Source organism: Pseudorasbora parva, chromosome 6 (genome assembly GCF_024679245.1).
Source record: "Pseudorasbora parva isolate DD20220531a chromosome 6, ASM2467924v1, whole genome shotgun sequence".
NCBI classification, from domain to species: Eukaryota; Metazoa; Chordata; class Actinopteri; order Cypriniformes; family Gobionidae; genus Pseudorasbora; species Pseudorasbora parva.
The window spans coordinates 45,822,164-45,875,149 of record NC_090177.1 but is presented as its reverse complement, the minus strand read 5'-3'; the positions used below and the strand labels follow the sequence as shown (position 1 = coordinate 45,875,149).

The following is a 52,986-nucleotide window of genomic DNA, read 5'->3' as shown; positions in this document are numbered from 1 at the left end:
TCCTGAGAGATGGTAGTTCCCAGGAACCTGAATGGCTCCACTGCGTCCACAGTGCTGTTCATGATGGTGAGTGGGGGGAGTGCTGGGCTGTTCCTCCTGAAGTCCACTATCATCTCCACCGTTTTGAGCGCATTCAGCTCAAGGTTGTTATAACTGCAACAGACAGCCAGCTGTTCAACCTCCAGTCTGTAAGCAGACTCGTCACCGTTCTGGATAAGGCCGATGACAGTGGTGTCATCTGCAAATTTCAGGAGCTTGACAGAGGAGTCTTTAGAAGTGCAGTCATTTGTGTACAGGGAGAAGAGCAGTGGGGAGAGAACGCACCCCTGGGGGGCACCAGTGCTGATTGTAAGAGTGCTGGATGTGAGTTTACCCAGTCTCACTTGCTGCTGCCTGTCTGTCAGGAAGCTAGAGATCCATTGACAGATTGAGGATTGTATGGAGAGCTGGGTCAGTTTGGCTGTGAGGAGATCAGGCATGATGGTATTAAAGGCCGAACTGAAGTCCACAAATAGGATCCTTGCATAGGTCCCAGGTCTGTCGAGATGTTGCAGGATATAATGCAGTCCAATGTTGACTGCATCATCCACAGACCTGTTTGCTCTGTAGGCAAATTGAAGAGGATCCAGCAAGGGTCCAGTGATGTCCTTTAGGTGGGCCAACACCAGTCTTTCAAATGACTTCATGACAACAGACGTGAGAGCAACAGGTCTGTAGTCATTTCATCCAGTGATTTTGGTTTTTTTGGGGACGGGAATGATAGTGGAGCGTTTGAAGCAGCTGGGAACTTCACACTGCTCCAATGATCTGTTGAAGATCTGCGTGAAGACTTGGGCCAGTTGGTCAGCGCAGGCTTTCAAACAAGCAGATGAGATGCCGTCTGGGCCTGAAGCTTTCTTGGTCTTCTGTTTTTTGAAGACTCGGCTCACGTCCTCCACACAGACCTTAAGCTCAGGTTGGATGGCAGGAGGGGGGAGGAGAGGGGGTGCAGGAGGTGATGGTGAGGGTGTGAAGTGCAGATCAGGGTGGGTGTGAGGTGTGAGACTGGGCTTTTCAAACCTGCAGTAGAATGCATTCAGATCGTCAGCCAGTTGTGGATTCTCTACAGCTCGGGGGGATGGTGACTTGTAGTTGGTGATGTTCCTCAGGCCTCTCCAGACTGATGCAGGGTCGTTGGCTGAAAACTGGTTTTTCAGCTTTTCAGAGTAGCATGTTTTAGCAACTCTGATCTCCTTTGTCAGTCTGTTCCTGGCTTGGTTATACAAGATCTTATCCCCACTTCTGTAAGCATCCTCTTTGGCATGACCAAGCTGTTTGAGTTTCCCAGTAAACCATGGTTTATCATTTGTGAATGATAAGAATGACTGGGTAGGAATGCATGTATCCTCACAGAAACTGATGTATGACGTTACAGTATCTGTGAGCTCATCCAGATCGGTGGTAGCAGCTTAAAAAACAGTCCAATCAGTGCAATCGAAGCAGGCTTGTAAGTCCTGCTCCGCTTCATTAGTCCATCTTTTTACAGTCCTTATTACAGGTTTAGCTGATTTCAGTTTCTGCCTCTAGGTCGGTATAAGATGAACCACACAGTGATCAGACAACCCCAAAGCTGCCCGTTGGACGGAGTGATATGAATCTTTTATTGTTGTATAACAGTGGTCCAGTATATTACTGTCTCTGGTGGGACATGTAACGTGCTGTCTGTATTTTGGCAGTTCACGGGAGAGATTTGCTTTGTTAAAATCTCCAAGAATGATTAAAAGAGAGTCTGGGTAGCTTTATTCTGTTTCAGCTATTTGTTCAGCCAGCTGTTGCAGTGCCGCGTTCACACACGCGTCTGGAGGAATGTAAACATTCACGAGAACGAACGAGGAAAACTCTTGTGGCGAGTAAAAAGGTTTACAGTTTATGAAAAGCGCCTCTAAGTTAGGAGAGCACATCTTCTTCAGCGTTGTTACATCTGAACACCAACTTTCGTTAATGTAGACACACAATCCACCACCTCTCGTTTTCCCTGTAAGTTCCGTGATGCGATCCGCTCTGAACAGCTGGAAGCCCGGCAGATGTAGTCCGTTGTCCAGGATGGCTTCACTCAGCCAGGTTTCAGTGAAGCACAGTGCAGCAGAGTTATTAAAGTCCCTGTTAATGCGGGAGAGAAGAAGAAGTTTGTCCGTTTTGTTAGGAAGGGATCGGATATTAGCAAGATGAATACTGGGGAGTGCAGTGTGGAGGCCGCGCGAGCGGAGTTTAACCAGCGCGCCGGCTCGCTTCCATAGACAGTAAGAGTAATGGACAGAGCTATCCCATAGACTTCAACGGCGGAATGTGATGTCAGTATAGGAGCACTCACTTCCTGATGGCTGAGCGAACTGCGCAGGCTCAGACTGAGCTTGACGACGTAGATGTGACGTGAGCCTCCTGTCGGACAGCTGTAGGTCTTCTAGTAGTTGTGGAAAGTGAAATCTGAATCACGTTGTTTAAATATATTCTCCCGTTGCTTTTGGCTCACTATGGGCTTCCCCCATTCTTCTCCCTTGACTTTATCAGACTTTATGTCTCCACGTCCCCCCGACTGCCTCATAGATAGTAAAAGATTGCTTCTGAGCGTCTCCTCAGGTCTATACGGTAATTTCTCAACTGTGTGACAGAGTCGCGTTGGTTATGACGCAATCGTTGCCTATTTTTACAAAAACAGCTTCTGCGGGCAGATAGTGTAAGATACAAGGTAACGGAGCCTTTTATGCATTGTCGTGTTTCTTTATAAATAAACAATGGACAAATGGAGTCTTGTAAACGCCTCAGATGTAAAGTTATTCACTGTCAAAGTGACTCAAAAATGAATGGGAGTCAATGGGATGCTAACAGCAGGTGATGGTTTGGTTAGCAATGGCCGCCCCTATGGGTGGAACGCTTTCCGAGCGCTAGATTACCCCCTTGCTCGCTTCCCTCGTTTGCGTCCGGCCGCGCGTTTTAAAAACACAGCTGCCCCTCCAACGAGAATGTCCCGCAAAACGTCCGAATATTCAAAAAATGTAGATATGTTGTCTGGTGTGTGTGTCCTAATGTCCAGTAGTTCGTCTTTGGTAAAATGGATCGGAAAAGAATGACTAAGCGCAGAACAAACAAAGAAAAACAACACAATAACTGAGGAGCTCCGAGGCGGCCATCCGTGGCGCCATCATGATGGCATGACCATAGTAACGGACTATAGTATAAATGACCTCTTGACTTACCCTTTTTTCTCAGGTTTGACTTATACCTCCAATATTGAAACAGAAAATCCAGATATTATTATCCGAACAAACCTTAATCTCGAGCCCTGAAACTGATCAGAAAATGTAACGAAACGTTGCAGAAATGTAGTGGAGTAGAAAGTAAAATATTTGCTGCAAAATGTAGCGAAGTAAAAGTAAAAAGTATGCACTATTGATTCTACTTAAGTAAAGTACAGATACGTGAAAAATTTACTTAAGTAGCCTAAAATAACGAAGTATTTGTACTTCGTTACATTCCACCACTGCCAAGGTGTCACATGGGACTGGGATTCAAGGACATGTGAAACAAATTTTGGAAAACTGATCGACTTCCTTGATGCTAATTAAGATCTATGCGTGAGATGACAATAAAATAAATAACACATATATTTGAATTGCATTAACATGTAAACTTATTTTTTATTTTTTTTATTCTAATTCTTTAGAATTAATATATAATATTGTATACTATATAACTGAAACAAATTTGGTAATAACTATATTAATTATTTCAAACACATCTGAATACCTCTTAAGCAAACTAATGGCTATAACGACTAATGGTTATGTTCAGAGAGTGAGTTGCCATGGTTACTTAAATCCACCGAACCTCTATTTTTGGAACAGAAAGTTGAGGTTATCCACTAACTTACTCCTAACATACCCGGATATGTCACATAACCTGCTTTCTGGAATTCTCCCGAGGTTAGGTTCACAAAGTTGACCTAAAAATGACCTCTTGACTTACCCTGCTTTCTCAGGTTTGACTTATAACTCCCATTCTGAAACAGAAAACCCAGTTCCCCTTATTTCAGACTCTGAGTACTCTGAGACGGGCCCCAGTTTTCAACATTGATAATAATAAATGTTTCTTGTTTATCATATCATCATCTAAATGATTTTTTGAAGGATCATGTGACACTGAAGTTATATTTCCCTCAAATCGTGAATGTACATACTGATTTCACCCTGTGCTACAAGATACACTCATCGTGCAGCTCTTCTGTCAGAAGTCGATTCAAAATTGAGCTCGCGCGTATATAATGTTCACGTCCGCCTGGTGTGAGATACCTGAGACACGGCGCTGAGCTTCAGTCCGGTGTGAGATCCTGAGACACGGCGCTGAGCTTCAGTCCGGTGTGAGATCCTGAGACACGGCGCTGAGCTTCAGTCCAGTGTGAGATCCCTGAGACACGGCGCTGAGCTTTAGTCCGGTGTGAGATCCTGAGACACGGCGCTGAGCTTCAGTCCGGTGTGAGATCCTGAGACACGGCGCTGAGCTTCAGTCTGGTGTGAGATCCTGAGACGCGCCGCTGAGCTTCAGTCCGGTGTGAGATCCTGAGACACGGCGCTGAGCTTCAGTCCGGTGTGAGATCCTGAGACGCGCCGCTGAGCTTCAGTCCGGTGTGAGATCCTGAGACGCGGCGCTGAGCTTCAGTCCGGTGTGAGATACCTGAGACACGGCACTGAGCTTCAGTCCGGTGTGAGATACCTGAGACACGGCGCTGAGCTTCAGTCCGGTGTGAGATCCTGAGACGTGGCGCTGAGCTTCAGTCCGGTGTGAGATCCTGAGACACGGCGCTGAGCTTCAGTCCGGTGCGAGATACCTGAGACACGGCGCTGAGCTTCAGTCCGGTGTGAGATCCTGAGACACGGCGCTGAGCTTCAGTCCGGTGTGAGATCCTGAGACACGGCGCTGAGCTTCAGTCCGGTGTGAGATCCCTGAGACACGGCGCTGAGCTTCAGTCCGGTGCGAGATCCTGAGACACGGCGCTGAGCTTCAGTCCGGTGTGAGATCCCTGAGACACGGCGCTGAGCTTCAGTCCGGTGTGAGATCCTGAGACACGGCGCTGAGCTTCAGTCCGGTGTGAGATACCTGAGACACGGCGCTGAGCTTCAGTCCGGTGTGAGATACCTGAGACACGGCGCTGAGCTTCAGTCCGGTGTGAGATCCTGAGACACGGCGCTGAGCTTCAGTCCGGTGTGAGATACCTGAGACACGGCGCTGAGCTTCAGTCCGGTGTGAGATCCTGAGACACGGCGCTGAGCTTCAGTCCGGTGTGAGATCCTGAGACACGGCGCTGAGCTTCAGTCCGGTGTGAGATCCTGAGACACGGCGCTGAGCTTCAGTCCGGTGTGAGATCCTGAGACACGGCGCTGAGCTTCAGTCCGGTGTGAGATCCTGAGACACGGCGCTGAGCTTCAGTCCGGTGTGAGATACCTGAGACACGGCGCTGAGCTTCAGTCCGGTGTGAGATCCTGAGACACGGTGCTGAGCTTCAGTCCGGTGTGAGATCCTGAGACACGGCGCTGAGCTTCAGTCCGGTGTGCGACCCCCTTTAGGCACAATCGGCTTAAGGACGTGCATATAAACGCATTTAAAGTGTTCTTTTCCTCTCTAGGTGGGTATTTTTTTAGGTTTATTTATCAAAATGTTCTTTTATATATTTGTGTGATGTTCTGTGTTTCGATTGCGGCTTTTAAATGTTATGAGAGAACGGTTAATTTACGAATGTGTAGTGTAGCATTAGCCGGACAAGCCAGACCCACATCAAGATGTTTGGTCTGGAAACTCACCATTGGCAGCTCAATCCGAGGGGCGGATAAACGGCTGTCTGTCAAACTCCCTCTGCACGCGATAGGATAGCGCTACACCAACCAGAGCAACAAAGGTGAAGCAGAGCTCGTTGATGATTAAACATTCGCCGTATCGGCTAAACTCCGAACACATCTTCCCTTTTTAAGAATGACTTCAGTGCCGCTCTGTTCTTTTCTCAGAGAAAAGCTTAACTCCAAGTCTTCCAGAGTCGCCGTCAAAGCTGATTCGAAAGACCCGTTCGCCAGTTTGTGTTTACTAGAAGCACGCAAACGCAACTCAGCCGTCGTCATTATGGCCCCGCCCACCGACTCTATACACGATGTGATTGGCCCGGCAAGAGTTAGGCGAATACAGCTCAGAAGAGTATTGAGAGTTGCTAGACCACACTCACGGGCAGATTAAATTTGCTGCCGCTAGGGTGCGTCTAGATTTCTAAGCTAGCGATGCATCATATTGATAGCACAACGACTCTTAGTACTTCTGTCCAACTTCCAATTTTTGGGGGATTTTTGGTAGCTGGATATACATCATTTGTTGTGTCTAGATATGAATGAGGATGTAGTTAGTGATAAATCAAAATATTATTGTTGTTCATTATCATTTAGGGGGGATTAGGAACATTTTAGGGTAGCTTCAGCCCCCTAAAATAGGCCGAACGACGTCCCAGGATATGACCATCCAGTGAATATTAGTTTCTGTTCCACTCAATTCCAATTTAATTATAACGCCTATGGTGGCCGATTTAGCCCAAGATTAATATGGCTTCCAGTTCGACCTCATCCATGAGTGCCACCGAGTGTTAAAACGCGAAAGGCGAAGCTTGAATTTACGGGTATGTCCCTCTTTGGCTAATGTACTTTCAAGATGGAGGAGCAACATGGCAACCGGCATTCAAACCCCTCACCCGTATGTATTTTCAATGGTATATTATAAACTTATGAGAATACTTTATTACTTGAAAGTAGTAAATATACATTAATGAGCACATATATTTTTGAAAGGACTAAGTGATTTTAGCTAAGAATAAAGTAAAAAAGTTACACAGTGTAGCTTTGAAATACATAATATCAACATCATGTACATAGCCTACATGGAGTAATAATAGTCATTACTATTCAAGTCGTATCATAACTGGAAAAACCTGAAAACCAAAGAAAGAAAACATCTGTATTTTCTACTCTCTTTAGACAATATACAATATTACAATTAAATATGGAAGGTCTGTTTTATTAGTGTTTTTGTTCTATTGTGTGTGCTTGTCTTCAGTAAGCTTGAGAGTTTATTTTAGGCTATATTAGATTTTTAAATGATATTGAAAATGGTGATAAGAATTATGAAATTTCAGTCGTATCAAAAATGTTGATACCTTATTTTAAGCAGAAATAACTATATTTTAATATACATCATTATCGTTAAAATAGTGATTTTTTTATTTATTTAAAAGTCAGGAAGAGTCATGGATCTTTCAACTTTTAGTATGCACTCTTTTTTATTTCCAGAGGGTAAAGGTGAAGAGGGATGAGCTGCACTAGGAGGAGCAGTAGTTGCGGTTATGCTTATTTATCCACAAGTGTTTCAGTTTCGGTTCGTTTATGTAGCGTTCAAGCAGCAACTCTTTTTCTTGTCGCTCCTTCTCCTCGAGTAATTTCTTCTCCTGTATTTTCCTGGCCTTCTTCACTGCCCAGGTGAACAGAACAAGTGGCCCTTTTCTTTTGCACGTATTCTGGACGGTCGCATTGTCCTGGGTCTCATTCTGGGGACCCTCAGGAGAGTCTACACGTTCATCGATCTAAAAAGCATCATCCAAATGGCCTTGTATGGCGTGAGCATCTGTATGGCGTGAGCATTTCACTGGGGTCACCTTCCTCTTCCACAAATTCCTGGACCTCCACCACTTCGTCTGCCCACACTTCCTTCTGCACCTCGCAGTCCTTCTCCCTCCAAGCAACCATTAGTCTCGGTTTCTTTTCAAGCTCCGGCATTTGAGGGCGCTCAGACTTGACTAAGTCACTGGCCCAGAAGGTCTTCCCTGTGAACGCCACATACTCGCTCTCGTCATCCTCTATGTCCACCAGCATGAGTTCTGGAGCTGGCTCAAACGGGGAACAAGCGAACGGCAGAGGCTTCTGGCTTGGAGGACGCTGAAGAGCAACCACTTCATCATGTGCAGGAGTGGGGCTCGGAGGAAGCCGTTTGGGATGACGCACTTGTGATGAAGAGCGTCGGATGGAAAACATTTCATCAGGTGCTTGAGTGGGGCGTGGAGGAACCACCACAGGAAGCATCTGGGATGAAGAGCGTTGGAGGGAAACAACTTCATCAGAACATGAAGGAACCGCCAACAGTTTGGGGGGATCCACTTGAAGCTCACTTCCTCCCTCCATCAACTTTTCCAGACTGTGCCCCTTTCTTTTTTTCTGATGTACACGTCCTCTCTGTGTTATTTCAGCCTCATCTTTGTGACTGCCTCCCTTACTGATCTTCACCTCTCTTTCCTCCTCTCTCTCTCCAAGCGGGCAATTCTTACACTGAAAAAAAAATGTTGTTTTTTGTTAGTTTAACTTAAAAAAGTAAGTTACCTGGTTGCCTTAAAATTTTGAGTTTATTGAAATTAAAAATTTGAGTTTAATAAATAGAAACTCAAAATATTATTGTATCTGAACCACATAAAAAATATGATAAATCATGAAAATAGCACTATTTGGCATGTTTCACTGCATCATCAGAAAGAAAACACTCACGCTCCTCTGGAAGTTTCTCTACTGCTGCTGATTCTTGCTCCACACACTGCTGTGGTGCATCCCTTCTTCGCAAGAAGTGAGCAAAACAATCAAACAGTTGTCTTAATAAACTGCTAACCAGCGCCATTATGGACACTGAATGCTGAGAGATAATTCAATACTTGTCGTCGATATCTGCAAAGTCTCGAAAGTCTTTCGCTGTATTCATTCAAAGCGCACTAACTGCGCAAACCAGAGTCAGATCTGCAGTTTACAGCTGCCAGAACGGAATCTCCACTATGATGTCACAGTGAGCTCAAACACTCACAAATACGCCATGTTTGTATTTTTTTTAAAACTTGTTATCCATGTTTGTAGTTCTAATCGAACTCTAGTCCAACGTGCAATGGATTGTGGACTAGAATTCACTATACTATCTCAATTACAATTAAGTACAAATTAACTGTATTTATTTGTGTTGTAGGCACAAAAATTAGTTTGACTATTATATACTGGACTGTTTTAATGTTGAAATAATAAAGATTTCTGTGCCACCGCAGAATGGTTGCTGACCCCTGCCCGGCCACCCCTATAAAAACATCCTGGCTCCGCCACTGTGTAACAGCAATGTCTCGTAATATAAAAGTGGTGCGCAAAACAAAACAAAAAAACCTCTTTCCTCCTCTATTTCTCCTTTCTTCTTCCCTTTTCTGTTTTTTGCTACTCTGAGCGGTATACAAATCTTGGTATTTAGGGCACTTCTTGGCGGATCGCTTCCTGTTCTCCTGAGTTGTCAGTCGCTTTGGATAAAAGCGTCTGCTAAATGCAGAAATGTAAATGTAAAACAGAAAAACATCGCAAGATAAAGTAGAACGTCAGAACAGTGAGGGTGAAGGTGAAAAGGAATCACCACCATGTACCTGTAGGTTGTGATACAGCCGGCTAGCAGCTGTAGCTATAGATATGATAGTCTATCAAAATAATTAACTCCTTTTAAACTTAACAACAAGCTCCCAGTAGTTAGCTAGCCACCACCACACTAGAGCTGTGGAATATAATCATTTTTATGTATGGCAACGTTGATACAAAAAATTCTGCATAGGCTACATGTAATTAAATAGGCCTTACCATACATGTTTCCTACGATAATCTTAAGAACATTTTGAGACGGCATGAATATGAACTAAAATGTGTTTTAATGGCCCCCAGGGGCCCCTTATAGTCTTGATGCGGCCCTGAGTGTAGCCTAGTTTTGATCTCTTTATTAAAAGTGGTGGCTGTGTGCCGCGTGTAAAGTAAAATAAAAATAGTCTTAGCCTCCTGCCCTTTGTTTATACTGTTTATTTTTTTACGGATTATGGTTTACACACACATAGATGATTCGTATACACACACACACACACACACACACACACACACACACACACGGGCTGCAGTTTTGGAGATGCTCTGACCCAATCGTCTAGCCGTCACAATCTGGCCCTTGTCAAACTCGCTCAAATCCTTACGCTTGCCCATTTCTCCTGCTTCTTACACATCAACTCTGAGGACAAAATGTTCACTTGCTGCCTAATATATCCCACCCACTAACAGGAGCCGTGATGAAGAGATCATCAGTGTTACCCACCTGTTATGCCTGAATGGTGTATACACCGTACTCTATTCTTTCCAAAGTGCTTAGTTCAAAGTTTTTGTGCGCAAAAAAAACTAAATCACGTCTTATGTAGTGATGGCCGATTTCAAAACAAAGTTTGAACCGTTATGAGTCAGTGAATCGATTCATGATTCGGATCGCCAATGTCACGTGACTTCAGCAGTTTGACACGCGATCCGAATCATGAATCGATTCACTGACTCAAATCGGCCATCACTATATATAGTCGTTATTTAGTTTTTTTGCGCACTAACACTCTTCTCGTCTCTTCATGAATGATAGTAGAGCCGCTGTAGTGAGATGGGCTTTGTAACGACGTCTTTAGTGCCTTTATGGGTCTTGAGAGAGGAAATGACATTGGTGTCAATGAAGGCCTTTCTGAGCCATCGGATTTCAACACTAATATCTTCATCTGTGTGTGAAGATGAACGGAGGTCTGACGGCTGGCCAACCACAGGAGGGATTAATGACAGAGTTTACATTTTTGGGTGAACTAACCCTTTAATATCATGTGGTGTGAACAGGTGACCTACACACTAACTGCCCCACAGTGCACACCTCCCTCTAACAGGCCCCCTTTAGCTGCTAAAACAGTTCATCTGCACATTACGCCTGGCCCGTCACACACACATCTCTGAGGTCAAACTCTTCTTGCCAAATTAAAAACTGTAAAGCTCGGCTCACTCACAGTCAGACAGGGATCCCATGATAGTTAAGGGACTGATACTAGACATGCAAATTCAGGCAGATTTGTGTCCTGTCCAATTATATAAGAGAAGTCTAGCCATTATATAGATTATGAATTGAATTATGTCAGCATGTTTATGAGCCCCTAGCTTTGAGTAAACCCTTAGTGAATGGCATGGATCTATTACACCAGCCAGAGTTAGACCAGATAACATGATATGATAGGAATGTGAAGAACAAGAGATACACATGTAATCATATATTACTGAAAAGCAGGGTTTATTATAGTAAAATTAGGACAAAAACAGTGACTACAAAAGTGGTAATACAATGATCTAACCAGTCAAATATAATTAGGATGCAGGTCTTGGTCGATTGACATTTACTTGAACTCTACTGTCATGTTCTGAACTATAAAGCTTTTAAAGCAAATTATGCAGAGTTAAAAATGTAAAAAAGTCAAATCTAGTTAATGGATTCATCAAAATTACATGATTGCCAAAAAGGACTAAACAGAGAAGCACACAGATGACTTTGCCTATGCATGTATGAAGGCAATAAGAAAAACAAACTCATAATGAAATATTTAAATCACGCAAGAGACAAATGTGTAAATACTACATAAAAAAAAAAACCAAGCTGGTCTTTAGGAAGTAAAAGAGCACCACAGATGCTTGCAAGAATGTGTCACTCATTGGGATTGGGATTGGCATCGGGATACTGGGAGAGGTCAAAGGTCAGGACTTTACTGATGACACAGTCTCCTTGCTGTTGAGAGACAGACAGGCAATGAGGGACACGATTAGTAAGTCAAGACACTTATTTGTTCAGTGCTTTATGTTACAATACACATTCAAATGATCTTTGAAGAATGTCATACAGTTCAAGTTTATAAATGCTTTATAGTCCACATTACGCAGTTCAGAGCAGGGCGACAGTATCGACTACATTTGGTGATAATATATATGAGAATATAGACTCACTGGCAACTTTATTAGGTACACCTGCTGGTTAACATGCATATCAGCCAATCACATGGCAGCACCTCGATGCATTTAGACATGGTCAAGATTGTCTGCTGAAGGTCAAAGTGAGCATCAGAGCGGGCAGGAAAGCTGATTAAAGGACTTGGTTGTTGGTGCCTGTTTGAGTATTTCGGAAACTGACTGGGATTCACACACACATCCATCTCTATGGTTTGCAGAGAATGGTGTGAAAAAGAGGAAATGTCCAGTGACGGCGGTTCTGTGGGTGACAATGCCAGAGGTCAGAGGAGAACGGCCAGACTGCGTCAGCTGATTGAAAGGCAACAGTAGCGGTTTCACCGTAATATCTGGGGTTTTCCTCATAGTTTTTTGGTCCACCGAATACCTTGGTCCGAAGCGGGCCAGCTCGGGCTAGAGGAGTGTTAGGAACAACGGCTGAGTTTATCTGAGTCTGGAGACGGCCGCACTACAGCACGGAGGATTACATACGCTAGCATTAAAGACCTTTTGGCTCAAAACTCACTTTCAGACAGCAGCGAGTGTTCGAATAACTTCTGTTTGTGATCCGATGTGGATTCTGATGGTCACTGAATAAGGCAGAAACATTTATATGCCATGCAAAAGACTATGTGCACTAACCATTACCATAGAAAACATGGTAGATACGACTGCTTGAAGAAACCAGGCATATCATATCGGCTATCACAATCATGTGTTTATTTTATCTGTCAGTATGTCTCTTTATCTATATTATGACTGTCTTACCCCTTTTCCACCAAGGCAGTGCTGGTGCTAGTTTGGAGCCAGAGCCTAGTTTCAAATCGGTTCTTTGTGTTTCCACAGCCAGAGCACCAGCTCCGCGCCAGGAAAAGTGGTTCTTAAGTAGCACCAAAACACAGCTGGGCTGGAAGTAAGAACCGATTTCGTCAGGCGCTGGGGGCGGGGTCAACAAGACGAACACAAACTCGAGATCCGCCATTTTTTACATAGCAGCTAATGGAGATAATAGCTGCTGCTCGTTTATAACCACGTCTATACAAATTACTGCAAACTGCATGAATGCGTTGGATTCGCTGTTTTGATGCCGATGATTTACGATGTTGTAAAGCCATGTGAATCAATAGGAACGCAACGTTCACCATTGTTGATGGAAGGCAGCGCTGTGCAGCCCGATCGCCATATGACACCAAAGTACAGCGAGAGCAAACGACTTATGCTTTTGAATCGCTCACGCGGTATTTTGATATCATACGTGGATCGGTCCGTGCAGCGTCGATGCACTAGAACACGCCAGGTGTGTGTGTGTTTCCCGCTGCCCTGCTAGCATTGCTGAGAAACGCAGGACCTGGCTCTGAGTATGTGGAAAAGCAAACTGGTTCTTAGAAGGCTCCTCAGTCGAACCAACTATGAACTGGCACTAGCACTGGCTCTGCACTAGCACCCGGTTCATTCTGTTGGGAAATATGGAGAAGTGACTGTTCTTTCTAAATGTGATAAACTGTCCTGTGACTACAAATAAGCTGACTGAATAAGTAATGAATAAACTGACTGTGGTAAAACATTGATGCTTGGGTTTTTAATCTTTAACAACAAAAAAAGGCAACAAACGGCTGGTTTTTTTCATGTTGGTTTTGCGATCCCTAGTTTTCAGTGATTTCTCTCCGATTCGTTTTCTGATCAAACTTCCATGTGTTGGTGAGATGATGGGTTTGTGAGACGTTGTTCCAGAGAGGCGTGTTACAGGCAGGTTTAGTGAAGCGCTGCAGAGCTTCTGGCCCGACGGTGGAAACAGTGTGGTTTTAGGCTCGGTGCTACAGGTCCGAGGCTATTAGCCCAGCCCGGCCCGATGAAAGATCTGGCTCACACTGGCCCGAACGCGGAGACACAGCTAGTAACTAAAATAAGCTGAGCTCTTCAGAAGAGCATCTCTGAAAACACAACACGTGGAAGCTGGAAGCAGATGAGCAACAGCAGCAGAAAACACACACCGGTGACGCTCCTGAACACTAAACTGATGCTATAATTCACACGGCCTCACCAAAACTGGACAATAGAAGATTGGACAAACGTCGATTTCTGCTGCAACATTCAGATGGCAGGGTCAGAATTTGAAGTAAACATCATGAAGGCATGGACCAGTCCTGCCTTCTATCTGCGGTTCAGGCTGCTGGAGCTGTAATGTGTGTGGGACTCCACTCAAATGTCCTCCAGCCACCAGATCTCAGTCATACAGAGCAGCTTTGGGCTGTGCTGGAACTGGAGATTCGCATCATGGATACGCAGCCAACAAACCTGCAAGCCGGTACTAGCAAGGCCAACCCAACAAAGTGGCCAGTGAGTGTATATATCGCTGTATGGGAGTCTATCTAAGCAGGTTAAGTTTGACATATGTATAATGGTTGTCAATTGAATTTAGTAATGAATTTTTTTCATGATATTGAACATTATGAAAAATTATTAATTTAGCACATTTGGTGAAGCACCAAACATTTGTCACCCAGAATTATTAGGTGATAAGCATCACTGTCATGATGAAGTATCCTGGTCAAATTGCCCATCCAGTTTCACAGAGAAGCTGATGTAAAGTCATGTCCTAATACATATAACTGTAAAGTAGTGAAATAAACAACGTGTGTACGTGTGAACCCTGACCTCTGGATAGACTCCGATCAGGGAGTCCGCTTTGGTGTAAAACTCCTCTTTCAGCGAGATCACGATAGCCTGGAAGTTCAGCACCGACTGATCCTTGATGTAGTTTGCAACCTACATGACATGCGAAGAACAACTTAGCACATGTAAATCTCAGAGCATTATTAGGTTATGAAAATCAAGAGCATTCATTTGTTTGTTAATGGTGGGGGTGTCACAATCATGAAATCTGGGCTGCCAATTACAAAAATAAACAATTCTCTCTTCTATCTTTTTCTAAGCGCTACACAAAGTGGGGCAAAAAAAATTGTTTAGTCAGCCACCAGTTGTGCAAGTTCTCCAACTTAAAAAGATAAAAGAGGCCTGTAATCTTCATCATAGGTACACTTCAGAGACAGAATCAGAAAAAAGTCTGATTTTTAAAGAATTTATTTGCAAATTATGGTGGAAAATAAGTATTTGGTCAATAACAAAAGTTAATCTCAATACTTTGTTATATAGCCTTTGCCCCACTGTATACCTTAAAGGGTTACTTCAGCGATTAGCATATGGCTTTGTATCAGTAGAAACCCTGGAGTATATTCAAATGATTGTGCTCCCCCCTCATATCCCCCTGAGACGAGAGATTTATGCATTTTATTTCTGGAAAAACTCCTCCCATGACGCAAATATCGTCAATTTGTGCCATTGGAGGAATTGTTGGCCAGAGGCTAAAGACTACAGCCAGCAGAGGGAGCCATTTCCTCATGAGGGATGGAGATCACACTCACAGCACAGCTCAGCCTCAGCCATTCATGTTTAAACAGTGCGGCCAGCGGAGCAAAGTAAGTCTTTCAACTTCTCAAACTAATTCCTATGAAAGTTAAGCTTTCAAAGGCATGAACTGAAAACGCAGCAGACTGAACATAAGCTGTGAATCTATGCCGCGAGTGACGTCACGTTTACCTCAGCTCTCATCACGAGCTCATCCATGACTGTCGCTATATCTGACTCCTGCAGCGTTTGGGCTGTGAGACTCCCTCAGCGGCTAAATCACATATTGAACACACGTTCAGTTTTTAATTGTAGTGTCTGTTCTCTAATTGAACTGACTTTATGAAGATGAACGCGGTTGCGGTGGGAAAGGGATCAGTGATTCAGTAATCCAGTAGCGGTGGCTTTGGGAATGTTTCACAGGGCAGCGAAGCATTCTGGGAATTGTAGTCTTTCATCCCCATGAGACAAAAATACATTTTCTGTCTTTTCTCAGTCTAGAAGGCACCAAATTCGAAAATAATTTCACATTTCTACTGCATTGATGACCCAGTTTAAATACAGATTCCTCTTCCCAGCGCTGAAGTACCCCTTTAAAGGGATAGTTAACCCAAAAATGAAAATGTCTTAATTTACTCACCCTTATATAATTAATAGCAAATCTGTATGACTCTTTGTAAAACATAACAGACAACTTAAAGCTGCAGTCTGTATGCTCTAGCTCTGTTTCGCAATCTATTTTTGAACCCTGAACTTGCAGTTATTTGCGGAGTGATCTAGTTTATGTGGGTTGTGCATCGGCATGGCTCCTCAGTGCAGATTAATCTACTGTTTTGAGGTGTGTGTGTGTGGGTTGTCTGTCAACACACCAGTTGTCAAGGATGATTGTCGTTTTGAACTTTCTGAACTATAAGCCACTATCAAAATTACAAGTTCAATTACATTTCAGCTGCTTTAAGAAGAGGCTATAAATGATCCGCCACCTGCAGCATCCACACAATAGCCTAATAGCCGGACTCCTCTATGCTTACAGAAGTGGCGTAATAACGCAAAGACGAATGGTGGAAGCTCAGATTTCCCACGGAAAGCTATCAGTACCACACAAACTATAACATAACTACAAGATTACTGTTGTGAATCTGGCTAAGGTAAGGAGATTGTCTTGAACACTGGCTGGTTACGTACTTGCTCATTGATTTTGGATAATTTAACCAACAGCAAAAAAAAACATTATGGATTGTAGCTTTACAGATTGTTTATACCAATGGTTATCATTAAATTCCATTGTGTGAAAATATCATCTTTTGTTCAACAGAAGAAGATCATACAGGGTGACATACAGATGACAACTCTCTCTTCAAGAACAAGTCATTTATCTACATGAACTTGGAATCACACAGTAGCAGTGGTTCCCAAACTTCTTCAGCCAGCCCCCTATGTGAAGGGTTTTTACTGAATTGAAAATATTTTGGCGGCTGCAAAAATGAATCTTTGTCCTGCCAAAGATTAGTTTGATGATTTAATGTGAGGATATCTGCGGTTCTGCAGTACCATCTGCACTGAAGCACTTTAAAACACTCTCGTTAGTGTTTGTGCAAGCGCTCTGAACGCAATGGCCAATCAGAAGTGTTTTAGTCGGAATCAAAATCTCAAAATGGTACAGTATATGCTTTCATTATAACACACAAAGTAGAAGCACGATGTCAATAAGAGATTCACATTGATTATAACGGGAGTTTTCACACGAGTGCAGCTTTGCGTCTCGTGTTGTAACTGACAGCTTCTCTGATTAAAATGTTCTCTGCTCAATTTCTGTGCATAATGTATATTTTTCATGCAACTAACTTACACACTGTAAACTTTCTGGAGTGACGACCGTATTTAAATGTGTGACGGGATCCAAGAGACAATGATAACCATAGCAATGGACAGGACAAAACATCGGTACTGCATGTCAAATGATCAGTGGATTCATGTGAATGCAAAAGACAGACCTGCCTTGAAATGTTACTGTTATTCACTTTTAAATTTACATTAGAGATTACGCACAACATACAGTGGCTTGCGAAAAAATCTGGCCCCCTTGAACTTAGCAACCTTTTGCCACATTTCAGGCTTCAAACATAATGATATGAAACTGTCATTTTTTGTGAAGAATCAACAACAAGTGGGACACAATCATGAAGTGGAACCAAATGTATTGGATATTTCAAACTTTGTTAACAAATCAAAAACTGAAAAATTGGGCGTGCAAAATTATTCGCCCCCCCTAAAGTTAATCCTTTGTAGCGCCATCTTTTGCTGCGATTACAGCTGTAAGCCGCTTGGGGTATGTCTCTATCAGTTTTGCACATCGAGAGATTGAAATGTTTGCCCATTCCTCCTGCAGAACAGCTCGAGCTCAGTGAGGTTGGATGGAGAGCGTTTGTGAACAGCAGTTTTCAGATCATTCCACAGATTCTGGATTGGATTCAGGTCTGGACTTTGCCTTGGCCATTCTAACTCCTGGATATGGTTATTTCTGAACCATTCCATTGTAGATTTTGCTTTATGTTTTGGGTCATTGTCTTGTTGGAAGACAAATCTCCATCCCAGTCTCGGATCTTTTGCAGACTCCATCAGGTTTTCCTCCAGAATGGTCCTGTATTTGGCTCCATCCATCTTCCCATCAATGTTAACCATCTTCCCTGTCCCTGCTGAAGAAAAGCAGGCCCAAACCATGATGCTGCCACCACCATGTTTGACAGTGGGGATGGTGTGTGTTCAGGGGGATGAGCTGTGGTGCTTTTACGGCAAACATAACGTTTTGCATTGTTGCCCAAAAGTTTAATTTTGGTTTCATCTGACCCGAGCACCTTCTTCCACATGTTTGGTGTGTCTCCCAGGTGGCTTGTGGCAAACTTTAAACGACACTTTTTTCTTCTTGCCACTCTTCCAGAAAGGCCAGATTTGTGCAGTATACAACTGATTGTTGTCCTGTGGACAGAGTCTCCCACCTCAGCTGTAGATCTCTGCAGTTCCTCCAGAGGGATCATCGCCTCTTGGCTGCATCTCTGATCAGTCTTCTCCTTGTATGAGCTGAACGTTTAGAGGGACGGCCAGGTCTTGGTAGATTTGCAGTGGTCTGATACTCCTTCCATTTAAATATTATAGCTTGCAGGGTGCTCCTTGGGATGTTTAAAGCTTGGGAAATCTTTTTGTATCCAAATCCGGCTTTAAACTTCTCCACAACAGTATCTCGGACATGCCTGGTGTGTTCCTTGTTCTTCATGATGCTCTCTGCGCTTTAAACGGACCTCTGAGACTATCACAGTGCAGGTGCATTTATACGGAGACTTGATTACACACAGGTGGAGTCTATTTATCATCATTAGTCATTTAGGTCATCATTGGATCATTCAGAAATCCTCACTGAACTTCTGGAGAGAGTTTGCTGCTCTGAAAGTAAAGGGGCCGAATAATTTTGCACGCCCAATTTTTCAGTTTTTGATTTGTTAAAAAAGTTTGAAATATCCAATAAATTTTGTTCCACTTCATGATTGTGTCCCACTTTTTGTTGATTCTTCATAAAAAAATTACAGTTTCATATCATTATGTTTGAAGCCTGAAATGTGGCAAAAGGTCACAAAGTTCAAAGGGGGCGAATATTTTCGCAAGGCACTGTATGTTGCATTGCAGTTTAAATTGTAGAATCAGTAAGACAAAATGATCACACTGTCAAAACTGCGTGGCCCTCATCTGTATCGTAATGATGGCGTGTGTGACTTGTTATAAGCAGATTTTGTACAAAACTCTGGTGAGAAACAAACCTTGCCAATGTTTGTGTTGTCCAGTGCTGCATCAATCTCATCCAGCACAAAGAAGGGAGCAGGCTTATAGCTGTAGAGGTGGAGAAACTCGTCAGGTACAGAATGATGAAGGATGAGATTTGACATGAAGGTGAATATACCTTTACACACCTGTGAATGGCAAACAGTAAGGCTAGAGCAGCCACTGTCTTTTCTCCTCCAGACAAGTTGTCCATGGGCCTGAAACGTTTGCCTGGGGCCACACAGTTATAGTTGATACCATCCAGGTATGGCTCCTCTGGGTTCTCAGGCCCCAGAAACGCCTAGCAAACACACACACACACACACACACACACACACACACACACACACACACACACAATATGACGACATGAACTTAATCTCGAGAGCTGCTCCTGAGTCACTTCATGAGCATTTTACGGTTTAATTTGAGAAAAACGTTCATATCATATACACAGAATCTCTCACAGCAACTTCACAACAAAATAAGTTCAGTTCAACTTGTATAGTACTATGTAGATTATATAAAATAGTATATATAATATAGTATAGCACGTCTTAGACCATTGATTCTCAAAGTGTGGTACACGTACCACTAGTGGTATGCGGAGGAATCGCTGAATGAAATATGAATTGGCTGTGATGGTAAGAGGTGGAGGTGGATAAATTATGACAAGCTCTCTCGCAGTGCGCGTTCCGTGGTGCTGTAGTTCTTTCTTTCGCTAGTCCAACTATTGTTCGCTCTATTACCACCATAATGACCAACATTTAAAAACAGTAGCGTTAATGGAATGCAAATGATTTTCCTGGGATATGAGTGAGTGTGCGCTTCAGTGTATTCACGCATGCCGTCTCCTCAGAGTCGCTTTATAAGCATGCTACAAAAGCTCCTTCATCCAATTTACTGACCCGCGCTCTGATTTCTATCATATCAAGATTATGCAAGATGCACCAAAATACACCAGTGCGGCGGTAGAAACCGAGAACTAGCCCTGCGCTCAGACTTGGACTGCAGCAAACAGAAAAAATGGTAGCTTATGTAGGCTATATAACGTCAATTGTTTCCTTAATGTCTATGGCTGCTCTCGATTTCTCCAACTACAGGCTAGAGCACGGATCAAACAGAACATGTGCGGTCCGTTGAGAAAATGAGTGCCGCCAAAACAAAGTTTTGCGTTAACTCGTTATATAAAATAAACAGTGCTTTTAGGTTTTACAGGGATCTTAAAATAGTTCTCAGGCATAGACAAATTGATATAAATAGATATAAATTCAATAAAGATGAATCATTATTGAAGTTACAAATGCTATTCAATAAAGAGCAGTGAGTGACTTCTGCGTCATTTGTTGTTTGAGTACCGTTACTAACACAGACAGGAATCAGCTTCTTCCCCTTTAAGACATAATGCTCAGATTCAGTACTGTTACACAGAAACACGTCTTGCTCAACTGCTTACGTTTTACTCGTTTGCTAGAGTACTCGCCAAGACGGGCATGCTGACAATTTTGGTGTGAATTTGTCGATTCAAGTGCAAGTCTTGAAAGAGACCTGTGGTGGAAAGTTTTTATCATAGATGAAAATTCATTCAGATGATTGTGCATGTGTTTAGTGTTTGCTATGCCTGAGTGTTAAAATCAACAGTACATCTGATGTTGAGGGTCCAAGCGTCAGGATGAAAGACATGTGGTGTGGAAATTACAGGAGTGCGGAGATGCTGACCTTAGGAAGGGTTTTAAAGGGAGCTCAATGTTTAGCACTCTGCACACATTCAGGATGGCTGTGTGACTGTGACTCTTCTTGCAAAAAAATAAATCTTTATTTTAATTTTACAAGACGATTGGCAAAGGTTTGCCTCTTATTCAGTGATGCAACTGGGTTCATTTTTGCCACAACAGAGCTCAATATTACATGTCAGATTTGAGAAGTGCATGCCGGGTGGAGAGCCATACAGTTAAGGTTTTTTACAGCGAAGCGTTACACCCCAGTAGCTATTGATCAGATGCTTTCTTAACTGCGGTCCTTTTTAAAGAATTGTATTATTTGCTGTTGAAAAAGCATGCAGCACATTTATCTAGAGATCGCTAGTATAGACGGTGTTTGGATATTTACGAACACTAAACCACCGGTCCTGCACTTCTATACCTCTAAGTGAACCAGAAACGTTGCTGTGAGTATATTGTGGCCTTTGGAGATGATGTGTCCTTGTATAAGTACCTGGGCACTGCTGTTGCGGGACAGAGCTTTATATATCTCATCGATGTTGGTGGCCACAGACTCAAAGCAGGCATTGAAGCGGTCAAATCTCTCCTTCTTTATCTGTTCAAATGCCTGCTTGGCTTTCTTCGCCCTCTTCCTTGCAGCTTCAAACTCTATGACATGAAAAAAAAAAACATATTACATTCAAAATTTGCAAAAAACATTCAAGCTGAGTGATACAAACAGTGATGTAAAGAACTATGACACTTCTAAAGTTTATAAATAGATCGTAAAAGAGAGAAATTCGTCCAGGTTTTGAACAACTTGATGGTGAATAAATGTCAGTTTTGACTTAATTCATACTGACTGACAAGAATAAACATTTAGCCACGTCTATAGTCACGAGAGGGCGCTCTATGCTGCTCCTGTAGCCTACCCCTGAAAAAATGAACTGAAAACAGAAAAAACTCTTAACTGAAATATTAACTTAAAGACTGAACACAAACAAAATGCCCCCATGAAGAAAATCCTATTCTGCATATTACAAACTGCATGTGGTAAAATATGCAGTGGAGAACGATTCACACAGCGTTTGTCTCGCGGCAGAGCATTGTTCAATCTGTGGACTCGTTCCTCCAGCTCTGGCCATCTTGCTTTCAGTCCGCGATTAGCTTTCTTCATTACAGTTAAAGTAACCTCTGCTTTTTGCCAGTCCCTCAAAAGTTACTAACTCACTCCAAACTTTCCATCTGATGCTCGGTTATGCACAGCGAGCGGGCGCGTGCGAGTTATAGTCCAGTGCGACTCATATGTTTTTTCCTCTTCATGACACATTTTTTGACTGATGCGACTTATAGTCCGGAAAATACGGTAGATTGGTCTGATTTGAAAAAGTAAGACTGATCTCACCGAGGCTAACTGCTAGCTGGTCAAACTAGTTCTCAAGACTCAGTCTTAACATAAAGACTGTGTTTATGCAAATGGCCCTGAGTTTTATTCTCATGCGTGCTGTTTTGTGACAGAGGCTGTAATGTCTGACCGTCACTGGTCTCCTGGAATTTGTCTCTGACGCTCTCCAGTTTCTCCATGGCCTTCATGTTGGGAGCACTGATCCTCTGCAGGATGCTCTGCTGCTCATTGAGTCTCTGCTGTAACGTGTTCATCTCCCCCTTAATCTCGTCATCTGACAGCGAGTCCTGCAAGCATCATCAGTCAGACCACACAACAACACTAATGCTTAGCGTAAACTAGCGATGCCACAATACTCAATATAATATTGAACCGTTTGGCACAACATTCACGGTTCAATATGCGCTGGTGAATGACGTTTTTTCAGTTTTGCATTTAATTAATTATTTCTATTTCTCTTCGTTTAAAATATTTCTCTCAGTTTATTTCGGCTCTGTTTGAGTGAGCCTGTGAGTCTACCCGCTGATATGACCAAATATCCAATCATATGCACTAAAGTTAGGCGTGTTTACCCGCGTTTTAAAGCCTTGCCGGTTAAACATTTCATTCGTTTTACATATGTTGAGCGCGTGCCAGTCACAGACATGTGATTACTGGACTGAGTAGTCTTAAGGGGGTCGCACACCGGACGCGGAGCTCGGCGGCGCGCCACGCAGCGTCTCAGGTATCGCACACCGGACGCGCACATTTTAAAAGGCTACGTTTATTATACATTTCCCCAAAATATGTTTAGACTTTATTCAAGCTGTTGAACTCAGAATGTAAAACAAATGTGTCTTGTAGCAAAGGTTGAAATCAGTATACCTTAACGATAATATACTTTTAATCTAAAGCCTTGAAATGGCGCTCTGTGGCGCGGCAGGATTTAGAACAACTTCCTGAGTCGCCGCGGACAGGCGCCGGATGCCGCCACCGGTGTGCGTGCACTCATTGAAAACAATGTGTTCGAATTTTAAAGACGTGGCGCGCCGCCGAGCTCCGCGTCCGGTGTGCGACCCCCTTTACTGTGCTAATACTGTCAAACACACACAAGGTTAACATATAGAAACACAGTTGGATATGACTTAAGTGAAAGTAAAAGCGTGTGTCTGTATATGAGATGTGAGCAGGTCTTAAAGTGACAGCAGCAGCCTATAGTGAACACTTGCCCTTAAAGGGACAGTTCACCTCTAAAATGATGTTAATAAAACAACTAAAAACAAAGCGAAAAATCCCTCACTGCCTTTGAATTAAGTATATGCAGTAGCTTTAAATCAATGTATATTGTATATTGAAGACTTTGTAGTTTTAAATGTAGCCTACATTTATTCATTCAATTTCATACTTAAATGCTGCTGTACGTCTCTGAGCTGCAACTGTAAATCTTTATACATATATATATATAAATAATATTATACAATACACATTAAGTTTAAGTAAGGTTTTTCAAGTCTTTTAAGTCAAATAAGGTATTACAGGTACTACTACTTAGAGTATTACAATACAATCATTTTCTCTTTGACCTTTTTCTGTTCCTATCACCTAAAAATATAAGAGCAAAAAAAACGAACCAAAACCCGTGGTTAAAAACCGAGGTATGTACTGAACCGTGGACTAACTGTATTATTGCATCCCTAGTGTAAACCGTAAGGCAAGTATTGATGTACCTTTAGGTCTTCTGACAAGCTGCTGTAGTCGATCTCAATGAGAGCTTCCTTGGCCAGGACGGTGCTAGATGTCTTCTGACTGCTGCTGAGGCTCTCCTCGGCATGAGAACCGCCCTACAGCACACACACAAGCACGGTATTAGGTGGATTTATCAAATACACTAGTAAAACATTTAGTTTACTACGATTTTTTCAGTAACATTTATTTCCCAATAATAGTTTAATTTCAAAAATAATTTTAATTCATGAAAACTATGAAATAAAAGCAAATCATTCCAGTGATTGCTAGACATTGTTGATTGTTTTTTCCCACTATCTGCTTCAAGCAAAGTTAAGACACCTCTTCCTGGCTGATGTCATCCATAGTTCCTGATCGCAGCGGGAGTCTGATGTCCTGCATTTTACAAGCCTGCAGCAGATTGTGTCTGTCACTGCGTTTTTGCTCCAGCTTGGTCTCGATGGCCGTCACCTCTTTCTGCAGCTGCGTCAGCTCCCTAATCACACACAAACAGGTTTCTCCTTACAACATTACTCCAACAAACCTCTACGCATGCCTGGAATAAATCAGTCAAAGGTCTCACTTGTTAGCACCCCCTAGTTTCTTGCGGATCTCCTCCATTTCATGGTTTTTATCATTAACCTCAGATTTCTTGGCCAAGTGCTGGTTTTTCAGATCCTGCAGCTGTGCCATGGTTTCATCGATGATCTTCATATTCCTCTGCTCTTCCTGTTGGGAAGTTCAGCAAACATTATTCCTAGGCTCAATAGAGTATCATCATGAGAGTATCTGAATGCTCTTTACCTTCTTGAGTTTCTCGATCTCGTTCTCATCTTTCTTGACCGTCTGTTCCCACATGATGACCTTCTCCTGGTCTTCCTTCAGCTGATTCTTCTCATAGTCCAGCTGGATAGCCAGACGGGTCTTCTGAGTCTCAAACTCCAGGCTACCAGAGAGTTAGGGTGAATTATCAGTTACATCAACTACAGAGAATCAATGGTTATCATAACATGGTGACCATTTTTGCATGTGATGGAGAATTATGACAGATTAAAATGTTCCCTACAAATTCTGACAAAATAATGATCAATGTCAAGATGAGCATCAGGCTTTTTGCCATTTTCTTTGTAATGTAGTATGTTTTTTTCGAAAATGTATCCACAAAAATCAGATCCTTTCAATGATCTCACCGTTTTTTTGCAATCTCATTTTGTCTCTTGACTTTCTCTTCTTCGAACTCACGAATGTTACGAACGCCAATCTCTTTACAGAAATCCAAAAACACCTCGTCCTCCACCTGGAACGAGAGACAAACACCAAGATGACTGAAGAGAGGTGATAAATGAACTAAGGTAAAGTTGTTTTTAGATGACTTCTGTGTCCTACCAAGTTCATTCGGTCCTTCAAGTCTTTCATATCTCTCTCTCGTGACTGGACGATTCGCTTGATGTCATTAATGCGTGGGCCAAAGTTAGCAAGTTCACTCTCCAGCTTTGACTTTTCCTGAAATCACCACAGTAACTACAGTATTTATCAGACATCTTGTATATGAGGAAAGGTGATAAGGACAGGAAAAGAGATTAGTTCTGATTGTAATTTCCGATTGGATGAGTCACATTCAAAAGTGTTGTTTCAAAAAGCAGATTTTCAACAAAACACACTCCTTGTTGAACATCTCCACAAAACGTAATATTGTTAAGTGGCAATGCTGCTTTGACAACTGTAAACGGCTTTTCAGTTAGGGTAATGTGCCATTAGATCACAAAAGAAGTCCCCTTTATTTATAGTGCGTTATACAATACAAGTTGTTCAGGGACCGAATGTTTGCTCGCTCTATGTATGTGTTTTTACATTGGGTTGTTTTTTTTGTTGCACATGAGTTTGTAGAGCACAAGGAAGCTTGATCTTTAACCTTGAACTGAATGTTTAAAAAAAAGACAAGTAAACAAGAGCAAGTTACAAGTAGAACACACACAAATACAATAAAATGTATTTGAGTGCTTTAAGGTTTCCGGGTAGGTCTAACAGTATTCAGGTACAAGAATACTACAGAAATTGAACACATTGAATGTTTAATTGTATAAATTAAATACAGATTCATTCTTCTTATCTTTTGTTATTTGATTAACATTAATTACAGACAGCAGCAGGTACATTAGGCTGCTGTCGCTTTAAGAGCTAATGCATGGATCCAATATACTGATGTACATCGAGAATCGAACTGAATCGAATCGTGAGGTGCCAAAAGATTCCCTATCCAATAGATTTTACTGTACAGCAATAAGCAGCATTTCTGTGATAGCCATGCAGATTGAGTAAGTGGTGGGTACCTGCATGTTAAGGGACAGGTGTCTGGTCTTGGTTTGCTCCAGATCACTCTGAGAGTATTTGAGTCTCATCTGCAAACCATGAGCTTGAGACTGAACCTGACGCAGCTCTGCCTCCTTTCTCTTGGCCTTCATTTGTTCCTGATTAACACACAAACAATCAGTCACGGCGCATCTAATCACATAAACAACTTTCTAATTCAGCATTACTTACTTTAAGCTCCTCTGTGAGTTTTTCCTTTCTGTCTTTCAGTTTATCAACGGCTTTCTCATCCCAGCGCCGAGCCTTGGCCTTCAGATCACTGGCACCTCCGGAGATCACTCCAGACTTCTGGAACAACGTCCCATCTAGAGCCACCGTCTAAACAACACACAAAACATCACAGTCAATAAACTACCAAATACAACATACCCTTTTACATTTCCTAGAAAAGGTGAGAAGTGATTATATAAACAATAATCACCATTTCTAGGGTGTTTTGTGTTGCTAAGGCATTCAGAGTAGTAGCTGGGGGTGTTAAAGGCCTCAGTGAGAAAGGATCTGTCCATATCCGGACATTTGTCATTAGGAGGGTTCGCGGACGTCCGGAAGAAAAGACAGGAGTGTCCACAAGGTGGCAATACACACAGTACAGAGCACAGTGTGCAGTCGAATGAAGAAGAGTGTGGAAAGAGCAATTCAAAAAGAACAGCAGGAGAAAAACACTACAATGGATGGCAAACTTGAAAAGCGTTTGTGCGAGGTTTATGCATTGTTATTTTTTCTGAACTACACTGCAATGGTTGATCCACTGCTTTTCTTCTTCGATCCTGCTGAGCAAATGTCCTGTTACAACTCAGTGCTGCCCTCCGATGTCTGGAAGAGTATTAAAATGGTTTTTATTACTGCGTACTTGGCCATCCGTGCTTAAGTACACTTTGAAAGCGGAAACTGAAGTATACCCGGGTATTATCTATCTATTATCTTATCTGATGTGTAATCCGCTCAAAACTAGGGAGACAGATCTGATTTTGTGCCCTTTTTTTCTTTGTACCTTATGTCTGTATGGTCCCCCAAAGGCAATCCTGCGGGCATCCTCCACGTTCTCACAGACCAGGGCATTTCCACAGGCGTACTGCAGGGCTTTCTTAATATGTGGTGGCTCGTAGCGAATTACATCGATCACCAATTTGGCACCACGCAGCTCACGTAGCTTCTCATCTGTGGGCTTGACCTGTTGAGGATATTATAATACATGAATCAACATGCTATAGCACAACACATTCAGTGAAATCAATCCTAGTCGCATCACCTCCAGGTAGTCCAGGGGCAGGAAAGTCTCCGGTTCGCCACGCTGCTCTTTTATGTACTGGATACAGTCACGACCGGTCTTCTCAGAGTCCACAATGATAGCATCCATGTTTTTGCCCAGCACTTTAGTGACAGCGATCTGGAATTTCTTCTGTGTGGGCTGGCACAGGTCAATCAGTCTGCCATACTGGAGTATGAGAGGATCAGACATGAGCATACAACTATATAAGCCGCAAACATACATACAGGGCTTGACATTAACACCCACCAATCCGCCATTTGCGGGTGCATTTCAAGTGTGCTGTGTAACACAGTCACTCCCACTAGCCATTTTGTTGGGTTGGCTTTTATTGCAGTCTTCTCAAGTCATCTATCTGTTTGCACCTATCTTAATTTGTGCATCTTTAAGACGCCATTTTAATGATTGTAGTCTTAGTAACTGCGCCATTAGTTTACCTCCGTGTCACTAAACGTATATATTAATAAGAAATGTGATTTATGTAAAGATGTGTATAATTTAACTTTAAACAAGTGCTGTAATCAAAACAAAGGGTGCCTCAAGTAATAGTTCAATAGTTATGCAAATGAACAATAAAAGGAGACCCTTCTCACCACTGATCCAGGATACAGCCTCTTGATGCTCTCCAGGATCTCAGCCTTACGCTGCTGTCTGCTGTTCTCCTGTCTGTCGATTCGAGCGTCACCCAGCTGCTCCATCACCTGCAAAACACAGCACACACTTCAGCAAATACAGCTTTTATTGATGGCATAACCTTTCATTCCTCTCAAAGATTTCAGGTAGCTCTTCTGTCAGTTATAGCATGATAATGGACACCTTGTCAAAAGTAGGAACAGCCTAGTGTCATTCTTGGCATGTCTGTGGACAGTATGTCAAAAGGATGAAAATGGGTTTTAATAATAATAATAATTAGTATTCAAATGTGGTACTCAGACTGTCTGACACACACCCGAAGCAAGCGCACAAAGCCGCCTCTCAGACAGTGTGTTTAATTTATATAGCGTTTTTCCCAAGCTCAAAGTGCTTTACTATCAATAAACACAAATATATAAAAAAAGAATCCAAACAGAATAAGCAGTAGAGCAAATGAAGTGACCAGAGTAGTCCCCCATGGAGTGGGTACATCAGGTAACCCACGTCAAACTGCATCTCGAATGCCTTAAGCCCAAACTAGTGCAAACTCCAGGACCGCAAATGGCAAATGAGAACACTTGATGATGATGAGGGTCATCACACCACAAAATCCTCCCGTCAAAAAGGCAGGCCGGTGGATTCAGGCAGGCCGGATGAAACGTCATCGCAAGTGGCATAGCGGAGGCACACCAGCGGGAAATCACAAAACATCATTGAAGAGTTGTTTAAAACAACAAGACCAAGACAGACAAACAGCCACATGACTCGCATAAATTACCTTTATTATAATAAGATGATTATTCAGGTTTCTTAATAAAAATGCTAATTTACTTGGGCTCTCAGTTCTCTGTATATAACCAGCTATCCCTTCCCTCTCTCTCTCAAGCTCTTAAGTCACTATCGCAAGTCACCATATCCCAACAGCTGACACCGTAACAAAGCCTACACCAGAACAATACTCTTTAAAAGTGTCTTAAATGCAGACAGAGCTCCACGTTTGGGCTCAGGTTAGGGTCAAGACACCCCTACCCCCTCACATGACCTCGCAAAATGAAGAGGAAGGGGAAAAGTGAAGGGCTATGGAGTAGAAATAGGATTGGGCCAAAATAATTGAACCTCTTCAGAAAATGTGGACTAAACCACTTCCTTCATATGGATTAGTTTTGCTATCTCTTCATTAACTTTTTGAAGCGTACATTTCAGTTGCGGAGCAATCTATTAGAGCTGCATGATTCTGGATAAATGAACGCCACTGAAGACTAGGGTATTTATTTGTGTATCTTTTGTTTTTTGGGTGTTGTGGGATCTCTCAGTTACATTAGTGATTAGTTGGAACTTATATGATTTTGTGGTAATTTCATATAGTCGTTGAGTGACTTAAGTGGGTGAATTGTTTTCGTTGAGATCGAGGTAACAGTTTATGTGTAGTGAGTACAAGTATCAGGGGAGAAAGAGACCGTCTGTGAGTAAGTGGGTGATTTTCGGCAGTCTCCATCTGAGGAGCTGCTCTTATCGTATACGAAAGAGCAGTTATTGCAAATTGCAGATTCGTATAAGGTCGAAATAGCTCCTAGGCATAAGAATTTAAAAGAGTAATGTATTAAAAGGTAGTCTTATTGAGTTGGGTGTTAGTGTAGTAGAAGAGGTGGCTGATCCTTCTGTCGGTGCGACGACCGTGCGGTTGAAAGAATTGCCGCTGAAAGAAAAACATATAGATTTAGAGAACGCAAAGTTAGAGTTAAAAAAGCGTGAATTAGACCATCAGTTTGCTTTGAAGCGGATGGAGTTGGAGATGAAAGGAAAAGCTGCTATCGCTGCTGCTAGTGAATTTGATGTCGGTAAAAATCGCAGGATGGTTCCTCCTTTCTGTGAGAAGGACGTTGAGATATATTTTCGTCATTTTGAGAGGGTAGCCGTTTCTTTAAAGTGGCCTGAAGATGTGTGGTCATTGTTACTGCAGTGTGTGATTACGGGTAGGGAACAAGACGTTTATGCAGCATTATCGATAGAAGAGTCTGCAGATTATAAGGTAGTGAAAGCTGCTATATCAAAGGCCTAGGAGTTAGTTGCTGAGGCTTATAGACAGCGTTTCAGACATTGTTCGAAGCCTCTCGGTAAGACATATGTTGAATTTGCCCGAGAAAAAGAACTATTGTTTGATCGTTGGTGCGACGTGTCTCAAAAAGTGGAAACCGAGGAACAAATGAGACAGCTAATGTTGGTGGAGGAATTTAAGAATTGCTTGCCTGCTGATCTTTCTACTTATATAAGTGAACAGAAGGCTGATATACTCCACAATGCTGCTATATTGGCTGATGATTTTATGCGGACGCATAAAGTCGCGTTTAAAGAGAGAGTGTGGGATGTGTCTGCTGCTCCACCTGTTTCGCCCTCTTGAAGACTATCCTCTGACCCTTTTGAATTCCATGTGCAAGTTTGATCAGTGTCTAATGTGTTGGAGTTTGCTTATAGCCATAATCTCGACATTAAACCGGTTCAAGGTAAGGAACTTGGTGGCTGATGCCCTGTCTGGTGGGTGCATATAAGTAGGTAAATTGTTTTTAATAATAATAAAATGAGAAAAACTATAATAAATAGTTTAAGGGGATGAAGGTGTTACATGTGCATGTAGTTGTTTGCCCTCTAGTGGGAGGAATTGTTGTTTCTGTTTTGTGATGTACAGATTCCTTACACCTGTGGATCCGATGAGCCTTGATATATATGGAACCTCTCCGCTACGTCTAGAGGAGCTTGTGCGGCGTGCTGGTTGCGTTTCGTTTCCTCCCCGGTGTTGGTTCGGAGTTGTGCTTTTTGCTCTCCCCACTTTGTGCTAAGATTACGAATTCTTGAATAAAACCCCTATTGCGAGCCTTCGGTGTTGTCCCTCTTTTGTGTTGCGGTGGTGGCCGTAACATAATTGGGAAGCATAATTGAACGCAATTCAATTTAATTGAGAAGCAGTTTTTTTTTTGTGTAAAATAGAGACTTTATAATAATTCTCCAATGATTCTGAATGGTGAAAAACATTAGACAACTAAACAAAATAACATGCAAACTAGAGGTTCTCACAAAAAGTGAATTGCTTTAGTCTATTTAAAAATATATATTCATTTCAACACAACCATTAACTAAATAGTAGGGGTGTAACGGTTCACAAAATTAACGGTTCGATACGATACACTGGTGTCACGGTTCGGTTCGGTATGTTTTAGATACAGCAAAAAGACAATAATTGGCAGATAAATTACCTTTTTTTTTTTTTTTAAACTAACAAAGTATGAATTTTTTTTAATTTTTTTACAATGAACAAAGATGGAGCTATACTTTACCCATCTTCTATGTAGTTACAGAAATAGACATTAGCTCTTTACAATAGCTCTCTCCACACTTCTTTCACACACTACTGCTTCTGTCATCCCTTTGGCCTAATCCTCACTTGTGTGACTCAAGGGGGCGTGTCTGAAGAACGTGGCTGTTCAGCTCCCATTCATCGGTAATGTAAACCGTAACCGAACCGAAAGCCTCGTACCGAACGGTTCAATACGGATACGCGTATCGTTACACCCCTACTAAATAGAAATAATTTGAAGTCATTGTCTCGGTCATAAAGACTTTATTGGATGAATCAGTGCTTGTGAATAAATCTTTAAAATTAATGATTCAATGACATTTTAAACACTCACTTGTCGCCACCTCCTAACAAATAGCAATGCATACAACTAGTGTCAAAATCCTCTTACTTTGATCCCTACCGTAGACAACAGTGTGAATATACCCCCCACCACCCTCTCTTTTGTTTATACAAGCAGGATTATTAAATAATATTTTGTACATTTTAAGCTTATTTTGTCCATCGTGACTTGTTTGTTTGATTGTTTTTCCCTCTTTCAAAAACTTCTATCAATCACTCCCATGTAAAATACCAGAGAGGATCAACCATTTGGTTCCCTCTGGAGACTGAACTAAAACTACAAAGTGATATAACTGCACATTTGCTGAATGCCAATTGTATGTGGAAGTATTTTAATGTTTGCCTCTCAAATGTTACCTGGTTAAGCTCCATGTTGATCTCATCTATTCTTCGTTTGGCCTGCTCCACCTCTTCCGTGAGCTCCTCTTCCATCCTCTTCTGCTCATCCAGAGACTGCCTGGAGAGCAAAAAATAAATAAATAAATAATAAAAATGATGGGTCGATGATGCTGTCTGCTGGACTAGATGTGGCTTTGTGATGCATTTGTATCAACTACAAGTAAAGGTAATAAACTCTGCCCTCTCCGTGTAATCTAACTGGACTTGAGACAAGCTAAACAATCAAATTACACTTCAAATTAATTTTCCGGTGATGGTTTCTATCATTTTTGTAGTTTTCTAATCAAGCTGATGTTAGTTAAAAATGTTAGTAAAAATAAATAAATTGGGTTTTAGTTTGTTATTTGATGCTATAAAACGTGTGCCCTATGAAATCCGTTCAATTTCTTTCCGAATTGTGTTTTCATTTTTCTGGATTCCGCTTTTTCCCCCACATCATATTTTTTGTGTGACTTTTTGGGGATTTTTTAATTATTTAATATTTTTTAGTATCAAAAAACACGCCTAATTACTTTTTTAATAATTGTATGAATGTTTTTTTACACAGATTCTGTGTTGTGTATTTTCTGGTAATCAAATGAAGACAAAACATTAATTTATCTTTTAATCATATATATAAAAAAAGTTCAAACATGCTGCACAACTGAGCTTTATACTGTTAAAATTAAAATATGGAAGAACAATTGCAACTAATATATTTCTGTCAAGATAAACCAAACGTATATTTTGACGGGTTGGGGAGAAGCTGCGGCATTCATTCACACACACACACGCAGAACAGGACTCGCATTTAAATAGTCTTTCATTATTAAGTGTACTGACCTGCGTTTTGTTTATTTCTAAAAAATGTGAAAAAGGTATACATCAATTCATACAACATTTGCTGTGGTACCACAATTGGTACTGAGAACCGTGAAGTGGTTATGGTATTGGTACAGACTCCTGATATTTTGGTATGGTGACAGCCCTAAACTGCACTGACTGATTCTGTGCAGCCGCGTGTGGGCGGGCGGCCGGCCGGGGCTCTGATATTGTGCCTCCACTCTCACTTCTGCGCAGACTCGGCCTGAATCAGCGCCGTATTGAGGCATTGGGCGGCTTCACTTCTCTAACATGAAAGAGGGAATCCATATGTGTTTTACAGTCTCTGGTTTGTACCTGCTGGTGGTGATGTAGTCCTCCAGCTTCTCAATGCGTTTCTGGTTCTCCTCGATCTCCCTGATCTTCTGCTTGATCTTGGCCTATAAGGAACAACCACCACAACAAATCAAGCCGCTCTGTTCGCTTATTTTCACTTAATAAATGTAGTTTGTGGAAACTTCTTGCACCTCTGTTTCTATTTTCTTCCTCTCCTCCAGGTCCAGACGGTCCTGATCAGCTTTCTGGTCTCTGTTGAATTTCTCAAGCTCTTGAGCCAGCGTAGCTGCTCGCTTACTCGCCTCCTCCTTCAGGCGGTGATATGCCTTAACCTGAACACAAACAAAGGCAGCAATATTATAAATACAAATATATATATGGAGGGGCCATTCATCGAGTTATACATTCATATTAGTGTTGTCAAAAGTACCGACCGCGATACCAAATCGGTTCTGAAATGTTAAAAATATGCCGCTTAGAGCGCTGTTGAGCGGAATCGTAAACACCTCTGACTGGCCATTGTGCTCACGCCGCTCATCAAATAGGTCTGTGATTGGCTACTTTGATCAGCGCTTCACAAACATGTTGTAAAAATACATCAATGACTCTTTTCTCTGAGAGCTTGCACAGATACACACAGAGCGTTTGAATGTAGGTGTCTATCAGCCTACCGGTCCGCTGGTCGACGCCTGCTTGTGCTTTCAAACGCTCCCGATCCCGCTTTCAAAACACTTTTCAAACCGCTGCTGTGCGTTGATCATTGTAGCCAATCACAGGCACATCCGATGAGCGGCGTGAGCACAATGACCAGTCAGAGGTGTTTACAATTACAGCTCAACAACGCTCGATGCGTCTCATTTTTAACATTTCAGTACCGATCTGGTATCGCGGTCGGTACTTTTGACAACACTAATTCATATATATATATATATATATATATATATATATATATATAAAATTGCATGTTAAGGAAGCTGTTATTTAATAATTTTCAAGGCAATACTCTGCACGTTTATGCTTTACCCTGGTAAAAGTAGTTTTACTATACAAAACTAAATGACCTTTTACTATGCAACTAGACCTCAGCAACTAGATGAGCGCTCTGTTTAGGGCCCAGCTGGCCCTGGTATGTCGTGTTCATAGCTGACCATAGGGATCTGTTCAGTTTCAGCAAGGACCTTCATTGTGCTTTGGGCCACTGATAAGTTACCCTGCTGCTGTAGTCTGAGTTACACAGTTAAGTTACATTACTTTCCAACCGCAGCATCGCAATAAAATCATTCAGTTCAGTTGGACAACAGACACTACAACTGACTAATCGGTAAGCCCCTCCCCTCGAACGCAGACGAGCCAATGGCAGTTCAGTAGAAGTTGCGCTGGGACTGGAACTCGGACATCTTTAGGTTTTAGCGCCACTGAGAAACATTGGAAAATCTGAAGCTCTCATCGGTTTGATGGTGTTTATGCTACAAAAATGGTAAACCGCTGTGTCTAGGGCAGCCTTTCTCAAAGTGGGTGCCGCAGCACACTGGGGTGCCCCCTGACTGTGTCAGGGGTGCCGCCAAAAAATTATGTAGGCTAAAAAATTTTTTTTTTTAAATTACATAAATTCTTCTTCTTTTTAACCCTTTCGCACACGTGATTAGAACGGTCAGTGCATCACGTTCATTCAAATGTAAATTCAAATGTGCTTTCGCTTGCACTGAGCCAGAGACAGGCGCACTCAGAGCTGTCATATATCACAACTTTTCAGTGTTTTCAGCCACATAATGTTTATTTTAGGTTTTATACATATACATACTAAAAAAACAATACATTTAGAGTTTGTAAAATACACAATGATGAAAAATGAAGAGGCAATAATAATCCTTTCCATTATAATTAGTTTTATTCATATCAGATACACATTGTGTCAGTAACTTTAAAGTTGACTCTATTCTTCTCCCAGTTCACCTGCCACTTACTTTTATGTATTTTGGGAGAAGTGGATGAATTCACGTCTTGTAACTTAAATCTAACAGATCCGATTTTCTGAACGGCGATGGCGGCGCCCATCGTGCATACAGCTCAACTAACGCGATCATTATAAAGTTGTTTAAACGACAAAACACTTCCACTTGTACATATTTGACAATCGGAATATCAGATATTTCATGCCATATCTAACAAATTTGGGAATATTTTGAATAAAAAAGGAAAAATGACATAAAAGCAGATCATCATTCATTCAGCTCTGTTGTTGCTGCGGTGTGTCACATGACAAGCAATGACGCGTCACCATGGAAACCATAAAGTGACACATTAATAACGGTCGCTTTGAAAAACTCACGCAGGGGGGTCATGAGGGTAAACATATGAGCGGATTAATAAAGTTGTAAATTAATTTTAGATAAATATATATATATAAAATTAACCATAAAAATCCGTCTCACATCAGTAACTGTCATGACGTCCTAACCGGGGTCGCGTGACTGTGCAGTTGGCTACATTGTTTTATAATTTAACCGCGAAAATACATTTGATTTCACAAAGAGCAAGAAACAAGCAACAGCAGCATGGATCGTTTTTTAAAAAGAAAAGCCCCACAAGAACCGGACAGTTTTTACTTTGAAATGGAGTATTATGCTCTGTTCATTACTGTCCGGTCTAAATAAACAGGACATTTGCATTTAAATTTGGGTTATAAAGTGTTTTCAAATTATATTTTAAACTGGGGTGCCTTGAAATGTTATGCACTTTTGAAAGGTGCCCTGACTGAAAAAAGTTTGAGAAAGGCTGGTCTAGGGTACTCTAACACTTATTTCAGGTATCCTGAGAGGATTTTCTGGTTGTCATACTCTCATTAAGTTGCGATTAAAGTTTGTGAGTCCCTTCCAACATACAAACTCACACCTTATAATGTTAACAGTGTAGGTCAAAAACACAAATTTCCATTTAAGGTGCCCTAGAATGAAAAATTGAATTAACCTCGCCATAGTTAAATAACAAGAGTTCATTACATGGACATCCCATACTGTGAGTCTCAAACACCATTGCCTCCTCCTTCATATGTAAATCTTGTTTGTCAAAATCACCACAGGAAAACAGGCTATTTTCAACATAACGTTAACTGTGACGCAATCGTTGAGATCCTTAATATGTACGCCCCTGCAGTGTGCAGCCGTTGGGAGTTCAGCAGATTAACAAGCGTCACGCGACGATAGCGAAAACGGCAGATCATCACAGATGTATTGTTTAGGCTATGCAGGACTTTTCACAGCCTTCCCACAGATAAACAATGTCAACAGTCATGGTTGATGTTTATTTACAGTCGGATACCGCAACAATTTAATTCAAAGTTGTTTGTTTGCTCGGCCCATTTCACCACGGAGAGTTTTTCTAACCTGGGGCAATAAAGCAGGATTCGCTCAGCGTCTGATACTGAAGAAAGGGCCGATTCCAACCGTACTCCTGCAAGCAGTAAGTAGTGATTTTATCCACTTATTGACCGTCGAACCCATTTCGGATTAAATTGAAAGTTTCTTAGTAAGATAACATTACGATAATATAGCCTGTGTTGTCTAGATCCAACACAAGAAGCTAGTATTGGAAACTCCAAGCAGCTCACATAACAGTTTGTCAAATGACAAAGGTTAATATTATTTCCTGCCAGTGTTGTCATAAAATATAACTGTAGATACGTATGCCGATCCCTTTTGACGGATTGAAATCTGAATTAGCCTAGATTTCATCAATAAAACATAACTCAGAAACGAACCACGTTTACTACGACTGTTTAGTTGCTTACAGATCGCTCACTCGAGCCTTGTAGCTAACGTCACCTTCTCCACCATCCGTCAAGTTGAAACGATAGTCATTTGACAAGCGTTCTAGTCAATTGGTTAAATAAATATACATTTTTGAGAACTGAAGTATGATTATTTTTCAGCGGATGAGTAGTAAACATGACACTGAATATTGTGGCTTCTACATTCCTTTGTTTGGCTAAATAAATCGACTTTTAAATCAGTACTCTACTGTCAAACTATAACGTTACTGTCCAAACAACATATTCACACGCTACCCAGTTCGTGATTCAAAGTTGGGAAGCTATGATTGTAAAATCATTGCCATGAAGGATGGTATATATGTCATTGAGCTGTGCAGTGAAACAGCCAATCAGAGCAGAGCTCAACATTAATATTCATGACTCTTCCAAATAAGGCAAAAACAGAGCATTACATCCTCGGGACAATTTATAGGGTTGTAAATGGACCTGTAAAACTGTACCTGGACAATTCTTTGCCCTTAAATAAGCCACATACCCTCTGTGTAGATATCAGAAAACAATTTAACATAGTTTCAACTCATTCTAGGGCACCTTTAAGATATCTATATGGTCTACATGATCTGTTTTACTGAAGAGAGACATTCTAAACATTTATTGTAAAATAAATAATGATACTGTGTGGTTTAACAGACCTAAACACGACCTGCTCTCTCTGGATTATAATGAAACTTTAGACTAATTTTAGATTAGATTGACTCAAATGAGTGACAGCTTTTAAACCTTTGATTATAAAGGAAGCGCTCTTTGCATGCTTTCGGCCAAGCTAAAACAATCATCCAGTAGCTTGCACTTGCTTTTCTGATCAAATGAACTGTGTTTTTTTGTATGTAGATGATTTTAACAAATCATTAATCTGGAGCATTTATGCTGGGATGTGTAGGTGGGAGAAGGAAACACACGTGTGTGAGCGGGACTGGACCACTGGTCTAGAGCCCTTTATCAGATGTACCTGGTTCTCTTCCAGCTGTAGATCTTGACCCTGACTCTGAGCCTCCTCCTCCATGCGCTCCTCAAACTCCTGTCTGGCCATCTCCACCGCCCCCTGCTCGCGGTCCAGCTCATCCATGTCTCCCTTGCGTTTTTTGTAGCACTTCTGTGCGTTCTGCAGTGATTTACGAGCAGCCTCCAGTTTCTTTATCTTGTGAGCAGTATTCTCCTTGGCTTTAATGTACAGAGGCCTCTTCTGATTGAGGTCTGCATCCTTCTCCCTGTCAACATGTCAAACAAAATCAATGGACACTTCACAACTAGCTGAGCAATAATCATGCATTATCATGTGATCATTTTTATTTACACATTTTCACAGATGAACCTAACTCTGCTTGGTCAGGTGATAAAGCAAGATTATACATAATGATTGTTTACTCTCTAACAGAAGACTCATTTCGTGAAAAAGGGAAAACTATTTACCGAAAAGAGAAGCTGCCTCGTGATTGTTTTCAGGAGTCTATCATATTTCTGTCCTCCATTGACAGCTACGCAACTACCACTTTCAAGTAGAGGCTGACATTTTTCCGGGAATCCCACGGGGTCACGGGATTCCCGTGGGTTTCCTGCAGGATGGGAGTCATCTTTGCTATTAATCACGGGATTTGTACAGGATAAATGGTTAACGGGAGCAGACGGGAGCGGGAATCAACCAATAGCAAAGACGGAAAAAAAAAAAGTAAATGCAACATTTTGTAGTTTCCTTTTAATACACCTACTAGGGCTGTCATTTTTGGAAAAAAACTAATTTGAACGGATATCAAATATCAAGCAATGAATTGGAATATAAAGCTTTCAGTTTGTCTACCGCATCAGATCGACGTGGTCCTCTCCAGCAGCTGGAATGTGTTTACAGATGCCATAGCAACTCTCAACGGCCACCAGGACTTATCTTACAGTCTATGGGACTTATATGGTTTTATAAAAGATGTTTATTTGTTGTAAAGTGTAATCATCTCAGAAAAAAATAAATTCTAATGTCAGACGCAGTTGAAGGTAGGTTTAGGACAGTGTCATTATGCCAACATTATCTTCATAACTTCTTACGAAATAAAAAGTTTATCCTTCAGAAAAATGTATTTTCCTCTCTTGTCAACATTATAGCTTGGTGCATGTGAGCGCTGTGCGCGCTCTTCAGTGGTGAAGGCGCGCGCTGTGTACGTCATATAAGGACGCACACTCAAAAGTTTTTGGCTTCCTGCCAGAATTCAAAGAGCAGTGCTCTAAGAACTATAACTAAAACTGTAAATGTAAACTATAAATGTATTGTTTACTCAACAATAAATGAGTAAAATGCAGCTTTATGTGCTGTTTGGATTGATTAAACTATTGTAGACATGGTGTGAACTATGTACTGTTTTTCTTTTATTTACTGTCTTCCATTTTCTGGAGAAAATCTAGAAACAGGGGCTCAGCAGCTGGTCTAAAACAGGATGGAGAGAGCAGATTAAATCAAACGCTATGTATTAAACACTAATTGAAGAAAAAAATATATGGGAGCGGCACAGGAGCGGGAGTCAATTTAAACAGGAGCGGGATGGGAGTGGGAGTCAGTTTACCAGGAGCGGGATGGGATGGGATTATTTTTTCAACTTTGGTCTGGGAGTGGGACGGGACAAGATTTATTTCTATGGGAGTGGGACGGGACAGGAGTGAAAATCCACTCCCGTGTCATCCTCTACTTTCAAGGCCCAGAAAGGTAGAGACCAAAATCTCATATCCTGATAACAATATACATCACGATATAATACCTCTTCTGTAAATTCAATCAATTAATAGTTTAAATTTTAAAAATTTTAAAAATACATTTACTCCCTCCCTTTATTAAGTCTTTGTCAGTGAATCATTCATTTAAAAGATGTACTCACAAACATTGATTCATCCAAAAACGAAATAAGTTGTGATGAATGAGACATTGACACCATTTAAAGGATTCCCTCTTCACGAGTCTCTGTTTTATGTAGTGGCGTGAGCAAAAGCCTGCTCTAATGTTTTACTCTGTGGTTTATTTTAGCACCTGACTGCAGAGCTGAACGATTAACCAAAAAAACTAAATTAAGAACCTCTAACCGACAGAAATTTCCCACGTTCGGTTATTTCAGTTTTTAATCCTGTGAACACTTTCCCCTGAAAAACACACTACAGGACGCGCAGTCACGTGGCACAGAAGCAACACGGAGGCCAACTCAAACCCAGTCAACACACGCAGACAGCGTCCTCACGGAAGTGTGCCAATTGTTTGCCAGTTTTAACATTGAAGTGATTTTACACCATTCAATAACATCGATATGATAAACATGGCACTTCAGTGGAACAGAGCCGAGCCGCCGCATCTATCTGACAACACGCAAGCCCTAAAGCCAGATCCCTTTCCCTAGTGTCTTCACTAAACTGTGTCAAATGCATAAGTTTTAAGGCTTGCCAGTTTGGACACTGAAGTGATTTTAGACCATGGGATGTGAATCAATATATTAAAGCTACTGCGCTGATGCATTGTGACTAGGGCTGTCTTTTTTTAAAATAATCTAATTCGAACGGATATCAAATAAAGGGATGTCCCGATCAGGTTTTTTTCCCTTCGAGTCCGGGTCATTTGATTTTGAGTATCTGCCGATACCGAGTCCCGATCCGATACTTCTATAATACATAAAAAAAAGAATAAAGAAGAGCGAAAAAACAAACCAGGATGTTCCTTATTTTTTATTTTCTTCACCTTATTTTTACACTCAACAACTCTAACAAACAGAGCACTTCTGTGAGGTAGCTTGAACAATCAAGTAATAAATAACATAAATTCTTCACTTTTGGATTTTAGTGCAACATTAAAATAAAAAAATTCCTGGACCGGAGTTGCAGATGCAGAACAATTAATTATGTTGGTGTGAAATAAACAGTTATGGAAATTAAATTAAATAATCTGCTCCCAATAATCCCGAAAAAAGTCTGTTAGTGCCTCAGTGACGTCGATCTCAGCTGTCAATCATGACATCACACAGCCGTTTTTATAGCATCAAATAACTAACTAAAACTAAACTTATTTAAAAAACGAACACTTGAAATGAAATCATCGTGATGATAACTGCCTACAATGACATAAACTAACTTTGGGGGAAAAATATTTGAAGTGTAATTTGACTGAAGTGTAATTAACAATGCTTTTCAGGTTTTTATAGGTGTAACATTAGTTTTTAGGTAGAGAAAGTGAATAAAGTAGGCTAATCAAATGTAAAATGCATATTTAACTGTTTAAATTAAAGACTAATCCTTAAAAAAGCTATTCAATCAAGAGCAGTGGGTGATTTGATTCCTTATCTTTTCTTTGACATTAAACAGACAGCACGGCTACTACCCCTTTAAGACCTAACAGAAGGCTCTGCGTCGTCTTTCTCGGCTGCATAAAGTCCTCTTACGGCATATTCAGACTATATGTCTGCTTGGATGCTCATCAAGATGGACATGCTGACATACTTCTTGTGTGAGTTGGTCCGTTTAAACGCAAGACTTGAAAGAGAACTCAATATTTGCGCGCTGTGAGACGAGTGCGCGCTTTCGGGTGATGCACAGAGACAGATCAGCGCGCGCGCTCTCATTCGCGTCTTCTCTACACATGACTGTGAAAATGACTGCTCATATTCAATGACAATACGGCAGCACTCGCATGAATTGAACTAAGTTTACACAATTAGACCGTTTTGCCCACGGTTTTCTTTTATTAGCGCTGTTGTAATGTATCACTGAGGAGCCAGCACGTGTATCCATCTACAGAAACATAGCCGCCTACATAAAGCATTATTTTCAAGTTACAACCTATATTATTGCGTCATCAGATGTGAGATGAACCGCGGTGCAAGTGCTCACTTTGTCTCTCACCCCAGAATATACATATATATCCGAGTCCTGATCGGGATGTAACGTCCGATTCCGATCGAGTCTGAAATCACGTGATCGGATCGGGACATCCCTAATCAAATATCAAGCAATGTATTTGAATATATTCGAATATCTACCAGCCACCAGGACTTATACGGTTTAATAAAAGCTATTAATTTGTTGTAAAGTGTAATAATCATCCCAGAAAAAATAAATTCTAATGTGAGGCGCAGTTGAAGTAGTTGTTTGCTTACATGGGTAGGTTTAGGACAGTGTCATATGGCAACATTATCTTCATAACTTCTTATGAAATAAAAAGTTTATCCCTCAGAAAAATGTAATTTCCTCTCTTGTCATGCTTGGTGCATGAGCGCGACGTGTGCTCTTCAGTGGTGAAGGCGCGCGCTGTTGTCACATAAGGACGCACACTCAAAAGTAATCCGGTCAGGTCATTTACATGGTGAAATGTTTAGTTTGATCGATTCATGAAAAGGTTTATCCACCCATCTCAAAACGATTACAATTTCATTCAGTTTGGGCATTTTTATTACGATTGATCAGGTGTTTATATGGAGCATTTTCATTAAGATTGGACTTTTAAACCGATTACAGAGTGCTCCATTTAAACGCACCAGCTGTAAAATGCGCTGCATGGCACTTTAAAAACCGGAGAGTTTATTTATGGTTCGATAACGGATATTTCACGTCATGTTCGAATGCATATTCGAATATCGAATAAAAAGTGACAGCCCTAATTGTGGCACACGGACAGACTCCTGCTCGGAGCCACCACAATGCACCAAGCACAATGTTCCGTCACCTAATCTCCAACATGCACTCAATTCTGTCCGAGCAGAAACAAAAGCTGATACTCTCTGTGCGTTTTTCCGTTGTATCCTTTTCACGTTCCCATGTAAATTGCAGAATCTTATTTCGTCCATTATATCAATAATCTGAAAATCTTGAAAATTAAAACTCGAAAGTGGGCAAAAGTGACAACAGGTGTGAATGGGAATGTGTCTCTCTTATCTACTTATGATCCGATTAGCCAAAACACACTGATACCAGAAGTGAACAGGGCTTTAGACTCACTTGATCTCTTTCTCAATCATCTGTTGGTCTCTCATCATTCTGCCCAGCTCCTTCTTCTTGTCTTTCAGCTCATCCTCCACACGGTCCATGCGTTTCCTGTCCTTATCGATCTCTTTGTTGCGGTGGGCGAGCTCTCGGTTCAGCTTCTCAATCTCTGATTCGTTGTGGTACAATTTAAAGAGCTGTAACTGTACATGAGCGCGCACCACCTCGTCCTTCAGCCGCTGGTAACGCTCGGCCTGCACACAACACATGGAGAACATAGCTCAGATTATGAACATGCATCTCTGCCTTCAGGCTTTCTAACACTCAAGTCCATTTCTACACTGAGAATGACTACATTAGGAGCCCACCTCTTCCTTCTCCTGCTTGGCTTCTTTTCGCTCAGCAGCGATGTTTTTCTTCCGATGGTAGTTAAACTGCGTGTCCTCCTCGGCCTTCACCATTTCTTTCTTGAGTCTGTCGTACTCTTGAGCAAGCTCTCCAGAGCGAGAAATCTCTTCAAACAGAGCAGTTCTCTCTTTGGGGTTCTTCATTGCAATCGACTCGACCGCACCCTTTGGGGAAAAAAAACAGACATCTACACTTAGATACTTCTCTAGTTTAGGTCTTCCATTTCTTTGGGGGGTGTCAATTAATCTGAACGGTAACTATAGTGGCGGTGTCCCTGACAGGATTTACACATTCGAATCAGAACTGTCGAATCTCTCTGTGGTCGACCGATAGTCGAATCATCTGTGTGTGTGTGTGTGTGTGTGTGTGTGTGTGTGTGTGTGTGTGTGTGTGTGTGTGTGTGTGTGTATGGGTTGGGAGGGGCATGACACTAGTCAGCAGGAGGGCAAAACTATTTTTCTTTTTCTTTACACACTGCACACAGCAAAAACTTTTAATAAAGCGACCAAAACTGCCTGCCAACTGACAGACGAACTGACAATGGCTTTCTTATTTCGGGTTTAACGGTAATGTGGTGGATAAACATTCATAAAATGTTTTCACATAACATTTTAAAGCCACGATCGAAATACAAAACAACACAAATATATAAAAGAACTAGGGATGTCAATGATTAATCGATGATCGATTAATTGTCGATAAGACATTAATTGTCGATAAGACTTCTCGATCATCGATTAAGCAGGGTCATGCGCGTGCGTGCGGCTCAACCGCGAAACGGGAGGAAAAATGATGCGAGCGTGTCCGAGTTCTATTTGGGACCATTTTACAGCTGGAGTTACACCTTCATCAGGACTGCAACTTGCATGTGCCTTTTGTTTTGTGCAAATGTAAGTTGTAATATTGTGTTTATTTTGTGCAGGCCTATCTTTAACTGATTTATCTCATTAGGATGCATTTGGTTAATAATTAACGTTAGAGGTGAGCGGTAGTAAAAGCGTGGCGGTGATCAGCTTCAGCTTCAGCTCCAACAGCACTAATAATGACTATGATTGGGACTGTCATATTACACAACATTAATGAGAACACTACTGTAATAAAACATTGTGATTGTTAATTATTTGGGTTTATTTGCCGTGTGTTTTATTGCGTTGGTCCAGGAAGAGCGCATGCACAACATGAGTCACGCATTCTGACTCGCGCATGTAACTTAGTTCAAGTTCACTTCTGCATTCACATCAGATTGTGCTGAAGTAATTTGTAATATTACATTTATTTTGTAACGTTATATATGTGATCAATCATATAGGATGCGTTTCTTTTAGTGAAATTAAACGCACTAGCAAATGGCTTCAGTCAGTGATGGCTACCGGTTTTCATTCAGTGCTTCGGCTTTAGCGCATACAGAGCAATGCATAATAACTATGATTGGGACAATCATATTATATAACAGAAATGAGAACACTATTTTAATAAATGGTTGTAAAGTCATTGGGTTAAGGTGCCGTGTTCAGAGCGTTGTTCCAGGAAGAGCGCGTCTCCCATTCTGAATATGAATATCAGCAACTCAATTCAAGTTCACTTGTGCATTCGCATCATTAGGGAAGACATATAATTTGTAATATTTTGTTAACTTTATATAAATCTGATTAATCTCATATAGGAAGCTTTTTGTTGAGTTAAATAACGTGCTAGCAAAGAGCAGTGTAACTTACCAGTGTTGATTCAGCGCATCGGCTTCAGCTCGCACTGTTCATGACTAATAATAACTATGATTGGGATTGTCACATTACACAACATTAATGAAAACAATATTTTAATAAATCGTTTTGAATAAATTGGGTTTAGGTGACGTTTCAGCACGTTGCTCTTGCAAGTGCGTCCACAAATTCTGAATAACAGATCTGAGGCGGCGTTCGTGTTGTATTACATGTTATATTTGGTTATTAATTAAGTAATTTAATTAAATTATAAATAACATCGACTAATTTTACAATCCCAATAGCCCTTTGTTTAGATTTTAAAAATCCTTCTCATTCATTTGGTGAAGAACATGCGTTTTGAGCAGCATTAAACATAGGCCTACTGTCATGCTGTCGGCTATAAGCCACTGCTGTAGACACATATTGCAGTATTATGGTTAACGATTAATCAAATAATTGATCGTTAATTTAAACGATGATCGATCATGGGAATTTGTGAAAATTGACATCCCTAAAAAGAACATTTTAAATCTTAAAGGGGCCGCACACCGGACGCCAACCTCCTTTTCTCTAAAGCGCCGCACCTTTTCTCTAAAGTGTTGAGTTCCCGCATATCCGTTCCCGCCTCGTTTCATAACACCTGTGAAGATTCGACTGTGAGACCAGTGGTCGAATCCGGCTCTGCATATCGATGCATCGAATCTTCGCTAATCCCTAAACTACAGTAATAATAAAAAAATCTACCATCTGAGCAATTTAAACTTAAAGTACAAGCTTCATGTTTTCAAAAACTAAAGAGACCCTGAAGTGAGTGCAAAGAAAAAAAAACGGAAAGCTAAGGATTTTTTTCTACTGAGCCAGTGGTTTAAATTTTTACTTGTCCTGCAGTACAAAGTTGTGTTGTTACTTTAATACATTTAACACGGTATGTAACAGCCACCAAACCTTTAGATTCCCGTGACAGGGTTACTTGCTGCACAGTTTTTAAAAGTCAAATTCAAAGGGATGGTTGATTATGATTTAACTTTTTTTGTTTGTTTTTACTTTAGTTAGTGTGTGATGTTGCTGTTTGAGCATAAACATCTGCAAAGTTACGATGCTCAGAGTTAAAAGTTGCATAATTAAAAATACTTTTTTGATCGTAGACCATTGGTGCCAATGGCTCAATGATATACTTGGGCTTACGATGCTTTTGAGAAACACGGCCCAGAACTGCTTGCCAATTGAGTTTAGTGCACTACAATTTCATACTCCACCTTTAAAATGTGACAAATATAGAGAAGCAGCTCTAATAACCTGAAAGACGAGGAAGTTTCTGGCCTTGATGAGGATTCCCAGTTTCTCCAGTTCTTCACTGTAGTCAGCCAGACCCACCACTTTACTGTTGATGCGGTACTCTGATGAGGAACCTACACAAGACATGAACAGCTCAGAAATTAATGCAGAAAAATTAGGCCAAAAGTATTCCACTCTGTTCTAGTATATATACACACACACAAGTAACACACACTAATTAAAGTACACTATAGTGCCAAAAGTATTGGGACACTCCTCCAGATCCCTGAGTTCAGGTGTTCAATCCCTTCATGACCACAGGTGTATAAATCCAGCTCTAGGCCTGCAGACGCTTCTACACACATTAGTGAAAGAATGGGTCGCTCTCAGGAGCTCAGTGAACTCAAGCGTGGGGCCGTGATAGGTTTCCACCTGTGCAATAAGTCAAGAGTGTGTGAGGTACCTATGATGATCCTGGAGAACGTAAGGTCCTGTCCATTGTCCTGCTGGTACACCATGCTCACAAATGCTCGGTTAGCTGCAGGTTTACCCACTGGAGCTCCATGAATCAAATCCTTCAAGGTTTTCACACGCAAGTTACTGGTCTTCTCAGCCAGAACGAAGCTGATAGCGTCCATGAGATTGGATTTGCCTGGTAATAAAAAGCTTTCATTAGATAAACAACAAAAAAAGACTAAGAAAAAAATAACTAGATTTGATTCAGGATCAAAAGCTCTTCATTTGATTCAAATCTTGATTTGATAGTTATTCACTTGGATATATCAGGTACACATCCATTTTTTTAACCCTCTGGTCCTCTTCAGACAATTTTCTTTGCTTGTGTAGGATGACGTTTGGTGACTTGTGTCGTAATAGCTTAGCTTAATTAGCGTAAACGCACAAAAAATCACGGAGATGATTCGGATTAGGGCTGTACCAGAATACTTGTTCGGTGGGTTGGTATTCGATTTTACCATGTTACATTTTCTTCTTAACCTTTTTCTGTTCCTGTGGCCTAAGAATAGAGTAGCACAAAAAAAAAAAAAACGAACCGGAAACCTGTGGTTAAAAACCGAGGAATTATTGAACCGTGGACTAACTGTATTGTTGCATCCCCACTATTTTTGTTACTTTATTTGTACCGAAGTGTTAAATATAGGCTAATTAACATCACAAAGTCTAATGAAATCAAAAACATCTGACTAAAATTCACAATAAATCTTCACATAAATCGTGTCTTTGCTTTGTTTATGAGAGGATATATAGGTGATGAGAAGGCGTAACCTGCACTACAATTCATTCAGCGTTTTGAGACCGTATACAACTTGTTTTGAACAATATCCTGAGAGGATTCTCTTCACAATAAATTAAACATATGATTGGTTATTATTTTTAACAGAAATGCCCGTGATTGGCCACACTCAAAATCATGATGTAGCTACTCTCGTGACCCAAATAAAATAACCAGATCGCTCAAGAAAACTTGTCTCTTCTTTATCTCCCCAGAATAAAATGCTACTGTAAAGCCTAGTCGAAATCGACGCACGTGTTAATATTAGTCAGAAATTGCAGCAAATATAGTGAAACTATTGTTTATCCTCCTGCTTAATCCCATTAAACTGGATTGACAGCGGGGAGCTGTTTGGAAGTATTGAGCGCTCTATGAACCACGTGACGGCGAGATCAAAGAGCGTTGCAACTCTCTATTTCTATGGCTCTGAGCCTAGCCAACAGCTGAACAGGAATCCAATCTAGCTATACTTAATAAATATATTGCTTCTTCTTAGCATAAGTGTTTCCTGCACTTTGGGTTAAGATAAACTCAGCGTTGGTTTGACATTGGGAAAAATAGTATAGAATCAAAATCGATTACAGCACTGCACTGCGCAGCCGTGAAAGAATGAGTGCGGCCGTGCACATTTCAGCTTTGGTTTTGAATTAGCGCTGGTTCTAATTATTATGATTAATAACAACCTCCCATAAAGAGTCGCTTTTACATTTCGCTTTGAAACCCAATCTTCCACGATCATCTTGTCATTCAGCTCCTCACACTCGTGGTGAATGAAATCTGATTTTAATTCTCTAACTAAACTAAAGGATTTTTTACTACAATAAAATATCAAATGACAGTGGTTGTGATGCAAGTGATGTAACCGGTGTTATGCCTGAACGGCGGTAACACGACTATCCCAGCAAGCCTATTACTGGTTATTATCACCACTGTGAAACACAGGAGCTTGTTACTGGGCCGTACCAGACCTGTGTGTTTTCTATGACTAGTGCAGTGTCTGTTCTCGGAGCACATAAGCCCCTGCCGCTTCTCCAGACTCCTGCCTTTAACAGAGAGAAGAATATGTTCAGCCCCTTCCCTCCGAATCTGGACAAACGGCATTCGGACCAGCCCTAATTCGGTTACTTTACTTTTATTTTATTCAAGACACATAGGTCCATAGAGACAACACAATACAAACAAACAAAAAATACAAAGAAATGTTAAAAAAATTAGCACATCAGGAGTCATTTCTAAAACATATACAGACTTCGGGTCCAATATTTCCTAAAGCAAGATGTGTACCTTGTATCACTCTTAGAAACATCAACTATGGACACAATGATCAAATTCTTAGACTCTGTCAGTCTGCACATACAGTCCCTGACAAAAGTCTTGTCGCTTATCTATTTTCTAGAAATACCTGATATTAACCTGACTTTTAAATAATTAATTGGTGTTAGAAATAGCTCATATGAAAAGCTAAAATCCTCCCAAATGATGTTTAATGCACTGAAATAAATAATGTTCACAGAAGAAATATTTATCATTTAATCAAGACAGAAAGGTCAAATTTTGGCAAGACAAAAGTTGTCGCCTATACAGAAATTGAACAAATTTACTGCAAATACAAAAATATGTCAGCAAATTAAGTTGTGGTGCTGTGAGATCCAAATGTAAATCTTGTATGACTTCCATGAGCTTGAAGGACTGCATCCATGCGGTTTGGCAAGGATTCATACAATTTATTGATGAAGTCATCAGGAATAGCTAAGAAAGCAGTCTTGCATGCCTCCCAGAGTTCATCAATATTCTTTGGTTTCGTCTTCCATGCGTCCTCTTTCATCCTACCCCACATATGCTCAATGATGTTCATGTCTGGTGACTGGGCTGGCCAATCCTGGAACATCTTGATCTTCTTCGCCTGAGGAACTTTGATGTGGAGATGGAAGTATGCGATGGAGCACCGTCCTGCTGCAGAATTTGGCCTCTTTTATGGTTGGGAATAAGAGGTAGCTAAGATTTCTTGGTATTTTAGACTATTGATGTTGCCTTCCACCCTGCAGATCTCTCGCACACCCCCATACTGGATGTAACCCCAGACCATGATTTTTCCGCCACCAAACTTCACTGTTTTCTGGGTGAATCTCGGATCCATTCTGGCTCCAGTAGGTCTCCTGCAATATTTGCGGCGACTGTGGTGTAATTCAACAGAAGATTCATCTGAAAAATCCACCTTCTGCCACTTTTCCAGCGTCCATCCTTTTAGCAGGCTGTGGGCCTTGGCAAATGCCACACGGTTTTTCAATTGTCTTTTGTTTAGTGCTGGCTTCTGGGCACTGATTTGACCATGGAGGCCATTTCGAGACAGAATCCGACAAACTGTTCTGGTTGACACAGGGACTTCAGGTGACCAGGTCTCGTGGAGCTCTGCTGCAGTGGAAAATGGGCTGGCCTTGGATTTGAGCCAACAAACGGTCCTCTCGAGCAGTTGTCTTGTGGGGTCTGCCTGACCTGGGCTTGTCAAAAACGTCTCCAGTCTCTTCAAATCTTTTTTTAATCCTCTGTACTTGACGCTGAGACACATTGAAGGTGTCTGCCACATCAGCAGTGGATCTGGTCTTCAGCCTCTTGATAATCAAAACTTTAGTCTCAGGGTGAATCTTAGGCATGTTTGCAGAGGTCTAGTTGCAGTTGATGTGAAGGTCTAGTGTACTGGGGTTCTTTTTATACACACTTGAGACCTAATTGATCCATTATTAGTCACAGGTGAAGCTCATATGACAAGGTGACAACACTTATGTCTTTGCAAAAATTGACTCAATGGGCTTTATCAAGCTGTGAATATTAAAATACTTTTTGAAAGTTTAGTTTTTCACTGAAAAATTATCACAAAAGCTGGTGGGATTAAAATGAGCCATTTCTTGTAAAAAAAAATCTTGATTAGAAATATATTTCAGTGGCACTTTAGGTCAATTTGTACACAAGCGACAAGACTTTTGTCAGGGACTGTAAATCTATACATAACATTTCATAAAACAGCATTAAAAGTGGGCACATTGTTAGACACAAACATTACACTGGCACTACTCCACCTAGAAATTTTAAGCACAATTCTTAGTGCATCATTATAAGCCACTTGAAGTTTTCATTTTCGACTCACTAAGGTTAATGTTAAAGGGTACAAAAAAGTCACACTCGTCTCCTTCACAGTCAAAAATGGCCGACATAGAAACAGAATGGGAAATACGCAAAGATATAAAAACTCAGAGATTCTTTTGGTGATACAAACCACAAATCAGCCATGATGCAGAAAATAAAAATAAGTGCACAGCTATTGAAGGGGTGACACTAAAATATCAAGAGTTTTTCTTTTTTTACTCCCACCAGGTAATCTACCTTCCAAAAAATGGAATTTTAAATTATATATATAGATATATATATATATATATATATATATATATATATATATATATATATATATATATATATATATACATATATATACACACATCCATAAACGCACATCCATATATTTTATGGGGGAAATAGCTAGTCAAAATATATAAATATTGCAATACCGGATACACTGGGGAAAAACATAACGGTGTAAACAAATGCAGCTATCATGAGTCCTAATAACCTTTAGATATCAGATGTCCTTTCTGCTTTCAAAGTGCACCTGATTGATGGATTTTACTTTAAAACGTACAAAACTTTCCTAAGAAACAGTATTTAACCTAACCAACCTCTAAGGGTCTGAGGTCGTCTAACCATAGTCTCACAAAATCCTGATATTATAATAATTCTGGCTCGAATCTAGTAAATGTGGGCAATGATACGCCAGGTGGTGAGATTTCTTTAACTTATCGCTTTATTGGTATTGAGAGAGGTCTGGGTTATTATTGTGTAGACAGGCATTTACATCACATTTACAACGCATGTAACGTTAACTTATGCCACCTCTGAGTTAGACATTCAGTCTGTGAAAACACATATGAATGCTACTTCATATGCAGCTATCAGCCTTCACAGTGCACAAATGGGTTTTACGGGTACTGATTTTAATTGATTGGTAAATAGTGTCTTGCTATTTTAATGAACTACTGATTGAATATTGAAGGATTTGACAATGAAGATGATGATAAGGTTGCATATCTCATTCATCCAGTTTGCCTGACGGTTAAATCAATGTACAACTCTGAGCATAAGTGAATGAGGTGACTTGTGCATGTGTTAATACGCCCAAACGTGTGCTTATCCTTCAGTGTTTGCTAAAAGTGTTGTTATTATTGTTAATATGAGCGAACATCTTACCTGATCCATTCGGCCCAATAATCGCTGTGAACTTGTGGAAAGGCCCGATTATCTGTCTGCCTTTGTAAGACTTGAAGTTTTCAATCTCTATTAACTTTAGGTAGCCCATGGCGAATGACCTATTCCGAAGAGTTTAATAAACAATAGTTTTAAAGTGAAGCCGTTCAGAGCGCCGAATGCTAGCACGGAAAAGAAAAGCGGGCTAGCATCAACGCGGAGAACGACAAATACATTCAAAGATAGACTAATATATCTCTAAAATAACCTGCACTTCAAAGCAGAACAACTCAAAAAAATACTTATATATAATTGTGATATTTGTTATAATACAACTAAAACAAGCGTCCGTTGAATCCCGCTGCAGCGCGCGCGATCGCGATGGCTGTTCCATAAACACAACACATATCGCGAGATGACAAAACTCTCTCTCAAACAAGAAAGATATCGCGAGAAGTTAGTGTGCGTCAGACGCCCCGCCCCAGCAAGCAGGCCCACTAGTTTGTTGTGATGTCCTGTGAAAAATGATCTTCTTTCGGCTTTTCCCTTCAGGGGTCGCCACAGCGAATCATCTGCCTCTATCCAGTCCTATCCTCTTATCTCACACCAACTACCTTCATGTCCTCCTTCACTCCATCCATAAACCTCCTCTTTGGTCTTCATCTCGACCTCCTGCCCGGCAGCTCTAACCTCAGCATCCTTTTACCGGTATATTCTCTCTCCCTCCTCTGAACATGTCCACACCATCTCAACCTGGCCTCTCTAACTTTGTCTCTAAAACATCTCACATGCGCTGTCCCTCTGATGTACTCATTCCTTTGTTGTTTAATGTGTT

At 41.1% G+C, this 52,986-nt stretch overlaps 1 protein-coding gene across 1 annotated transcript; it reads right to left on the bottom strand.

Annotated features, from left to right (window-relative positions):
• Positions 1-11,169: 11,169 nt before the first annotated feature.
• On the bottom strand, positions 11,170-52,555 carry smc1al (structural maintenance of chromosomes 1A, like). Its single transcript, XM_067447031.1, has 26 exons — positions 52,155-52,555; positions 47,031-47,219; positions 46,589-46,701; positions 43,550-43,753; positions 43,197-43,435; positions 38,197-38,455; positions 33,610-33,750; positions 33,440-33,522; positions 32,240-32,339; positions 28,152-28,259; positions 27,541-27,726; positions 27,283-27,462; positions 26,463-26,609; positions 26,252-26,389; positions 25,308-25,424; positions 25,112-25,218; positions 24,726-24,867; positions 24,505-24,650; positions 24,264-24,417; positions 23,924-24,037; positions 22,348-22,504; positions 21,327-21,481; positions 19,262-19,413; positions 19,112-19,181; positions 14,553-14,663; positions 11,170-11,682 (listed from the first exon to the last, which is right to left on the bottom strand). The coding sequence occupies exons 1-26, from the start codon at positions 52,261-52,263 to the stop codon at positions 11,602-11,604; spliced, it is 3,702 nt and encodes a 1,233-aa protein (XP_067303132.1). The 5' UTR covers positions 52,264-52,555; the 3' UTR covers positions 11,170-11,601.
• Positions 52,556-52,986: the final 431 nt, after the last annotated feature.

Excerpts from the sequence above, each read along its gene's own strand:
- smc1al (XM_067447031.1), bottom strand. The coding sequence starts at position 52,263 with ATGGGCTACCTAAAGTTAATAGAGATTGAAAACTTCAAGTCTTACAAA. Across the intron at positions 33,523-33,609 it reads GGAAGAAAATAGAAACAGAG|GCCAAGATCAAGCAGAAGAT; the intron begins GTGCAAGAAGTT and ends TGTTCCTTATAG. Across the intron at positions 19,414-21,326 it reads CCCGCAACAGCAGTGCCCAG|GCGTTTCTGGGGCCTGAGAA; the intron begins GTACTTATACAA and ends TGTGTTTGCTAG.